Below are 62910 nucleotides of genomic sequence, written 5' to 3'. Positions count from 1 at the left end.
GTTGATGATAATGTTAATGTGAATGTCGCTGTAGAAAAAAATTAAGAAAAATTATTAAAAATTTCTTGAAGGCACAACCAACCAATGTGTGTATTGTATTTTCCAAGTATAAACGTACATACATACATCCTCCATATACAGTGGTTTGACGCTTAAAGTGTAAAAAATTAACATTTAATCCATATTTTTAAAAAACACTATTGCAAGCAATATAAAATATTTTATTTAAATTAACATCCTTGTTAATTAAAATGCTCTCAATTGGTAATATAAATGAAGTCCTTTATATTTCTTATGTATTTCATTTATGGGGAGTATCATACAACACCACCGTTCGATAAAGAAATGAAAAAATAAAATATTCTTTGACTATACTCGTGTTAATGTAACTGAAATCGCCACGTAGTCATTGAGAAGAAGGCCAAACTCGAATATATGGTACGTGAGTTTTAACAAATATTAACAGATGATTTAAAGGTTAATAGGAGTTACAATATGACACGTACGATTGTAATAAATGGTTAAATCCGTTCTATATGACACCCTGCCGTATAAAAATAAATTTATTTCTTTTTCTATTACTTAGCATGGATAGTCCTACTTTTTAATTAAATATTTTTTGCGATTGTTAGATCCTTAACTGATTTGATTTTTTTTTTTTTTTTTTTGAAATTGTATCAATGTCTATTCAAAATTATACCAGTAAAGCCATGAGCGATATCTTAACTATTATTTTTGATTTTTCCCAATCGAATTAGAATCAACGTCACATCACATCTCTTTCGAAAAAAAGCCATAACAATATTTTTATAACATTAAGATAAAAATTTGAATAATTTAAAAAATCACAAAAAATTAAGTGTACAACAAGTAAATATTATAACTCTTACTACTGTAGGGTGCCCTCCTACATACATATCAGCGTATCTAACAATAAAAATATTGAGGTAAAGGTATACATGAGTGTGTAATGAAAATGACAGAACATAAAAACAGAAATTCAAAACTCAACTTTGACAAACACACGAGTACAATTGAGATAAAGACTAACTCACCCATACACAAGTCGAGACAGACGAGATAGCAACATACGAGTACAGATACATATTTGTATTTATTCTTTTTTGTTTTCAAAGGTGATGATGTTGATAATAATGAAAATTGTTTCGACTTTTCGGTTACCGGTGCAGAACAAAGGTAAATCCCACAAATAATAAAAGAAAACTGAAACTTAAAATTTTCGTGGCATTTTTTTTAAATAAAACAACAACAAAATAGCTGCAGAAGCAATACTAGTAGTAAAAGCATGTGTTGAGGTTGATTTGTGGCAAATTAAAAAATATGTCAACGTAACTACATCTTCATACAACCATATAAATATACTCATACATATGCATACATAAATACATACATATGTATGTAACTTTCACACATATTTATGTATGTACCTATGTGTTATACTTATGTTAGATGTTTTTCACTTTAGGTGCAAATATAGTTGTGTACTCAAGACATTAATAGAAATTTTCCAATTTAAGATGAACATGACTTGTAAAAATACATTTTGAATTGTTGTTGGCGGTTGTGTTGAATTGTTCTGCTTTGTATTACATTTTATTTGTTGGATCCTTTTACAACGTGTTTTTGTGCATTGTAATGATTTTTTTTCTGATTGCTTTGTTTAAGTAAAAATTGCCTTAAAGTCTTACATATTTTAAGATTTTTACTTGAGGGATTTATTCATTTATAAAAAAATACTAAAAATTCCAAAAAAGCACTCAAAAAAATATATGAAGTAAACACCTGCTTAGAACTTAAATAACGACTATTTAATCGAAAACGTGTTTAAGTAATGATACTCTGTATTATAGATTATTTCTTCTTTGTCATCTCCTTCTTGTTGTTGTTACATTTTGTACATTTAAAAAATACTCCAACTTACAAATACTAACAAATATATTTATACAATATAATCACACGTCCATATACACATTTTTATACATAAATACATATTGACACAAACAAACAAAACCTTGACTGGTTTTCCGTTCGTGTAACACCGACCTCTTTTTGTTTGTTTGTCTGTTTATTTATCAGTGTATTTCGTAGGAGCAACGAATGTAAAGAAGAAAAAACAGAATCCATGATGAACTTTGGTAAATTTAAAATTAAAAAATACCTTTTTAAAAAGCCTTTGCTTGATTAATGTTTGTTTTAAAAGGAGACACTTTGTCAAACTCCTTGAGAAACAGCATTAAATTAGAGATTTTCCATTTTAAGTATTCACATCTGAAGGTATAGATTTTACTTAAAAACATATTTTCTATACAATGTTTAAAATTTGAATGAAATGGGTAATGTTAAAAGATATAAGTTATAAAACATACTATCCAAATATGTATGTATGTCTGTACACATACATATAAGAGTATTCTAAGGACAACAGTTTTTAGGTAGACCACTTCAACAAAGCGAATTTATATTCAGAATTTGTAAAACTTTTTTAAATATTATCTTGAATCTTAACTGAGAGAATTATTTTAAATTATTTTTTAGTTTTTTTGTTATAAATCAAGTGCTGATTGTTATACAAAAACAAACTACTTCATTAAGTACATTTTTGTCATTGTTTAAAACCGAACTTAAATTTAATAGTTTTATTTGTATTACACATTCAATAAATAATAGGAAAATAAAACAGATCTTTATAAATATATGCGAAGAATAATAAAAAGTATAAAATTTAGATTTCTAATATTTCTTTATTTTTTCCCTTCACTTTTTTATAAAAAAAAATAATGTTAAAAAAATAAATTTTCATATTTCTGCTATAATTCACTTTTATCAATATTTATTGTTAGAAAGTCAATTGAATTCGACTCAAGTTTTTCTTTTTATATAAAATTTACATTTAATATTTCATATTTTACTGGATTTTTGTTTGGTTTATGTTTTTCATTTGTTCTTCTTTTATATTTAAAATAACTGAGTTGTTGATGATGATGCCTCATTGCTGTTAGTTACTTGTTGTTTACATTACGTTTTTCCTCTCCAATGACTTTTGGTCTGTTTTTGATTTTCATGAGGGTTTATTTACATAATATAGACACATACCTACATAAACATAAACACAAACACAATCACCTACAAACGATTGTATGTGTATGCATAATAAGGTGGATACATTATTAAGGATACAAGTTATCAATTTTAACAAAAATTAAATGTTTAGTTTACACTTTTCAAAAGAATTCTTTCGATCTGAACCAACGACCAAATTTGTTTTGATCAATCTAACTTTAACTTTTTACCGAAAGATGTACATTTCAATAACCTTTCTAGTGTTATATTTATAATGCATCACATTAGTATAAAAATTCTTAATAGGAGCCAGCATATTTTTTTTTTGTTCTCTTTATAAATCAGACATTTGCACTATACATACAATCATACTTTACACATACCTTTGCATAAAATGACTTTTGAGAAAATAAACAGAAAATAAAATTCTTTACAAGAATAAAACAATATTTTTAAGTACAAAGATACAAAAAATATTCCATTGTTTTTTTTTTTTCAATATTATATTTAAATCTGTTGCTGACAATAAAATGGACATTATAAACATCAATAGAATTAATTTATAAAATAGCTGTGCAGTTCTTTGTTTAATATTAAAAAATTTAATAATTTTTTGATATTGGGAATAATTTTTCTCTAAGACATAAACATTTTTCTGGGACTATTGAATAAAAATTATTTTTTGATTCATTATATGAATTTAGTTATAATATTTAAAGGAGTTTTTCTTTTGATATTTTTGTAGTTACGGTAATAAATACGTATGATGAACATACGTGAACGAAATTTCGCATACGCCACTATGTTCAAAATGTAAAAAGTAAATAAATACATATTATAAAGCGAATATTTTAAAACATAACTTAAAAAATAAGAATAAATTGAAAATATTTAAAAAATAATTTAAAACTAATTCCTTTAGAAACATGCACTTGCATATTAGAGTGTCCCGAAGAACAGCCTTTTTAAGAATCTTACTTAGGAATACCTTTTAATCCAAGTGTATTAAGAAGAACAGCCTTTTTAAGAATCTTACTTAGGAATACCTTTTAATCCAAGTGTATTAATGTACTGAAAACGAGAAAAATATTTTTTTCTTTTAAACTGAGGCCCCTGTCATCGATTAAAAATCCTGATCACAGTACAATATGTAAAAAAATCTGCAATCTTTTCGAAATATGTAGGTCTCAAAAATTCCGTAATTTTGAGCTGATTATTGGAAAATATTTTAAAAATTTATTTAGAATATTTTTGATCCCCAAAGTTATTTTTAGTGGGTTTAAGAGGTATTGTTTTCGCCTTTTATCGAAATAGTTTATACGGAAAAATATTTATAAAATTGTTCGACATTTGGGTTGGTCCATATCAAAATTTTTTAGAATAATTGTGAATTTATATTTTATAAATAAAGTTGCCTTGCCGCTGTTATAGCGCCTCAAAAAGTGCCAAAAAAACGCTTTTTTAAAATTCCAGGACACGATATCTCAAATCGCAGATATAGTGGAAAAAATCTCAAAGGTAATTTTTTTTAAATTTTGTCGGCCTTAGTTATAAATCAAAATTGCGGAATTTTTGAGACCTATTTCGAAAAGATTGCAAATACTTTTTTTGAACTTATTGTACTGAAATCAAGATTTTCAGTCACTAGTAGGGAACTGAGGCCTTTTTCAAAAATAAGTATTTTTATTTTTCTCGTATTGGGTACATTAATAAAGCTTTGTTTGCGATCTATTCATACTAAAAAAGTGGTCCACGGGAACCCTATACCTTCCTAATTCAAAAATATAAAAACACCTTACAGCATCCTCAAAAATTTTGCACTTTTCTGTACTTAAACTGATATTAAAAACTGCATTTATCTGCACGATAAGAACATTTTATTATATGAGTTACATAAATACATGTAGACCCTGCTGTTCTAGATTGGCGGACCCGAAGAAGTGATTTTACCTTCCAAAATTAGCTATCTGACATAAGTATTATTCAAAAATGTTTTTGTAATATGAGAAATTCAAGTTAAACGGTCAAATAATTAAAGTGGTATGAGTAATGATTGCATTCCCGCTAGAAAACATGGTGATATTAATGTAACGATTAACTTCCCTTTAGCATCAAAAAGAGCTCGTATGTGTGTGTCAAATGACTCAAATACCCATAAATTTAAATCATTCTTGTTTTTAGACATTTTGTATTTTTGATTTGATTCTTCTAAGAAGGATTAATTTTTATTTTATATTAAAACTGCCTGGCAATGTATTATGTACTTAATTCATATGTTAGTGTGAGTGATATAGAATTTTTCATTGACATCGACAATAAGTTGTTTAGTACACAGCGTAATCTCTTACCGTACACTCATACATAAATACTTACTACACTATAGAAGTAGAGTGAGTGGGAAGAAAGCTTAGACTTCTTATAAAAAAATCACTCTTTCCTTCCTTCCTTTATTCCTTATAGCTTTCCTTTATGATGGCGTTTTCACTAAAAATAACATGCACATATTTCCTTTCTTTAGCCTTCATGTTCATGCATTATGACAGTTAAGAACACTATCGGCATTATAGACGAAAAAAAAATATTCACCAATACCAACATACATACACACTCATTTCAATCAGTTTATTAAACGTTAGATTTAAAGAGAGAATTGAATGAAGCAAAAAAATGCAAGAAACATTGTTGCTGTTGCTACCATTTATGCATTCTGGGAAAATATGTTCATATATATATGTGTATATATATATATATATATGAATACAAGCTCTTGCTTGAGCTTGTAGTTGTGTACTTATAAACACCTCGACAGATTTGCTTTGTAGAATTATACTCTTTATATAGAAAATACAAAGCAACAGACATAACAAATTTGAAAATATGTTTAATCCTCTTTTTTATTTAAAGGATAATAACTAGTCTTTTGTTTTTTATTTATACAAACGTTTTCTCAGTATAAAATCTAAAGTGAAACAAAGAAATTAAATATATGTATCTTTTAATTTTTTACTATATGTAATTACATTAGACCGACTCACATAAAATGTGAGTTACTCTTGTGTTACTTCAGTTGCTCTTCTCAAATTATGTTTGGTTGTAACGTTGATCGATGATTTTAAGTTCGATGTTTATAACACGAAAAAATGCAACTCATGCAACTATACTTTGGAATAATTTTCTAACTTAATTAAGCCGTAATCGTGCTTCTCCTTTCATGTAAAGCCTGTAATCAAAATAGGTACATAACATAATTTTGAAGATAATTTGATGATACGTATTATTTTTGCTCCAAGATAAAACGAACCCTCCACCAACTTTTAATACTAAAAATATTTGGTATTACAGTTTGCAAAAAATATTAGTTATGCGATATCAACCTTACACCATCAACATGAACAGCTTAAAAAATAGTTTTAAATAATATTTGAAAATAAGCAATATTTTTAATATCAAAATCCTTAGTAGAAAGTTAAAATAAAATTTTTAAGATCCTTGGCAAATAAACATTTCTACTATTAAATAGAGAATTTAATTGCAACAATTCCCCTGCCATGTGAGTACGAGTATCTACATTTATATTTTCCGTTAACTCTTCCCGCCTTTTTGTGTGTTTGCAACAAACATTAAAAATTCTAAACACTTTTACTATTAAAAAGAGCAGGCATTAATTATTTAAAATGTTTTTTGTTTTATTTAGTTTAGTTTGTTTTTTTCGCTCTCTTTCTGTGATGACACTGATTTTAATGTACGACTCCCTAAGGAGCTGACCCAAAATGTTCGAAACACTTGCTTTGCCTTGTCTCAACACTGAACATTTAACACCTTAACCATGTAAAATGGTTAAATGTAAGTTTGTATAAATGTGACGATGTCCGTCGCTTCATTCGTTCCTCTGGTCTGTGAATCTGTGTAAATATTTAGACTACACAACAGTTCGTTTTTGTGTTTTGTATGAGTAGTTGAATACGCAATATGTATTTGGTGAACAAATGTTGTGAATATGTTTGTGTTTTATTTCAAATTGCTATTCTGTTTCTTTTTTTGCTTTGCTTGATTCTATTGCTTACGAAATGACCACAGTGAGTCGTAAAAAAGGGTTTCGTTGTTGTTGTTGTTGTGTGGTGCTTATTTGAGGCTGGGAATAGAAAACAACAACAGCAGCAGCGCAGAATAAATTAAACAAAAATGTAATAGAAATAGAAAAAGGTACAAATCAACAGTTCAATCTCAAAACACTGTGATAAAAAATTTTAAGAAATTGAAAGGAAAATCACATTAAATGACAATGCATTAGTGTGAGTGAACTTGTATGTGTAGATGTAAGTATATTTAGTAAGGTTGTCATTCAAAAAATATTTTTTTCCTCAAGCGAGTAATTTTTTTAGATTTTGGTTAGAATTTTAATAAAGTATAAAACAATATTTGTCTTAAAGGGCAAACATTTGGATAAATTTTAAAATTTACTCGATTACTAGATAGATTTTAATTCGGATAATTTAAAATACTAGTAATTGACAACCCTTATATGTATGTATGTAGTTGTGTAAGAAAGAAAACGAGTACAAATGATTTGTTTTATTATTATCATTATTCTCTGTTGTTGTTTTTAGTTTTTGTACCCTTTTTATTTGTGTAACCAATGCAAATCTTAATGTTTTTATTTTTCCTTTTCTACTTTGTTTAATTTATTATTTTCATTCATTTTTCTTTCTTTTCTTTTATTTAACATGGATTCATATAAATGTATGTACATTTTTAAAAGCTTAGCAAAAGTACTTAATATTGACAGTATGTATGTATGTATGTATGTATGTATGTATGTATGTATGTATGTTAGACCGACTCACAAAAAATTTCAGATTAGCTACGGTTGTCGCTAAGCTGTTGTTTAAGCTAAAATACCTTTCAGCTGTACTACCGTTACTGAATTGTGCGTAAATACCGCACCGAAATAAACGAAAATACCGTCATCGTTCTGATTACTTTCAAATCATTTCAAAGTTACCTTTTTATATAAAATTCAACAACAGTCGGATCACGGACCGACAATTTCTTATTTATTTTCAACATTTGTATTCCGTTTCCCTCTGTTATGTAAGTTAATATTACACATTTTAACTCATTACCGTTACCGCTGAAATATCATTGCTGGAATCTTTTCAAGATTTCGAAACAATTTACAAACAAAACCGATTTAACCTTATTAGCGATATCAGCTAATAAGGTTAAATTTAAGCTAAAATAAATTTAAGTGGACTAACGTAATACTCATCCAGCTTGGCATTCACGCACTCAGGAATAGTTCGCAAAACTAACACCTGATTAGAAATTAAAGTTATGAACACGACAAATCCTTTTACAGACCACTATATAAGTTTTTTTACCATAATGTAATGAAGCACATAGAAGGCCCGACGAAGGCCCTAGGTGAATTCCATTCTTAGAAATACATAAAATAGAAAAGTAAACAGAACAGTCCCTCTCGCAGTCCAGAATTTTAAAGTATCAAAATCAAAAAATCTCTCATGCATCAGTGTTTAGAAACTGTGGGAGGTGGGAGGGTAATTAAGCCACAATATTGTGAATGTGTTATTTTGAACACTCGGTTCGTTGTTTTACGTTAAGGTGTCCACACATGTGAATGCATTAGAGTGTCCAGTTATTATTTTTTTTTTTTTATTTTAAAATTTATAAGATTTTGTAAATTTTTTATTTATTTTATTATTAAAATATTTTTTAAAATCTTGTTTTTAATTCAATTATTTTTCTAATTTTGAAAACAATTTAATTTTTTTTAATATTAACTGTGTCAAATAAAAAAGTTATCCGATTATATTAAAACAGCAAATAATTACAACAAAACCCGAATAATGGAATACCCTAGTATGTTCATATGTATGTGTGTTTGTGTATGAATAAGTGCAAATGTATTTGATTATATGTTGACATAAATTTCCATTAAAAACTTAGTGTGTGTGTGTAAAACGTATTTTTTTCCTATACATTTCTACAGTTTTTACTAAATTTTATTTTAATATTTTTTCTCTTTTATCGATGTTTTAACTGCTAAAAGTCCAACTTGTGTGAAAGTTTGTTATGTGTAAAATAAAGTCCTTTACTATTTTTAAGTGTTTTTTGAGTTTGCTTAAGTATGCTGCTGTTTAAGTTGGTTCTATTGATGTAAACATTTAAAGATGGCTCTAATGTTGTATACGTGAAAGAAAATAATTTTAACCTAAATTATTGATCTAAATTTTCTCTTTAAAGAACATACGATTCAAAGCAGATTATTTAACAAATACGTCGTGTTTCAAAAGTAGACATTCAAATTCCTTTTAATTTCCAAATTTGACCACAACTGAAAAAATATTTATAGAAGAATTTCATCAAATTATAACTTACATCTTGAAATAATATAAACAAATTTCTACATTTATAGAAAGTAAAAGTGCATAATCTACATGTGTGTGATTTTATGTGCAAGAGAAATTTCACACACTCTTGTGCATTTACTACTTTCAAATGTATGTATGTATGTGCACTTCAACTTACCTGTCTGTCAGTTGTGGTCTTTATTCTGTTTGTAATTCCGTAAAGCTTCTTCCTTGTCCTTATTTTGCTACAATACCCTTTTACACACTCATACTCGTACAAACATACAACAGGTTTTACATTGTTGTTTACATTGCGTCACACTGTGGCGATTAATGGCGTTTATTATTTTCTCGTTATTCCTTGACTCCTGAAATGTAATTTTTCAATAAAGTGAAAATAAATAAAATAAACAAGAGTTACAAAATATATAAACCGAACAGACGCACATACTCAGACTCATAGTGAAGTTAAAGTAGCAGCAATATGATTATGATCATCATTATTACCATCACAGTCACTATCATCCACTTCAACCGGTAGGAGAAAAAGAAAAGCGAAAAACCGAACCATACCAGCTAAAAGTAAATGACGTTGACCAAGTGATAACAAACTGACAGGGATAAAGTGCGTTTGTTGTTGTCATGTTGTCTCTGCTGGAAAGGCAGCAACAGCAGCAACCAAAGGGACTGCTACAACTTTAAGCATCAAAAGACAAGACAAACGTGAAATTTTAAATAATGTTTCCCTTCATTTTCCTGATTCTACCATCCATTTGTTCATTCGTAGTAAATATTTTAACTCATCTGCTTCTCTTTGTCCATTACCAAGGATCCCTCTTTGTTATTATCTGTTTGAGTGAGTGTGTGTTTGTATGTGAGCCTGAGTTCAAAACACAAGTATATGAATGAATGTTTATGTTCTTGTACATATTTTCCAGGTGATTATTTATAAAATGTTAAAGGCAACACAGACAGATACTATTTTTACCTAAAGCGAATATTGTAGGAAAGATGAAGATTAATTTGATTTGATACTCGTATAAAACAAAATCAAATAGACAAATAATAAAAGGAAAATAAAAATATAATGCAATAAAATAAAAATAATGATGATGATAATAATAAACTTTATCAATTCAATTGTAATGCTTACATCTGTAAAACAAAGAATATTTTTTTATATTATTTTCTTATTATTATTAAATGGTATTGCTGTTGGTTTGTTTTATTGTTATATATTTCATAACAATTGTTTGTTGTATTGTGTAGTAGATTTTAGAACACTAAAAATGTCATCAATAATAAATTGCAAGTCACTAAATAAGTTTAAAAAATATAAACAAATAATATTCATTAAATTCTTAACGATACAAATTTTATAATCCTTTATTATTTTGTATTATTTAGATATCTAGCAGTATACTTAAGTCAAATTATTTGATTTCATGGAAATAGTGAAACTCCACACATTTTACACATTCATACATACATATTTGTTTGAATATATGTATTTAGTTTCACAAGTGTATATCTACATATGAGAGTATGGATAGCATAAAATGTTGTTTAATATTTAAATACGTTTATCAGGAGCTGAAATAAAAAAGAACGAGGAAACCTATAAAATTTAAATTAAAATGATGACACGATGAAACACAAAGGTTTTTGTGTTTTTGTCATTGTATAGGCTTATCATCTATCTTTTATGTCTTAAGGCCCTTTCCTACCTAGGAAAACACACACATACACAGCTATCACACACATACGTGAGTTTATCTGAGGAATCATACGTAATACTTATGTAACATATAAAGAGAAGGGAAACCACCGCAATCACACCAACAGTTTTTCCAACATTCTTATCTGACATCGTAACATTTGCATCTGGCTCGCTATCTTTATTGCGTACGTACATATATACCTTCTACATATTGTTGTGAAACAAACAACAACAATAAAAACAATTTCAAGTCTAAATCTTACCACAGGCTTGTTTTTCTTCATTTTTATTGAACATCAACATCAAGAACACGATATCAAAAACAAAAGGTGTTATTTTATGACGATGCGATACTACAGAATACAATACGATGACTATAGCAATGATTTCCTTCTTTATGTTTATGACAAATTCCTCAAATACGACATTAAATGGTTGAGTGAATAATAGATAGAGATAGAAAAGATACGGCTACCACAACTACATACCGCAGCAACTAACGTTGATCATAAACACACACACAAACACAACAAGTAGAAAATTTACTATAAAAATAAAAAGTAATAAAAGCCAAATGACTACAAATTAAAACCGCTTTTTTGAAGAGTTTGTTTTCAAACATAAAATTTAATAAATAATGTCGATGGCAATAAACAACAGGGGGCCTAGTGTAAAATGGAATAAAATGAGTCTTCAACCTTAGATCTGGTGTTAAAAATGACAAATTATGAGCAAAAATTAAAAAAAAATAAAACGAAAAAAAAATGAAACAAACAACTAAATTAAAGTCATTTAACCACACACAGCTATGCAAATGACAAAAACAAAATTATTCTAACACGCAAACTACATACACTTGTAATTTGGTACAACATACAACACATCCACTCACTACATATGTATGTATATAATTATGAAAATATCTAATATTTAGTTTGAAACTAGACAGGCTTCCGTTGTAGTAATTCGCTTAATGCTTGAGGGCCTCACTGCTTCGTCGGAATTTTTATACTATTTTTTATATATTCATACTAATTTGTATCAGACTTTGTTTGAATGATTTCTTTTTTATTGTTGTGATAATCCAATTTTGTGCCAATATAATTCAGTCGGTTCTCAGAACTAAGTAACACATAATTCTACTGTGATGACTGCAAAATTCAAATGGTATTACCGAATTGCCGATTTATTTGATATTCAAAACATTGACATTTTAAAAATACCGTTGACTTCTTAACGAAAAAAAAGTATTGAACCGTATTGATCTTCCTAATAAGTTTAAAAAATATGAACCAGTCTATTGTACATACTTATTACTAATATGTATGAACTCACGGCAGTAGTTGTAGTTTGTCTTCAAGATCCGTTTCAAGTTAATATTACATGATGTAGTTTTGTTTTTTTTTTTCATTTTTAATTCTACACAATACCATGTGTGTATGTACTACTGTATGTAAATGCAAGAGTAATATTCATGCATTTATTTAAATTTTTCATATTACTTTAAGAGTTGCAACAAAAACGACAAAACTAAAAGAGAGAAAAAAAATAACATACAAACTACGAAATATTTAATGTTGTAGTCGGTGTTGGTTGTACTCACATCCTGTTTCCGGTTTTAAGTGGAAGACAAACAGACCTCTTTCTTGTATTTTTTTTTTTTGGGCTTTCTCCCCCATCCCTGCCATAGAAAAAAATCATTCCTTTTTCATTTTGCATAAAACATTTTACAATTTTGCATTTTTAAATTTTCGATGTCGCATATACACTCACACACAGATAGAACTATAGTTGTTTGGATAAAGCGCATGTAGGTTTGTGTAGAATATTCGCCCCAAAAATACAGACTGACATGCATATGCAAATAAGCAAGAAAACCTTTTTTGATTTCAGTACTTATACTGCTTACTGGCATTTGGCCAAAATAAGCGGAAAATACAAAACACTCTAGTGAAAACAAGACAAAGACCAACAAAAAAAAAGAGCACATTCAAAATGAACACAAAAAACAGTAGCTACTACAAGTATGATGGAAAAAATATAGACGAAAAAATTAAAACAAATAGAACATTCATCTACATAAAAAACAGAGGGGAAATTCATTTGTTTAGAAGTAGACTGTGGAGAACATACATTCATACATATTGTACATACTTCTAATTTATGCTTCTAACTTTACACATTTATACATGTTCAATCTACAACTGCAGCAAATAAGAAAATAAACTAAAAATTAAAAAAGTTACGGGAAATCAAACATTCTATTAAAAATTACACCAAAATAACAAATCAATACAAAAATATAACAAACGAAAGGAATCGAAATGTAAAGTTAAAAAGAAATGAATTCAATATTGTTAATCTTTTTATTGTTTTGTATAATTGGATATTTTAGTGATTCGCTAACATAAAATGATTTAAATGAATTACATGGACATTAGGAAAAGCAAACATTCAAGAAGAGTATTAGATTTAGGCTCCACAATTCATCACAATCAATTCTATCAATCGGCCACATGCATGCACTCACATAGATTTTTTATTTAATGCATCAAAAGAAGAGTGAAATGCCTTACTATGGATATGGGTAAGTGTCACATACACAATAATAAATATACTTGTTTGTATATGTTATAATAAGATATCTATATATGTATGTATGTACGTTTGTTTATAGGAGTATTAATTTTATTTGTTGTTTTTCTATTATTTTATTTCCATTTTCTGCCATATGTAATACCGCATACACAAACTCGTGCATGTGTGTTTCTGTTTCACACACATACAAATATATAGTTGTATGTATACATGTATAAATTCTCCAAGAGTCTGTGGAACACTTGACAAAACACACGTACTTTAATATGGACCCAAAAGAAAAATCGCCCGAACGTGACTTCATTTGGTACATTTGGTGTGACAGACAGACTTTATACTTAACGGTTGTACTACTGTGTATGTGTGTTTCTTTAGACAAAAACTCATTCATTCACTCACTCATTCACTACTAGAATATTTTTGGTTTCTAGTTCTAGTTTTTAGTATACGAGCAAGTATCATGGCTATTAGATTCAGCTGTTCAGAGTTCAGTGTGTTTATGTGTGTGTGTGCTTCTAAATCGGTTTTATTGTGGTAGTTTTTATTATACTTGTCTTGCCGTTGTTGTTTTTGTTGTTTAATATGCTGCTGATTTCATAAGTTATATCATGGAATAATGTCTAAAGTATTGTGCTAAGACTACAAACAATTTTATTTCATTCTCAATTTTACCAATGTTTATGTCCATGTGTCTTTTTGTTAGTCTCTGTTGTGTACCGTATGTATGTGTTCACTTAGAAATCAATGTTGTACACAGACAAACACATTTATAAGATTCGTAACGTTCAAAGGTTAAAACATTAACAATGTGCAAATGTCTATCTATTTCAAAGAAAAATGTTAACGCAACAATTCAATGCGAAATAGTTTGTATCACTAAAACAAGAGCAAATCGTGACTATCCAGTTAAATTACTATAGAGAAACAAAAATCGACAGGATATACACTCATATGTCAGTGTTGTCAGGATATGAGGCATAAGTTTCTAAAAAGAGAACATTAACTACATACAAAGCAAAAGTAAACATGTATTTTGAAAATCATATTAAAAACATGTAGTTTATTTTAAAGTAATTGCTGAAACAAATTCTACACTTTCATAAAGAAATTAACTCGAGATTATCACTAACTACAGGTTAAATTAGCATTAAAAAAGTTAAGAATGGTCAACCTTACCCCACACCAGTTATAAGTACATCAACATTAAAATGTGATTTTTTAATAATTATTAATGTTTTCCCATAATTTAAGCAATTTGTTCAATAATTGTGAAAATAGGCATTAATTTTAGTCTTATATAAAACATAGCTGAAACTACATATTTTTGTTGAGATGCTTTTATATGTCGCATAAATATTACCTCCAAAGCACAAATTGAAGAGTGCGTTTATCTGGTAGCTAGGTAAAAACGTGGACCGATATCAACCAAAATCAATATTACCTCGACAGATGGACAGACAAACTCACAGACAGTGATTCTAAGCCGATTGGTATAATATAAGTACGCACACTAAAGTAGTTTAATTATAAATATATTTTGGTTAAATTAATAACAGGGAGTTTTTAAAATTGAACATTAAATAAATGTTGTTACGACTTACATAACGTATGATTATTATTTTGTAAAATAATCATCATACGCATATACATATATTGCATGCATTATCACCACAAAGCAGTTAAGTTTTTGTACTTCTGTGACAGAGTTTTTTAATGATTTTCAAAGATATTTATATTTTTTCAAAATTTTTAATTTGTCTATAAATTTTTTTTACTATTTAAATCAAATCAATTGATACTTAAAATATTGATTAAGAAAAAATTACTTTTTTAACATTTTAACAAAATTTCTTCTATGGCAAGCCTTTGTTAAGATCATAGGTCTACCCCCCTATAAGATCTCCTTAAGAAAATTACTCTAACACTAATTACTGACCTAAAAGTACGAGTATAGCAATGAAATTTAACATAAGTAAGTTTATTACGAGCCAAAATATATCTACCAGATTATATCTGTTAATTAGATGAGTAATCCTGATGTTTAGAGGGGAGCATTCGTTTTATGACATACGGTTTGATGGTGGTGGGTATATGAAATTCGGCACAGCCGAATATTACACTAGCACTTGTTAATTTTGGTATGTAAGCAGGGATATTAGAGTATAGTTTTTAACTTGGTGTGACTATGAAAACTATTTTCTACATATTAAAGAAAACTATAAAATATTTATAGAATAAGAAATAGAAAAAAAAATAAATTAAATTAAAATACCTATACATATACATTTTTGGCTCAATTTTATTATTTTTTCTCTGATTTTCAATTTCTATTTCATGTGAAATAAATTTTCTACTTCGCTGAAGTCCTCTATATAAATATTTAAATAAATTTTATACAACGTATGTATGCATGTATGTATGTATGTGTATGTGTGTAAAAATATTTTATATGAGAATTCTTGATATTTATTTGGTTTTACAGTTTAAACTTTTTCATTTACAATAAATAGTTTATTTGTTGAAAGTGGAACAATATAAGAATTCTTCTTTATAGATCTCTATAGTAGTACTAAAATATACACATATGTACATATAAACATACATATGTATGTCAGTATTTATATATACATATGTATATTATTTTTTTATTTTATATTTAACTGAACATTAGGGGAAAATTTGTCTCCCATTCCTATTTAAAATTGTATGCTAATAATTTTTACTAGAATTTCATCAAGCAATTTTTATTATTTATCAACTCATTACACTGGAATATTTAAGTGACTAGGTTTTATATAAAAAGCTCATGGATTCTTTAATATTTTTTGGACATTTCTCATACAAAATATTTTTATCTTTGCTTTTGAATAAAAGTATAGACCTCAATTTTCAGTGTATGTTGTATTTTCTTACCAATTTTATTACTTACTAAAATTTTCAAGTACTATAGTCAGGGCGTAAATACTCATACATTTACTCACTGACTTGCTTACAAAGTTACTAACTGACTTACTGATTGTTGTATGGGAAGCAAGTGCGAATACGCAACATAAATGCTGTTGTGATTTATTCTCTGAAATAAACTATTTGAAGCAAAAGCTATAGAAGCTCTACAATAAAAATGAAACCAGAAAGCGAAAATAAAAACAAACCTAAAAAATACTGCGGAAGAGAAGAGAAGAGCTAAAAGAACCACGACAGAATATTTTTTAAAAATATTCTTTTGTTTCCTGTTACCAGTGGTATTTAAATATGTATGTGTATGTATGTACATTGTACATCTTTCATTATTTTCTTTCTTTCCTCTGCACACATATACACAATGTAAAATTCTTTCTATGTATGTTGTATTCAGTAATGTAAAAAGATTTTTGGAATACAGACATCTGTTGTGCTGTAGTTCTAGTTATTTTTGTTCATAATGAGATACGACAAGAAATTTGCATGTAATTCTCAGATTTTGTTTGTTTGTTTGTTTACTTGCTGTTTTTTTACATTATTTATTTTAACTTTACAGGCAGATCCAATTTTGCTGCTCTTGTGTCATATAAGAAACGTTAAATTTTAAATAAACACACCCAAATGCATGTGTATAAACACACAAACATACACTGACATATACTTGTCATCTTGAATATGTTTTCAGTTAAATATCAAGGATTATATTCTTTTTAAAAATGTTAATGAAATATTTTTAATAAAACGAAAAACAAAATTAAACATTTTTTTCCTTAAAATGTTTTAAATCCTTTTAAAAACAAACACATAGACTCACACCCATTTGCTGCCACGAGTTTAAGATACTCCATCTATTTTATTGAAACATTTACAACCTGCTTATGTTTTATACGTTTTATACTCAAACTGTAAGAATAGAGAACCATCTACATTATTTGTGCGTTGTGAATTACAAGAAGTTTTTTTTTCTGCTGTGATGCCTAATGGCCAGTAAATGATCAACACTAATGCCCGTAAGCCCTTTTTACCGAATGCATACTCGCATATACACACATTTTTTACGTCTTTATAGATGTTTACATTAGGGTCATAACCAAAACTGTTTACCCCTACCATTTTGGATAAAACAATACAACTTTCCAAAAAAATATATATTTGTGTATAAAGAATGAGGTCAAGATACAATCATTTTTATAGTTTTTTTTTTTAATATTTTTAAAAGACAAAAAATAAAAAAAGAGTTATAGTCCTAATACATACATAGTATAGTAGTTACCGATACTCACATTTATTCATTCACTCATTCATTCATACTCATTTATTACTAATACGTTTCAACATTGTAACCAAACATTTTACGAAAACATACTTACAGACCTACAAAAAATACAATTTTTTCTTTAAAGAATCGATTCATGTTTGAATTAAAAAAAATATAAAATAAATCATTGTATTCACCTTATATGATCAACCTTGTTTGAGGATCGATTTTCCACTATTAACAGTTGAAATCGGGAACAGAAATTATTGATGAATAAAATTTAAATTAAGAAAAAAAATTAAACATTTAAGAAAAAAATTGTTTGACGAAGTTTACACTAGATTAAACTGGTTTCGTCATATGTGAGCGAAACAACTTATAAAATACAAATTATGAATCAATTCTTTAATATAACTGTATATATGCATATATAACACAATATATTCGTAAGACTGTATGAATGTTTGTTTGTAAGCAGTGGTAGTAATAGTAGTTACATTATGTGTGTAATTCAGTAGTATTGAAGGTAGAATCTACATTTGTTATAAAAAAACTTTACTAATGCTATTGGGCGTTTTGTGACAGCATCACGTAACAACTAAATTTTCTACAGCTAATAACATTGAAACATGAATTAGTTAAAAAAAAATAGAAATAACTGAAAACGAAAGCGAAAATAGAAGTCGTGTCTTCATTTTCATGGACATGAGAAACCAAAAAGGAGAAAACCTTTATATATTATAAATAATATATCTTTGTATCAACGAACACATATACATACAAACATATTATATGCATGTACAATGTACATACATAGCTACAAATGTATTTTTGTATATGTGCATGTTATTTAACTAAGAACCATAATGTCTATTTATCTAATAGACAACTCGAAAATTTCAAAAACAAATGCGCCCCTATCAAATTAATCGATTTTGTTTATTTCCTTTAAGCTTGAAAAAATATTTAATCATAAATTCTGAATGATTGCATTAATCAATTTATGACATCTGTAGCATGAAAATTATGTACTATATTCGTTCGTAGTATTTAGTATGTGTTTAAGTGTTAATATATTTGAAGGATCATAGAATCATTAACAGTTTAAGTTGTTAAATTTATTCCTGCTTAATTTGGGAAGAATTCGAATTAATTAAATATTGATAAAGTTATTAGAAATAATTTCCTACTTAAATATACATAATTAAATATAAATTCTTAAATTGACAGACAACGATTTATATTTAAAGGATTAAGAATGCATTGTTTTGTGATATATCCCAAAATATTGTTGATCTAGTAATGTCCATTCGTTGATCACACATAAATATCAAAAAAGTTCAATTATCAAGCTTTTGTTTGGTTTATTTAACGAGTTTTTCAAACGGAATTCCTGTAAAAACCCGTCGATAAATTTAATAATAATTTGTGAATGTAAGGGTAAATCTTTTGTATATTGTTTTTAAAATCACTTGTAATTTTCATACCTCGTAAACCCTCAATTTACGGTGACTGAACGGGGTTTTTGATGGTTGCCTTTTTTATCAACCTGTTAATGATCGTCATTAATTTATTTCACAGTTTGTTGTATTTTATATAGACTACGGTTTTAGTCATTAAATACTTGATACAGTCATTAAAATATCGTTTATGGCTGATATTGTACACGGACATGATGTTTATTATTTATTTACTTTTATTCAACGTACTACATAAATACAGACAAACGTACATGCATACATACAAAATGTGTATTTAAATGTTAAGCGGCAGTAACAAAACAAAATAATAGACCAAGTGTAAATCTCAACACAATTAAATTACAAAATTGCCCAATAGTTTGTGTCATTTTATTTTATTATACTTCTTTTTAGTATTTATTTCCCTGCACAAACACACAGATCCATATAAACATACTAAAAATAGTCAATGGTCACACATTATAAGTATTAGATGAATGTATATGTATGTATCTGTGATAGTAGTAGTCATAATATTTAGAATGCTAGTATTGGTGGTTGTTGGTTTTTATAATGGAAAAAATGTTTCTAATTTTGTCAACAGCAACTTGGCGGTGCTTGTAAAATGTTTATAATTTATGGTAATAAACATTTTTATTGCTGATGAAATGTAATTTTTAGACAAGTATCACAATTTACATACAAACCCAATTTATTTCTGATGTCAAAATAACAATAATGATAATTCTATATATGTACCACGTTTTTTTTTTTTTTTTTGTTTTTGTTTATTTTTGTTATTGTTGGCTACACATCACGCTAATAAAGTTCAATGTCGTAATAGTCTATAAAAATGTTATTAACTGTTTTCGATTGGCTCGAACAATACAAAAGTAAATCGAAAATTAAGTTTTATAACAAAGTTAAACTTAAATTCAGATTTTTTGTTCTCTTCCACAATAGAGTTTTAAGGTATATTTTTATTCATATTTTTTTATCGCATAACTTTAAGAAAATCGTATAATAAAAACGAAATATTCTTTGAAATATTTTGTGTGTGTTTGCACAAAGTTAATAGGGTTTGTTTTGCAAAAGTTAATAGTTGAACATTTTCAAAGTTTTCAATGAATTCAAATTATATAAATTGAAGATAACGAATGTGAACTATGTAACTTTGAGCGGCACACACATATACTAGAGCTAATACAAACACACTTACATATACTCTACTAAAAAATACGCCCAACACACAAAAATAAATGCCTTAAAAATACTTAACAGCCTCCTCCATCGAAAACAGTACTTGAACAACAAATTCTGACTAAAAATGTTGTCATTTTAGTTAAAGATATTCTGTATTTGCAACTTGCCTCAAAACAAACACACTTAAGAGAAATACATTTGTCATAATTCTCCGTGTAGTTGCTATATGCCAACTAACAAATTTTCTATTTATTTTTTTAAGCTAAAGCGCACAACTAATATTCACTTACACTCCCATCTACAAACATAATATCATACATGTGTTTAAGTGTATGTATGTTTATTTACAGTTAATAAAAAAAAGAAAAGTAAAAAGAGAAACTCACACAATCCAAACATACACATGCACATATACACACAAATATAATATTTCTGCAAATTATGTCCTTGCTTTAAAAGTAATACGCTTTTATAGTAAGTGTGTAGGTTTTTTCCTTTCATTTATTCTTTGTATATCATTTGTTCATTTTTTTTTCTTTGATAGTGGTTGCGATATTGTTGTTTTTGTTATTATTATCCTTAGTGCTTTTACTTAAAACTGTTATATGTTCAACATACGTACATATGAATGTACATGAAGATGGTTGCGTGTGTGTGTATTCACTGTATAAATATATTTCATATATTAAGTGAAAAGAGACAAAGGGTAGAGGGTTATAAAACTGAGAAAGAGAGTAGAAAAAATCCAAATAAATGGCGGCATAAGACTGATGACACTTAACAGATAAAATCCGGCAAAAGAGTACTTGAAAAGAAGGCGTTTGTAGCAAGATTTACTTGGGAATTCCCTTCATATACTAGAATAAGAATACACAAGAACAAGCATAATTGTATGAGTGAGTGTATACATACATAGCAAACGATGTTGTAGAAGTAATACAATGTATTTACATCTAGAAAACATACAAACATACATATACTTGCTATATATGATTATATATGTATGTATGTATTTGGGTTTAACTGTGTACATTTCCGAGTTTAAACGAACAACAAAAATAACTTTGGTTTAATTTAAAAAAGAAAAAAATAAACGAAAATATTACAAAGTCAAGAAATTGAATTTTTCCGTTGTTGTTCATTCCACAATACAAAATGTAATAACAACAGTGACAGCAACAACAACGACAATGCCAACAACTGTAAAAAAGCAACAGCTAACAAAAAGTTACAACAACATGAACTCAAGCAATTCCAGTGTAAACACTTGCTTTTATGACACCCAGAAAATCTTTTAACCGAAAATCATAGCGTAACAATTTAAGGAATGTCATATTTTTAGATGATAAACAAAAACAACATAAACATAAACAACTACAGCAAGGAATACCAAAAAATCCTTTATCATTCATTTCTTTAAATGACAAACAACAAAACATTCCTGCAAACACACAGGCTCTGATACTACGCACTCATACATACTTATTATGATAAAAATACACATACATGCGAACATAGATATTATGCTCTATTCACACTATTGGACAAAAGTAAAAAACTTTTATTTTAACATCTTTTATGCTATTAGAAACACGAGAAAAACCCCAAGCCATAATAAGTAGCTAAGTAGATTATTTCATTTAAAATCAATTCGCAATATATTTAGTTGTGTGATTTCTGTTGACATAAGACTTATTTATTCTAATGATTATTCGGAGACTATTCAGCGTCATCATAAAAGAGAAAAAATGGAAAACTTTATTTCTTCGATTAAATAAAAAAACTTTTAATTCTATTCATAATGGACATAAATAAGTTTTTGGGAAACTTCTATAGCGGGAACTTAGTAAAGCTCAAGTCTAACAGTTACTTTTTTAAATTAAAAAAAATATATATATTTCTAAAAACATTTAAATTTAATGATTAATGTAATGACAAACTTGCACACTACTTACTTCTTATGAAGGTGAAGGGAATAATAAGAACTTAAAGCATATTCATTTTACTTTATTTTGTTCTATAGTGTGCAACTTTGTTAAACATACTGAAAAAAGGACGTCTAAGTGTTATTTTAAGGAATGTATTTTTTTTTTTTTTTTTTTTTTTTTTTGATTTAGAGACACAAATTTTTCTTACAGTAAATTTAGTTGATAAAAAAATCACAGCAGCACAAAAAAAGAAAAAGAAACAATTTTAAACAGTAAATGAATAAATTATTAAGCCTTTCATTTATGGCGTTTTATTTAGTACACACCTAAATACATACACACATGTTTACTTATACTCATATAAGGACCTGTTATGTAAACATACTCAAAGACTTTTATGTTTGTGTATGCGTATGTTTTATTTTTATTCCTTTTCATCTGGTTTTAATATCTTAAAAGTTTTGATGAGCCGATAACAGTTTTGATCTGACCATCAGTTAATACATACTTTAAGTTGTTTGTTGTAGTTTTTTTTTATATACATATATATTTTGTTGTTGTTAAGGATGTTAAATTTTCTTCGATTCGATTTATTTAGGAGGGTTTCCGCTAATCACACATAAGAATATACATACATACATACATATATATGTATATGAATGTACATACACATACTTATGTATATTTATATACATATTTATTCATTATTTTTATTCTTGTTATTTGACACATTCTTGTATATAAAAGTGTTTATAAACTATATTAGACTTGATGTAAAAAATCAATGCGTCTTATTGTATTCCCTTGAATTACATTATATCGAATGAATTCGAGAGATTTCAAAATTTACATCAACTATTTAAAGAACGGAACAAATTTATTTATTAAGGACGGGTCTAATGTAAATATGCCAATATATGTATCTGATACACATACATATTTACATACATACATACATATATACATACTTACATGTTAAACACAACTACTATCGGTTTGTTTATTTATGTTTTGTATCTGTATGTGTACACTTAGCAATTCATGTATGACCTCTTTTATAGCATAATCTTCCATAGATTGGTTTATTTTTTTTTATTTACTTATTTCCTTTTTTATTTTTATACACACATTCTTTCGTTTTGGGTGACAATTTATTTTTTTTCCATTTTTTATGAAGAAAAAAAGGTCGTTGCGCTTGGCAGCATATGATTTGATGTTAATTTTTTAAATATTCTTCAATACTAATAAAATATGTGTTTAAATGCACACATATACATATGTAGAAAAAAAACTCCAAAGTGGATAAATATTTTGGCATCAAATTCTACAAAGAATTTATTATTAGTTTTAATTAATTTTTAAAATCTATTAGAAATTTATTTTCTGACATCTTTTTAATTTCAAACAACTAAGAAAGTATAGTAGCCGGTCGTGCCTGGTCATAAGATACCCCATACTAGTTATACCTAGTTAAAGCATTTTTAGATATTTTATAACATTTCATGGTTTAGTATTTTATCAAATTATTTCCAAATTGTGATCTGTAGTTTCATTTTAGGGTTTACATGAACGGACAGAAATGGCTTAATAGACTAGTTAGTTAGTTAGTTAGTTTGAAAGGACGTATATTAAATCCAGGCCTATATCGGACATATTGTGATCTTCTCTCTCTCTTTAAAGAATAAGAAAAAGATTCTCAGCTAATTGGTTTACTTTAAGATGGGTTGCTAATATAATTTAATTTAATTTCTTTTAATATTATAACATTCCCTGATCTGAACACTTAAAATCTAAATAATTGCTTATTTTATAAAACATTTAACTATCCATACATAAAAATATTGTTTATTAAAAATTCATTTAAGATTGTTAAAAGTAAATTTTTCTCAAGTACTTCAACATCACTCATTCAATGGAATTTATGAAACTATTTATATCCAAAAACTTTTTCAATAAAAATACATTCATTCATTCATTTATGTGTAAAATGAAAAAATAAAAAAAACTCAATTGAATTTCTAAATAAATTTTTATTTGGTTTAAACTACAAGTATGATTGTTTGTTCTTATTGATTCGAGTTATTATTTCCTTCAATAAATGTTCAAATTCCACGAGAATGTAACTATTAATAATATGGCAATTTTTGTGTCATTCACTATTCTCAGTATTTAATGATTGATGGCCAACAATTTAATATGACAGCTTTTTAAAGTCAATTTACACTCTACATAGAACAACAAAAAAATAGTAAAGCGAAAACGTAACGAAAATCGACAACAAAAACAAAGACGAAGAAAACATATTAATCAATGACCATTGTTACTGAATTGTAGTGAGTGGTAAAATTTCTTGAAATTATTTACACTCATATATCAACAAATCAATCAGTAGACAAAAGGAACAACAACAACAATATGAAAAGCAAACATACATACAACGAAACAATTTATCTTTACCTACCACAAATTGACCTTCGAATTTAGTAGAAAACAATATTTGTGTATCGGTTTCTGTTTTCCTTGTGGAAATCACACTCTGTACCTCTGCTCGTTTGTTGTGAATGAAAGTAGAAAATGAAAAATGTTCCATGAATAATAACCAACAATCATTTTTAATAAGCAACATTATTTATTCCTTTAAACCAAGTTTCATCAAGTTTCCTCCTCTGCATACATCAATGTAAGGTCATGTGCATGAAATGTTTTTCATACTCTTACGATAAAATGACATTATGCATGCAAAATTATGTAGAAATAAAAAAGAAGTAAAGTAAATATTTAAATATGCACATGTAGTAAGTAAGAGGTACTTAAAAGGATAAGAAGAATAAAAGCAAGTATTGCCTGAATGTCTCATTAATTATAAATAACAATTTTACGATTTTGTTAGTTTGTTGAATTTTTAATCTCCTTATTAGTCGTAATTTTTTTACTACCATTTTGCATTTAACATTTTGTTGATTAGACCGAGAAAGTCATAAATTTTATTAACAACTTTTACTTGTAAAACTTATTTAGGAATCCTACATTTATCTGAATTAAATACATAAAGTTTAAGTTTTTCATCTAAGAATTCAAATTCATTTGTAGGGGAATAGAAATTTTTATGTTTTAGTTAAATGGCAAAGTGCTTGCAGCAGGATGTTGTATGTTTTTAGCAAATAGTTGTTGGGTGAATTGCATGGTGAATGTTTGCAAATGTTTCTTTAGATTTTTGCTTTCATCATCAATTAGTTTGATGCCCACATTCAATTTGCTTAAAAACTTTTCCAAACAGTATAGTATTCTACTAGTATTCTAGTTCTACTACTACTTCTAATTCAGCTTGTGCATTTTTCTTATTTATTTCTTTGATGGTGGAGTAAAGAAAACCATTACAAGTAAATCAAGAGTATACATTTTTTGGATTCTTTTTTAGTCAATTTCAAAAAAATAGTAAAATAAGAATAAAAAAGTGCATTTTATTCAAGCCATGTACAAACATACACATTCATTCCAGCAAATGTGTGCATTTGTAAGTGAATACATGTGTATGTTTAACAAATTTTTCACTTCAAATCTGGGATGGAAAATTGAGATTTTAAAATTGACAGAGTTTCTTTTAAGATTTCGTTAATTGGAAACTTCAAATTTGTTTCTGCTATATTTCCAATAACTGCAAATTCTTTTTTTACCTTAAACATTTCAAGATTTTTGCTATACATATACATTTTCCATTCCTGTTTCAAATAATGCATTCAATTTTATTCGAATTCGTTAAAGTAAATGGACTACACTTAGTAAAGAAAGTTTGTTTACACGAACTATTTTTGTTTTCTTTTGCTAGACATCAAATTCTTTAAACTTAAACTCTAACACATATTTAGTTATAAAAAGTCCATAACAATAAATATACAAAATAGTTTACGTAAAATGGGTTTCTTCTCAGTTCTTAAAAAAACTTTTGTTTTTGACTGTTTCAGTCATAATGTGGTTGTTGTAAATATATATTTTTTCTTTTTATAAAGCAAAATGTTTTGTGCTCATTTTTGTATTAAATTCAAATTAATTTCAAATGCATTGCAGCTACTTACTGCGTTAAGTTCGAATAAAATAAAACATCGACGCTAAAATTTATAAACATAAAATAAATCTATGAAAAATTAAAAATACTAAGAAGCAATAACCATAAATAGCTTTAATGCTAGAAATATTAATGAATGTTATTATTATCATAAGAAAAGTGTAAAAAGTTAACGAACAAATGTTTATGTTTTTAAGCTATTTTAGAAATTTTATTTTGAATTTTATAAATCGCTCATTTACAGGCATAATCTAAAAATAAAGACTTTTTTAAGTAAAATGGTTTTAAATGTTCTACTTGTGAAATAACTTTTAAACAAATTATTGGATTTCAAAAATAAAATCAGATAAATAAGGAATATTCATATGTTTCTAATCTGAATCTAAACTTAATTTTTGCTTAACAAATATATGACGTTTAAAACATAAAATCACCTTAAGTAACACAGAAAACAGTAGACATTTTTGAAAATAGATTTAGTTTTTGAATTTTTTGAATTTTGAGTTCTTATAATACCCTTCACCTTCGTATATATAAGTTTGTAATTCATCATTCCGTTTGTAATTTCTATAATATAATTTTCCGACCGAAATGTAGAGCCCGGATTAATTGAGAACACATAAAAAGGAACTTTTTGATACTTTTTCGTTTTTTATTTTTGAATTTTCTATAATATTGAACATAGAAACTTGAAAAAAAGAATGTAAAGCGCGGATTAAGTGAGAACACATAAAAGGGAACTTTTTGGTACTTTTACGTTCTTCGAAACGTACTTTTTTGAAATTTCTACAATCTTGAACCTAGAAACATGAAATTAGGTATGTAGAGCCCGATTTTCGATTAGTAATCACAAAATAAACTAATTTTTAAAATTAAACGTGTTTTAAAGAAATTATAAGTGATTTCAGATTTCGACCAATCGATTTTCGAAGTAAGTGATCACAAAATAAGCTTATTTTTCAATTTAAACGTGTTTTAACGAAGTTATAAGAGATTTAAGATTTCGACCAAAAAATCGGTTTTTGAAGGAAAATATGAGTGATCACAAAATAAGCTTATTTTTCTATTTAAACGTGTTTTAACGAAGTTATAAGCAATTTTAGATTTTCGACCAAAAAATCGATTTTTGAAGGAAAATATAAGTGATCACAAAATAATCTTCGTGTTGTAACGAAGTTATAAGAGATTTAAGATTTCAATTTTTGAAGGAAAATATGAGTGATCCCAAATAAAGTTTTTTTTCAATTTAAACGTGTTTTAACGAAGTTATAAGAGATTTAAGATTTTGACCAAAAAATCGATTTTTGAAAGAAAATATACACAGAGAAAACAGATTCGTTGTGATAACCGAATTTGTTTCCAATCGAATTCAGTCGGTTCTAACAACTATCCCAAAATTCGATTGTAATTACTGTATAATTCGGTTAGTATTACTGAATATATGGTGTACACAAGTATTTTTATTTATTATTCGGTAATCTGGATTGAAATTATTGGTATTAGGAACTGAAATATTATTTATAGAAAAACAATTTGTGGATTATGTGTATTTAAAAATATATTTATTTTGTGTAAATTATTTACAATAAAATATAAATATGTATAAACTTACAAAACGTATAAATATAAAATAACTCCTCGCCTTTAGTTTTGAGATTTTCATGGTAATAAACATAGCATGTACCAGGGATTTTGCTCTTGATTCTGCTCAACATTTTCAAAGGAACACTATCTTTCCACGCCTTTCCGCTGCTGTAAAATTATTAAAAATTATAGAAAAATTACACAAAATGGATTATAAGATATAAAATATACCAAACATTACCTTTTTTTATCCAAATTTCTGCATTAATTTATCCTCAAATGTAATTAGGTTTTTTTTTTATATTATAAATTCATTTTATTTTATTTATTTTTGTATACGTCAACTATAATTACCAATTAATCGGTTGTGAACATCGAATTTGATTCCTTTAACCATAATTAAATTTTAAATAATTTTTTCAATTGAGAATTGGTTGCAGTGCTCAATATTTTTTACTTTCTACTGTTTTTCGGTTGTAGCGACTAATATTTAATGTTCTTACGTTTTAATCCTAAATAAAAGTCGGCTGCATTTACTGAATTGACAAATGAATTTAATAACCGATACAATTCAGTTCAAATTATTGATTTAGAAATTATTAAAACCACAATTCGATTAGTATTATTGTTTTTTAATACAGAATATAGAAAATCAGTTAAGTATACAGTTTTTCAATAACAGCGATACAATTTTAATTAATTTAACTAAATAATTATCATGGTAACCGATTTCCAATCGATCTGTTTTCTGTGTGTAAGTGATCACAAAATAAGCTTATTTTTCAATTTAAACGTGTTTTAACGAAGTTATAAGCGATTTTAGATTTTCGACCAAAAAATCGATTTTTTAAGGAAAATATGAGTGATCACAAAACATGCTTATTTTTCAATTTAAACGTGTTTTAACGAATTTATAAGCGGTTTAAGATTTCGGCCAAAAAATCGATTTTTGAAGGAAAATATAACTAATCACAAAATAAGCTTATTTTTCAATTTAAACATGTTTTTGATTGGAAATACTGTGATTATTAATCAATTTCATATGATTATGGAAAAGAATATATAAAAAAATATATGAATACGTTTACGTATACGTAATATTAAATGAAATTTATTAGTCATACGCACTGAATAGTTTTTATGCCAGAGTATGATAAAAAGTTCCAACAGGTAAGCAATAACGTATGGAGGTTAATAACAGTACCAAAGGCATTATAATGTAACGGAAGAAAGCTGGCTTAGCATTTCTAAGTATGAATAATAAACTATGACAGAATTAAAAGTTAATAATTAAATAAGAAATTAGGCTGAGTTTTACAGTTCTCACCAAGGAAAAGAGTTACATTTAAATTTTGAAATTTGTATGAATTTTTCAAACTTAAGTAAATTTTTTCCCTTAGTGTTAACTATAAGATCGGCTCTTAGTTTATTATGATCCAACTGTTTTGTCGTTTTTTTAAGAACAAAAGTTTTAAACGCGTGCAGATTTAAATTAATTCCTTCACTTTTTTTGGCATTTATAAAAGTCTTTAATTTTTAATATGCAACACTAAAACACTCAAACTAATAAATATACAATTATTCAAAGAAAATTTTATGTTTTCTCTCTTTCATCTTTCAAATTCTGTTAATTTAATACAACCAAATCAAAAAGAAAAAAAAAACAGAAAATAAACTCTAAATCAAATTTAAATTACGTTTATTATCCTCTTTACGAATTTAATTACTTAAAAAATGAAACACTCGAGATTTTTCGTCTTGTCGCATCCTGCAAAAACGTTCGAATAATCGACTTGAATTCATGTTTGTTTGATTGTTTGTTTGTTTCTTTGTGGGATTCGATGGATGAGTAAATGGATGCTTGGTTGGTTAGTTGGAAGGAAGATGGAAATGAAAGTATCACTCAAAATAAACAAATGATCCTGAAAAACATTACTTACACTACAAATAAATTTGCATTTATTATACTTAAGTAGCAGCAGCGCAACACCATTGCTACTATTACCATCAGCAGCAACAGCAAAAAACATTACAACAGCAACAACATTAAGAATAATAAAAAAAGCGACTGTAATACGAGAAACACTAAACAAAATAATAATGAAATGGACGTTTTTTGTTGGTTGTATTTTTCATTTTGATGCTTGAGTAGAGCATCTAAAGCAAAAGTAAACTTATAGCAACGAGATATAAATGTTTTCTTTTTTCCATATAATGAATGATGATTGGCTGTTAGATACAAACAAATAATCCGACAGTCAAAGATACATACATATATAGACTTAGCGAAAATACTTATGAATAGAATGGAAGAAAAATAAAATGTTTTAGCCACATTCACATAAACACTTGCATTGAAATGAGGATTTTTATTATTTTCATATAAAAGCAAAAAATAAAAGAAAAAATTATTATAAATCTGTACGGATTATTTTAGACACTTTGGAAAAAATTAAATTTATTTTTAAACTGTCCTTATGTTATAAATATTTTGGTTTCTTTTCATAAAAAGAAATATTCTTTTGTTCTCTTTTTTTCGTACTCATATTTCTAAATACAAAATCCGTTCAAGTTGTTTCTTTAAATTTATACCATCCTTTTTATAATGTACCATAATAGCATCAAAGTCAACAACAAGATCATCCTGTAAAGGAACTGTAATTGTGCTGGTTATTGTAGAATCCACTATATGTATAGTGGTGGCAGTTGAAGTTGTTGCTGCTGCTGCTTTTATTGTCGCTAGTGTTGGGTGTTATTTTTATATAGTCGTAATATAAACACCCACAGCATTCAATAACATCCGGTTGCATGGCTACCACTATATTACATGATGATGACGATAATGATGATGCAGATAATAATGTTGCTTTAATGTCTTCCAGTGCATACAAAGGCAGAGCAGTGGAAAGAGCGAGAGGAAGTGAAAAACAATTTAAAAACAACTACAAAATATTCAATACTTCCGTTAGATATGAGTATAAGTGCATTTTCCTTGCATAATATTGATACTTCTCTTCTCATGTTCCCTTGGTCTACATTCAAAGAAAAAAAATATGTTAAATATTTTCCTCTCTATTTATACTTTTTATCATTTGCAATCATATTGCAAAGGTTCAATTACTTGCGTTAAAATGTTTCAATTTCAGGAAATTAATATTAAATAAAAATAATAATAAAACCGATTAAACTTGCAAAAAACCAAAACGAATTCTTGTTAATTTTCTTTACAACATCGTTTATGTTCTCTTTTGGGAAATCTATGTAAATTTTATAAATTAAATGCAAATAGAATCGTTGTAAATCTGGAATGCATTAAAAAGTGTTTATTTAGCTAAAATATTCATAACTATCTTGCTTAAGTACTTCCTTCTATAAATAATTTCATAAAAAGGGCTAAAAACGATATTCATGAATAAAATAATAAATTTTGATTTACATATAAACACAGACACACCTATACACAATTAAACTATTATTTAGTCATTTTTGAAACCATCACAAAGCTAAAGAAGGAACATTTTGTCATTGAGATTTTAATTAAAACTTAAAAAAAGAAAAATTGCATATTCCAAATTATAATAAATTTCTATAATGAATTTCAGGCTATTAGACAATTTTATAGAAAACAAACCAGAAATTTAGATATATTATCAGAAGGGGTCTCGTATAGGGGATATGGATAGAGTTCAACCATTTTTAATATCCCTTATGCCGAACAGACGTACATATGTGAAATATGTTTGCAATGTCAAAAGGTCCCGACATTTTATATATAAACATTATTTTTGTAAATTATTCTTATTATATTTTGAGCAAACCAATTATTCACCAAAGTTGTCATATACTAGTTTATACAGGAATAAATTTATTAAATGACAAAAATCAAAAAAAAAAAAAAATATTACAAATATAACAACATGGAAAACCATGACCACAATTGTATTTAAAATGAACTACTATCAAAATTGTACATACATATTGACAATGACAACAACAACAACAATAAAGCAAAAAAACAGAGTAGCATAAAAGCAAGAAACAACTTCGTACGACAACATGTTGACAGGTGTTAATGGCAGTCAATCTACAACATTCATGCAATGAAATCCAAATGTGAAACATTTATGTTTACACACACACGTACATTCAAGCATGCAACAGACATGCACATGTATATATGTACATATGTAGGTGTAGGAGTGTGAGTTAACAAAAATATAAGAATTAAACAATAATAAATTATAATGAAAATATTCGTGAAACATGTTGAAAGCGTTTGTGTGTGCTTTCGTTTATACAAAAATGAAATTGTTAATTTCATTATTTTCTAAAGGAATATATTGTTGAAAATTCAAGAAATTCTTAAGAACAACAAATAAACATTGAAACGGATGTACAATCTCTAGTTGTGTGAATATTTGTATGATGATTGTGTTTTAGTGTATTTATGTAAAATTTCTTTATTTTTGTTTTTGTTTATGTTTGGTGTAGAATATCAAATGAAGTTGAAAACTGTCACCTGAGATACGAACTTGTGATGACAGAGTTTTTGCTTTTATTTTTATTTTTGCTTCAAAAGGAGCTTAGCAAAAATTGTTATACTTTTTTTTAAACATTAAAGAGATGACGACAAGTAAATGGGATAAAATTCAACTTACACATACACAATCGCACACACACAAATACATACAGAAACAAAAAATTGGGCTGTGGCCCGAGAGTAATATTTGTTCAGTTTATTCCATTTTTTGTTTATTTTATTTTTTTTTTTTTTGGAAAAATGAAAATAAATATAGAACAACAACTACAACATAATTGGCAGTAGGACTAAGAACTTAAATTACTACTAAGCTTAAATTAAAAAATTAATCATGAAACAATTATATAAAACTACTTAAATTTTACTTATGTATTTAAAATTAAAATAAAATTTAAAATATGTAAAATTATTTCTTTCATTTAAGTTTAAAACTCCAAATTGCAATATTACATGTTATTTCTCTCTCACTCTCCATGTCTCTCTTTACTAGTCAGTCTCCTTTTAAACTCTCTTCTTGTAATTTCCATCTTTCCTAAATGCATGAGGCGCATGTTTGTTATTGTGCCGGATGCTGTAAGCTACAAAACTACAGAATTCCCGAGCTGCAAGAGATTGAGAAAAATCTAACTGAAACTCTACAAATTGTCTGGTTTTTGTATGTGTTGGTATAGATAGAATTTAGTGGAACAAACTGTTACAAATATTGAAATCAAGTCAGTATAAGTCCTGTGATTTTTGAGCACAGGACAGCGGAGAGTGTAGTTTGACAAGAAAAACGCCAAAAAGGCAGAAATAAACGAAATTCATAAAGAAGAAAAAAATTAATATACATACATTTTAAAGGGAATTTTCGTTTCGCTTGCTTTTGTTTATTTTCTTTTCATTAAGTTTTAAAATTTATTTTAAAATAATAAAGTGCTAAAATAGTGAACTAATTTATAATACATCGTGATACAAATTTGATATTTTTAAACCTCTTTTACCCTTAAATTTTTACAAACAAATTGAAGGTTTGGCAAATGTCAAACTTTCATTTGACAACTAAAGCATTTGACATTTTGAAAAGTGGAGACTTTTTAGCAAAGCAGATATTTTAGTACTTGAAGGTAGTACTAAGTTTCCATAGACGTCATTGCCATTAACGAGGGAGACACATCCTTTCCCAACACAATGGAACACACACTAAAATATAAATAGAAATATAATCAAAAAGAAGCAAAAACTAAAAGATAAACAAACAATCAGTATAGAATAGAGCATCAAGAAAAAACAAAAAAAAAATACACACACACATTCATGCACAGACGCACACTTTATATACAGATTATTTGTAGGTGTATGCATGTAATAACAACACAAACTATTTATCTATGCTCGTATTTGTTTGTAAATAAAGCCCGGCTAAAGCAAGGTCAAAATCATTAAAACAAAATAAATAATAAACTTTTTAGTTATCTGTAAATTGTTAAGCGTTTGACATTTAAATACTCTTCACCCATCAATTATTAAATCAAACAACACAATACCCGAAAACCAACAACAAACAAACAGCGAACACAACACACGTGACACAACTAGAAGTGACGTCACACGGGAAATTTCAAAATCCTTCAAAGCTAATGGTAATGACGTAAGCATTTTGAAATGACATTTTAAACTTTAACTCGATTATACGAATACTTCCTCCATACAACCCACTAAACGATTCCAAAAAATCTTGTCCAACAGATGTCCAATTGTGCAACACACACCAACAATAAGAGAAACGTAAAAAACAAACAATAAATAAAATCGTATGAGATAGAGTGCGTAAATACATGTGTGTACTTGCATATGTGTGTAATTTAGCCAAATGTCCGCCTTACACTACAAGTCGACACTTTGGTGTCATTTAAAATGGCTGTGTCTTCTGGTCGTCTTCATACTACTGTGCGAAAGTGTCCAGGCAAATCCCGACGCAAAACGATTGTACGATGATTTACTCAGCAACTATAATCGGTTAATACGACCCGTTAGCAACAATACCGACACAGTTTTGGTAAAACTAGGTTTAAGATTATCACAACTTATTGATCTGGTAAGTGAATTGCAGCATTTTAACCCTAAACTTTACGTATTTCATTCCTCTCAGTAGAGGTTATATATAATTAGCATAGAGTCACTAATGAATATAAAAATGCATCATAAATTTATAATAACTCCTGGTATTTTCATATACATATGTATATAAAATAAAAATCGCCTTTTTGAATATATTTTAAATTATTTTTTTTTTAATAAAAGTTATTTAATTTGATGTTTAAATGTTTAAACGTTTCTTTCGATATTTAATACATCCATTTGTTATTAGTCAAATAAAAGAAAAATGGATCAGGGTGGATATAAATTTTGAAAATTAAATTACAAATGCGAATATCTACTAAGCTATACGACATAATCGAAGAGGATTTTTATAGTGCTCGAATGAAATTTTTTTGGCATCGGATCGGAGTAGATTCTATATATGTAATTTTTTGAGATCGGAACACAAATGATAAAATAGTATCGTTTTAAAAATTTAACATACCAGAGTAACAGAGTAACCCCTGAACATACCTGGACATGGAAAAGATAAGATCCATCACACACAACATCCGACACACTCACTCTAGGTAAACGGATGGGTAAGGTCTGCATACCCCTACATTCATCCTGTATCATATACACTTTATACTCCAATGCTTAGTCTCACAGTATCAGCTGTCTTGGCAACAGCACCGAACTTAACCAACATTCTGTCCCCGCGAATTTTAGTTTAAATCACATCCCTAAGAGACCACTGCAATAAACGGGACAAGACAAAGTCCGAAACTCTGCCCTGCGGCTACCGGTTTCCATGGTACCATATTATGTGATTCTCTGATTCGCCTCTATGTCAAATCCTTCCAAGGAAATGCCGAGAATACATTTGATCGTCACCAGTTTATAGTCCCGGCAGACTCGGGTTGCAATATCACCAAGATCAGGGTCTTTTCTCAAGATAACATGGCCACGGGAGGACGTTTAGAAGTTAAAGAACTAATTCCCTCTTTTTATTTCTATACCATTGTGACACGTATGTCCGTTTGTACTTCATCCGCTCAAGTAAACCTTTTAAACTAAGTAAGTATAGGTATATACATAAATATAATTCGATGAAATTTTACGCGTAATAATTTTGTTCCAAGGACGATTTCAGACCGTCTTGCAAAAAATTTTTATAAAAATTAAAAAAGATAAATTTAAAAAAAGAAATAAAAACATATTGACAATTTGTGAAAATACAAATTTAGTACACATTTCATCAATGACTATCTGTTGATATCTCTATTCATATAAACTCTAAGGCAGAGTATCAGGTTTTAAGTGAAAATGTAAAAATTAATTTTAAGATAAAAATCCACATATCTACAGTTACATAAAAGGCCTACCTACGTAACTGAGAATTCCTAACATTATCCCTTTGTGCAGAGAAAATAATATATTTAATTTCCCGAAAGTTGTACATTATGCAATACTTTAGAAAACGAAATAAAGTCCCAAATTAAGTTTCCATTCAATTTTATTGGATGTCTGCAACAGTTACCATACTTAAATTTATAAATCATCTTAGTGCATCAACTGCAGCACTTTTCACTCAATATGTTGTGGGCATATAAATGGAAGAAAAAAGTCAACTGTTCACCACAATGCAAAAAATGTATGTATATGATACTGAGTCAATTGCTAAAGTTGTAAAATACAACTGTTGCAAACCCATGAAGGGACGAAGAAGAAAAATCATTTTTACAACTCGGTTGTACTCAGTGACTGAAGGCAATTTTTACATTATTTTTTTACTTCATTTTCTTTATTTTTTACTCTAGATTTATTGCTTTTCAATTTAATATTGAACTAAAGTAAAAGAATTTATACCCCAAATGAGGGGTCGGTTATCTCAAAAGTTCAGAAAGTTTAACAAACAATCATATAGCAATATAAAAAAAAAAAAAAAAAAACATAAAAAACTTGGCACCCAATTGATTTAGTTGAATTAAAGTTCTTTCTTTACTTTAATGCTAACTAAACTGTTAAATAGAAACACATTCATACATATGTATATATGTATATACTTTCATACTTATGGCTAAATGAAATAACCCAACAAACAATTCAAAAGCTTTATAAATTTTAAAAATATTAAAATCGTTTTTGGTAATTTTCATTCAAACTTAGGTTAGGTTAGGTTGATAGGAGGATGTATACTACATCAAATCCGAAGAAATACACCTAGGCCACTATCGGGCCTGTTGTGCGCTCCTATTCATTCAAACTTAAAAAAAGTATTTTAATTTCAAATAATTAATAATTAGATATAAAATAAGCTTGACTCGTTATAAATTTGTTTGTTTGTCTTGCATACGTTCACATGTATACAAGACGTAATATTTTCTTGGCATTCAAGAAACTTTTGGCCAAATAACCATATTTTTTATCGCATTGTTGACAACGATGTCTTAAGTTCAATTGATCAAATTCATTTCTATTTAATATATACCATTCATACGTACATATATATTTAAAATGTACAAACATATATACATACGTCACCTTAATATAAGAAATACGTATTTAACATTAAGATGTTTAAGATAATAGAAAAATTGTAATGCAATTAAAAATGTTTATTAAACAGTTATTAATTGACAATTCAAAACAAAAATTTTGTAAATAGTGTATTCCACGAAATTAAACTAGAAAAATTATTTTTTAACGCCTTTTTGATATTAAGGTGACGATATATATGTACATTAGGGTGGGTCGAAAAAAAAGTTGAGTCAGTCACCTCCTACGATTAAAGATATGTTAATAACATTTCAAAAAATATAAAAAATATTTTTTTGCCACGCCTAGAAATACCGCCCTTTTTGTTTTTTATATATAACGTCGCCATTTTAAGTCCGATTGTAACATATAATATATCAATATCTATGGCTTGACTGTAGCTATATTTCACCCTCTGACAATTTTTTAATTCGACGTCATATTCTATGCTCGACTTCTGATATCTCGGATCCTTCCCCAAAATCTAAAATTGTGGCTGTACTGTAATAAAGTACATTTAATTATATGAGCTATTTGCTTCTAAAATGCTCACTTTTATGCATAAACAGCTATTTTACAGGTATTTAAAACTACCTGTATAGTTCTAACTACAAACAATTAATTTGCTAGGGATATGGTCGAAAACTATTTTTCAAATTAATTTACAATACAAAAATTTCATTCTGCCCCCTATCTTAACACAAGAAAGATAATTTTATTCAGCATTTAATTTTATTCATTAATAATAAAATCACGTAGGTACATAAAAACTAAACATTTTATTTTATAAAAATCGATGAAAAATTAAGGAGTTTATAAAAATATTTCATGTTTTTACCATACAATTACTTGCATGTTTCTCGTTTTTTTTTAACAATTTTCAAAAATGTTTATACTAATTTTTATAAAATGTAATAAATTTATTTAAAGATATATTAACTTTTCTTAAATAGTTATATATTTTTAAAGAAGTTCTTGAAATAAAAACTAATAAAAAACAAGTAGGAAAGTATAGTCGGGCATGGTCGACCATATAATATCCTACACCATGAGTATATTTTTAAAATTTGTATTAAAAAAACTGTTATATTGAATTTTACCTTAATTCCAAAGTATTTAAGCAAGTTATTTGATAAAAATCAAAATTTTCTAAATGAGGCTTTATATAGGATTTATGGGCCAATCCTTATTAAATTTGGGAAAAGGATATATTTTTAAATAACAGTTAGTTTTGTTTCATTGCGATACAAATGGTTACAAGTCAATTTTAGACTCTAAGACATTTTTTGAAGAGGGGTTTGTATGGGGGCTAGGGTCAAATAAGGGCCGATCATTACGAAAATCTGCAGTGTCATTTATACTTATATAAAACTTATTTGTGTTAATTTTTAGAGAGATAATAGTATATTTGACGTAATTATGGCATAAAAAGCCCAAATCGGGAGGTACGGTTGTATGGGGGCTTGGTGAAATAATGGACCGAATTTGGGCTTCGTTCCTGTGCCCAAAAACATGCTTGGTCCAAGTTTCATCAAATTATCTTGAAAATTGCGGCCTGTACCTTGCGCACAAGGTTTACGGACAGACATGTCTTAATCGACTCAAAAAATGATTCTGAATCGATCGGTATACTTTAAGGTGAGTGTAGGACCAATATTTTTGTACACCGCTATAGAGGTGTAGGGTATAAATATTAGTCGGGAATGATACCAGTTATGAGTATATCTAAAATGTGATTTCTTTTTTAATAAAGCATTTATATAGAAATTTGTCCACTACTTTTTAAGCAATTTATTGATGAAAAACTGATTTTCTGAAAGAGCCTATGGGAGCTAGGACCAATTATAGACCGATCCCAACAAAATTTAGTGGAGGGATTTATGTTCATATAGGGGTTAGATATGCAGAATTTTATGATAATGGTAGTGTTTAAGAGGGAAATAACGGTAAGCCACAATTAAAGGCTCCGATTTAATCCATCTTCAAACAACTTCGTCCTTTGGTAAAATTAAATATTTGAGCCTATTTTCATCAAATTATCTGGAAAATTGTGATTTGTAGTTTGACAACAAGGTTTACATGGACTGACAGTAGGACAGACATAGCTAAACCACTATATTGCTGTAGGATATATGTAGTTAACTTTCTTTTATTTTGAAAGGAAGTTGGATCTGAAATGGTTTATAACTGAAAAAATTAAAAGGATTTCTGTTTTACATAGTTCATTAAAAAAAAATGTTCGACTGTTTTATCTGGCAAATTAATAGTTCGTTGTGAGAACGGTTGATAAATACTTGAACATTTTTAAATATCTATAAAATAGGTGTTTTTGCATAAAAGTGAGCATTTTAAAAGCTAATAGTTCATATAATTCAATGTACTTTATTCCAGTATAGCCACAATTTTAGATTTTGGGGAAGGATCCGAGATATCAGAAGTCACGCATAGAGTATGACGTCGAATAAAAAAAATTTCTAAGAGTGAAATATAGCTACAGTCAAGCCATAAATATTGATATATGACATGTTACGATCGGTCTGAAAATGGCGGCGTAATATATAAAAAACAAAAAGGGCGGTATTTCTAGGCGTGGCAAAAAAGTATTTTTTATATTTTTGGAAATGTTATTAACATATTTTTAATTCTAGGGGGTGACTGACACAACTTTTTTTTTTGTCCATAGAGACCGACCCACTCTAATGTACTATACATACGTAAGTAAATGTGTGTTTGTAAATTTGTATTCTAAAACAAAAGAAATCAATTTGTTGTACAACGACAAATTTTATACTTGAAGAATTGAAGAGAGAAAATTTAATAAAAAATAAAAAATGACATTAAAATATTGAAAATTCAATTTGTTTAAAGTGAATTGTAAGATTTTGGGGTTCTATTTTTATAATTCCCTTTTTAACAAACATTCACAAGCAACTAACACACCTACATTTAAACAGACACATACATACACACTTATAACACTTACACAACATTTTAACAAAATTTGGTGATTGTTTTTTTTTATTATTTTATTTGATTTTCAAAAACATTACTTACAAATGTCTATAATGGCTTTCTGCTGTTGTAGGAGTGTTAAAAGTTAAAGAGACGGATACAAAACGAGAAAAAAAGCAAACGAATGAACGAACAAACAAACTAGAATGTCATATAAAATGAAAAGAAATAATGAAATGTTACTGATTATATTGACATTAAAATAAAATTGTAAATAGAACATCATGTTACAAATACTACAAAACTGTACGATTACATACACCCCATACTGCATCAGCAAAAAAAAAAAGGGAACGTGAAGCATTCGCTTCCACTTTCATACACTCTAAAATTAAAATTTATAGAATTATACTTTTTTATTGCTGTTTCAATTTAAAGACAGTTTTGATTGCCAGCAAATTTTTGAGTGTAGGCGCGAGGCAAGAAAATTACTGTTGTTGCCATTTGCTCTTAAGGAGGTTCTTGTAAGTGCTAAAATACTATTATTTTTTTCTTTTTTCAAAATCACTTTGGAATTGAAATCAAAATATATTGCTTTTATTGCTGTTATTGTCGCTACAAGAAAATTCAAACGTTATCTGGATAGGAGGAGTTGCTACTGAAGAGGGGCAAACTCTCAATAGAAATACACAAATATTGAAAAAGGGGTTCAAATTAAAATGAAATTGAAAAAAGTTGAATAGATTTTTTCGTATTTTTTTGTACATTTCAAGGATAAAGAACAATATTTTAACACTGTTTGCATCCTTACCCTAGGCCTCCAGGCAGTTTGACTTAATGCGTAAACATTTTATTATTACAAACAAATTTATTACTTGTTCATTTCTTTTTTATATAAACTGTCCGCCTCACTCAAATATTGAACACTCAATTTCGACGATCGCAGTTGGGAGGCAATGGGAGGAACTTATCACCAAAAATCAACCAAAATTCCCATCTATGTATGAATAGCATTTACATATTTGCAAATATGTATTGACTGTTGGTAATGAAGCAATGAAAATTAGCTTCACAATAAAAACTATGTAAAATTTATGTAAAATGGTAAAAAAAGAAAAAACTTAAAATGTCATCCAAAAATAACATAAAAAAGCTCAAACTTTTAATAAAAATCATCAACAAAATTTTCGGAGTTTTGCTATTGTATATTAAAATTTCTTTCCTTCTTCCCCTAACATTTTAGAACCTAAAAGATCAAATTCTAACGACGAATGTGTGGTTAGAACACGAGTGGCAGGATCACAAATTCAAATGGGATCCTTCGGAATACGGTGGCGTAACAGAGCTGTATGTGCCATCAGAACACATTTGGTTACCGGATATTGTATTGTACAACAAGTAATTTCAAACACAAAAACACATTTAAACAGTCAGTTCGTAACATGTCATAACATTTACTAATTTATAGTGCTGACGGTGAATATGTAGTGACAACAATGACAAAGGCCATTTTACACTACACTGGCAAAGTGGTATGGACACCACCCGCCATCTTTAAGTCATCCTGTGAAATCGATGTGCGTTATTTTCCCTTTGATCAGCAAACCTGTTTTATGAAATTTGGTTCGTGGACCTATGATGGTGATCAAGTAAGTAATATAAAGAAAATTTAAATTTTCTTTTTTTATAAATTTTTGTTTTCTTTGACTATTTAAAGATTGATTTGAAACATATTAATCAGAAAAATGACAAGGATAATAAAGTCGAAATTGGTATTGATTTACGGGAATATTATCCTAGTGTGGAATGGGATATTTTGGGTGTACCAGCTGAGCGTCATGAAAAATATTATCCCTGTTGTGCTGAACCATATCCTGGTAAATTGTTGTTTATTTTTTAATTCCTTACATATGTATGTATATACGCTATACAATTTTATAAGCTTATTACTATTTAAGTAGAAAAATTATAAAATATTTTGAACAAAATTATTTCTTAATGCCATATAAACCTTAAATCTCCTTTTATACAAAAATAAAACACATACGAACGCTTAGCAAAATAATTACGGGAGAAGAACTAAAAGTTTGAGAAATTTTATTATTGCTTCAGAAAATGTTTTTGAAAGTTTTATTATTTTATAAGACTTTAACATTAATTATTGAAGATTACATACTAAACTGAATCAAATTGTTATTGTGAAAACACTTTTGGAACAACCCTCATAATATAAAACTGTGTTAAAACATTGGTGATAAATATAAAACATTTAAAATAAATATAAAAAAAAATTAATACAAAATTGTATGATGTTGCAGTTGTGGGTGGTGGCATGATGATGTTTTTGATGGAATTTTACTTTAGCACTGGCAAATAAAGTGAAATTATAACTAAAAACTAAAAAAACTGTAAACAATTGCAGTTGTGTCATTTATTTGTTTTTGTATTTTGTGTTGTTGTCATATGATGATTGAAATCCTATAGGATTTAGAATTTTATTGAAATAGACTACTCGTGCTTCGGTACTTAGCATTATACCACAACACAAATACACAAACACGCATACTAAGTTACATGTGTATGTATTTATTTACGTATGTATGTATCTCTACATGTGTAATAGATACGAAGCATACAGAGATTCAACATGCATTCATGCAGAAAATCTCAAAATATCTGTATGTAAAATCATTTATAGATAGACAAATATGTTTGTCTTATACGTACGTACGTACGTATGTATGTATGTAGATAATTGCATGTGTTTGAATGAAACTTATATACAAATGGGGATATTTAGTTTAAAACTTTTTTTGCTAATAGAACTTCAAGTTCTAAATATAAGTTTCTGTGTGTTCTTACAAATGTTTGTATCTGATGTGAATAGCGTAACCCAACTGTCAACAGAATTCTAAAGAACTTTTTATCTTTTTTGTATTTTATTCAATTCCAAACCACATAACTATTCACACATTCTTTTCATAAGAAATTCAAAATTATCTTCTATTCTTGTTAGATAAACGTTTATATAATTGTTTTACTATCTTTTTAATGTTTGTCTTTTTAAACATACATACTTATGTGTTCATATAATTTTTCTTTAGATATTTTCTTTAACATTACATTACGCCGTAAAACACTATTTTATACCGTCAACTTGATCATACCCACTGTTGGCATTTCATATCTATCGGTGTTGGTGTTCTATTTACCAGCCGACTCGGGTGAAAAGATTGCTTTGTGTATTAGTATTCTGCTCTCGCAAACAATGTTCTTTTTACTTATATCCGAAATTATACCCTCCACATCGTTAGCTCTGCCGCTTCTGGGTAAATATTTACTATTCACCATGTTGCTGGTAGGCCTGAGTGTTGTCATTACGATCATCATACTCAATATACACTATCGTAAGCCCAGCACACATAGAATGGCGCCCTGGGTGAGATCGTTCTTTATAAAGCGGCTGCCAAAATTGCTGCTGATGAGAGTGCCCAATGATCTGCTAAGAGATTTGGCGGCTAGTAAGGTCAATTATGGCATGAACTTTAATAAGACCAAATTTGGCAAAGCTTTAATGGATGAAATGAACATTAATTCAGGCAATTCAAGTCCAGATTCCATACGACGTATGCAGGGTCGTGTAGGCAATGGTCTAAGCAGTGCCTCGGCTACAAATCGGTAAGTGCTTTTTATATTTTTTTAATAATATTGATAGCAAATCGCTTTAATCGGCTTAATAAGGAAATGTTTTACTTAAATTGCATTTTATTTATAATTTCTTAACACATTTAGATTCAGTGGCATGATGGGTGTATTAGGTGGTGGCCTTAGTACTCTAAGTGGCTATAATGGTTTGCCTTCGGTGCTGTCTGGCCTGGATGATTCATTGAGCGATGTGGCTCCACGTAAAAAATATCCATTCGAGTTGGAAAAAGCCATACACAACGTCATGTTCATACAAAATCACATGCAACGCCAGGACGAATTTAATGCTGTAAGTATTTACTTATTTAGTCAAATACAATAATAATTTCTAAATATAACATGCATACATATGTATGTATATACATAACATTATATATTTATAACTGCATATGTATATCAGTGAGTATGTATGTGTGTGTTTAAATAATACAAAATAATGAATTAAATATTCTAAACGTTGATTGAATTTTTAATTGAACTTTTATATATTCTATGCAAATATTCACAATACAGTAGAAACCCTGTAAATGTTCTATTCATACTTATTTATAAATCTCTTGCTTAAGACTAATATAGTACAAACATATCTATAAAGACTCGATGTTAATGAAATTAAGTTAATAATTCGAGTTTTTACTGTTTAATAACGTATCAGTTTAAGTAAGAATGTAAGTATATTTTTTGCATTTGCTAGAAGGTTTTTATTTATCTACATTCTTTCTTTATTTTTCATTTTATATTATTTCTTGTAATAAATTGAAGGACTAACTGACTGAATGGCTGCATTGGACACAGACGGCAACCACATTCATACATACAAAAGGAAGAAAGGAAACTAAATGACTGAAGTAGTAGTGGTTAGTGTTTATGAAGTATTGGCAACAAAAATAAAAAAGAAAAAAAAAACAAATACTGGTTAACTACAGTTTCTGATTGTTAGAAATACATTCCTACCCATTGGTGTATACATACATACATACGGTGGTGGTAAATTGAGGAAAATATTTTAAAATAGAAATAATCTAAATACAAATTTATACAATTTTAATTAACAACACCATGATTCCGAAAGGAAGGTTGGTTGATAATGGCGACGAAGAGTACAAATAAATGGATTGATATTGATTGAATTTTAAAAAGCATTAAATTAAATATTTATGTATGTGTTGTGTTGCATCAGTTAGTTGATTTTCTATTTTAATTTTTGTTGCTTTTTCTTTTCTGGTTACTCTGGTTTATCAGTGTATTTATCGATTGCAATCGAATGTATCTGTATGCGAGTGTTTGAAGTATATTTGTATGATTTTGGTATTCGGCCTCGATTTAATCCGCTTTTAATTGCTTTTGTTTCACTTGATTGGCTAACAATTTATTTGCTTTCGACAACAACAACGACAGAAGCAGCAGCAGCACTAACAGTAAAAACACTGGGGATGTACTACAAAAATGGCCAACATTTTTCATGTTGAAAGTATATTAAGAAGCAAAAAATATAAGTGAAAACTGAAACAGAAAAGTAAACACTAACTAGAGATGACTTGTGTAGTCGTATGTAACGAATTGATTTGTAAGCAATATGTCAATCATCAATATGATGACTGACAGGCAGCCAGGCAGGCAGGCCGAGAGACAGATAAACTGAAAAGTTTGATTAATTATGACCATTTACGTTAGATTCAATCCAAAGAAACCGTGAAAAAATATAAAAAGATAAACACTACTACAGTTTGCATGAAATGATTTTAAAGTGACTTTTATCACTTGAAGTGAACTCAAACGTAAGAATAAACAAACATTTATTTTATATGCTATAGAAGATTCTTTCTTCCACTCTTTCTTCTATTTATTCATCTTTCTAACCGTTCATCCATCCATCCATCTATTCAACTAACCAACCAATACGAAGAACATATTTTATCATGCATAAATACTCTTTTAAATTTTTCATTATAATGTCAAAGATTGGAGGGAGAGATGTAATATGATGTTGTAAACATTAAATACAAGTACATACATACATATGTATGTATTTGTATTTTTAGTTTTATATACGACGTTTGCTCTAAAATTAACAAAAAATTATTACTGAAATTAAAAAGTAACTGCAATTATATTTTGCATAATTTTAAAACTAAGAAATACATTCTTTTTAGTGTGACAACTAAATATTTTTAAAATTAATTAAATTTGGATATAAATTACAATCACACCTCGTATTATTATTTTATGCGTATAAAGGTTTGTGGGATTTTGTTTTAACTTAAAAAAATCAGCTATAAGACAACAGCAAACTTTGACAATGAAGCGTTAAATTGGTTTTCCAATAAAAAAAAATTATTACAAAAATTTAAACTTTTAATTCATTTTGTTTTCTATGCTTAAGAACTAAAACTTTTACTAGTAATTACGCTCTTTTCTACAATTTACTCACTCTATCTATTATTTTCTGTGTGTTTTTTTAGGAAGACCAAGATTGGGGTTTTGTGGCCATGGTTTTAGATCGTTTATTTTTGTGGATTTTTGCCATTGCTTCGTTAGTGGGCACTTTCATGATTTTGGGTGAGGCACCTTCCCTATATGATGATACCAAACCCATTGATGTGGAACTATCTGTAATTGCTCAGCAAATTTACAATCTAACTGAAAAGAAATCCTAAATGTTTTAAATTTCAACAAACAACACATAAAATAAGAAAAAAAATTATATAAATTATAAAAGCAACAACAACAACAAATGGCAACCAAATGTTAACAACAAAATATTTATAATTTTAAGTAAACCAATACAAAAACACACTGACACACCAACACCACAACACAGTTTAGACACACTTCCAAAAACAACTTAAATATTAACTAACAAAAAAAACAACAAAATTAAGAAAATGCCAATAAAAAAATGTTTAAACAAAAAATCCCTTTTTTGTTGTTGTTTTCTTTTTTCATTTTCATACCCCAAACAAAACAAATTGTTGGGAATTTTTTAAGCAATTCTGTCATTCACAACAACTGAGTCGAGTACCCACGTACTTGCATGTGGAAAATGATAACAATTTTTGTATACAACAAGAATTTAACATGAATACTTAACAACAACTAACAGCAACACAACAAAAACTTGGTAAGTTTAGAAAGTATGTTAAAATTTTTGAGAATTATTTCATAACCAAGGTAATCATTTAGAAAAAACAAAACAAAAATCCACCCAGAAAAAAAAAGAAATAATAAAAAAACCCACTAAAGTTCCTTTAGATGGAAATATGCAAAAATGTGAGAGAAGAAAAGATATTTAGTAGAAGGGAGTAAGGAAAGTAAGTATGACATAAAAACTGCAATACTCTTCATATACATACATATGTATGTATGGTGATTACGTTTGTATTTGTGGTATTTTTTTATTATTATTTTTCTGTACTTTTTTTGTTTTATTTTCAATTACAAATACCATTAACAATATGGCACACGCTCAAAAGCATCATCGTTGTCGTCCTCATCATCATCGTGTTTTTCTATGTATATCGTTCTTTTACAACACCAATACATTTGTATTTGTTCATGCATTCAAACTGTGTGTGTAGTATGTACCCTGGAGTTTTACAAAAAGTCGATGTATCTCTTTGGACACGAATTTATATATTTTATAAATTTATACATTTTATAAATTATTATATTTTACAAAAAATTATCGATTATGGAGCAGATATATTTATAACTATATAACTTTCGAAAAAAGCTAAAGCTGTTAATTTTTTAAATATGATATGAGGAACCAATAAGGCCCTTCACTGTACTATTATGTTATTAAATATCTTCTAAATTTAAACAAGTATCTGCAGCAGTATACTCCTTCAGAACTATGTTTACATAAATATTTTCGTTTTCTTTTTATTATTTTATTTCTTCCATTTGTATACTTGTCACTTCATATGCTATTCAATTTGACATGCAATCTTAAATATAAAAACAGGGAGATTACATGATGATGATGATGACGATGGTGATGTGAATGAGAATTGCATATCAAAAAGATAACTATTACATTTTGTTTTTCACATGTATACAATTTGTATGTGATGTAAGTATGTGCACTTGTTTGAGCAAAAGTGTATTTGAATGCATGTTTACATCATTGCATTATTTCTTGCAATGTGTAACTTATGCGCACTTTTTCTTTCTTAAATATTAAATAATCTGAAATCGAAATAGACAACGAAATACTACACGAAAAAGAAAACTAGTGAAAACCTTAAGAATAAAAAATACAATTCAACAAGTTTTTTGCTAAACATGTGCCAGCGATGACATATTTCGTTGGAGAAACAATTTTTAGATAAGTTTTTTATTTTTGTTTTTGCCAAAGAACTATTTGTATACATACATATTGTTAGCTAAAATATTTTATACAGATATAAAGTATTGATTTCATCTCATGTTTGCCTAAAATGTATGAATTAAAAAGCTTAAGTTGATAGTGTTTTTTCAAACATATTATATCACTAATATGTTATTTAATTATCAATTATTTATTCTATTGCTTTTTATTTAATTTTAATTTTCAAGCACTTTTTCCAGTATTTTGGTCTAAATAGGTTTTGTTTTGAACATTTGTATTTTATCCAACGATATGAATAAACACATAATTCGACATTATTATGTAGAATATATTTTACAATGAATGTACATCAACATAATATGGAACACATGATTGCAAAATTATGAAAACAACGCAAAACACAAAATGAAGAGCAGAGAAATGTGTCTGCAAGAATTTTGATACAAAGAAATATTTGAACTCGAAACTTCATGACGAATAACAAAAATAGAAACTCAACAAACTACATACAATGTCCTTTATATAACTGGAAAACTATTGTTTTAAATAATGCACTCAAACACACATCCATACAAATACATACATATTTAAGTATATACTACAACATTTTTATGCAGTAGATATTTATAGTTTGTTCATAAATTTATACTTTTTGTTAAAATGTCAAATAAATGCATTTTTTATTTATTTATTATTTTCTTACTTATCTCAGACATTTCAATATTTTGCTGACATTTACAAAATAAATACATATATTTCTTTATTTTATTTCACCGTAATAAAAGTGTAGTTCTTGTTTTTACACTTCAATAATTTTGGAAATATTTTAGAAACTTTTTTAAAATGAAATAAATTCTATTATTCAGCTTCATAAGTGCACATATGTACATATGTACAATAATCAAATAATGCAAATAGTTTTATTAATAAATTATTAACAAAAGTATTTCGATTATTTGACATTTCTTTCTTTTTGTTAAAAAATTTTCGGTTTTTGTTAATAACACTGTGTGTAATATTTTAAGTCATGGAAATAAAACCTCTACGTAATAAAAGACCAAAGAAAAGACTTGTGTCTCGCAGTTTTGCCCAAAGGCATGCACTTTTTTATGGGCTCCCAAAAATTTGAGGCATTGGTGCCATTTTGGCGAAAAAAGTGTTCATTTTCTCAGACGCATCTTGCAGACCGTTCGTTCATGTCATAAAGAACAAAAGTTGTGAAAATATGTATAAAATCAAAAGAATTTATCTTAATTTTTTCATTTCCAGTGAAAAGTTTTATATTGTGAAATTGCACTGTTTTTGTTAACGATACCTATACGTATACGTGTTAAAGGTTTATTGATATTACAAATATTAAGTATACGCCTAATTTAGAGAAGCACTTGAAGTAATTTTTTAACACATATAAAATCGAATGTTTTAAAGTTTTTTTTTTAAATTTTGGTCTTGAAACTTAAGTTTTATGATTTATATATTATATATTTTTTTAAGTGCATATCTTTAGGTAAAACTGTGTCTTGTTTTTTGGTATTTTATCACGTAGTTATAGTGTTTCATGTTGCATTGAGTAATTATTTTCTTTTCTATAAACAAATGTCACTTTAAATTTATAATTATGAAGACAAAAGATAGTTTTTAAAATATTTTGAGTTCAAGTTCTTAACAGGAATGTATTTTTTCTTTATAAGGGAGAAAATAATTTATTTTATTCCATAAATATACATACATACTTATATACATACGAATGTGAAGGGCACAACGAGTTGTTGAATTGAGTTGTGCTATGTATGAATCGAAATTGATTTACATAATTTAAAATATTCACAACAGATTCATCATAATCAGTATGGAGATTTATACATATTCATCTATAAGTATGAAAAAGAATTCAAAGTTGTATCATTATATGTATGACCATTTTTTACTTGTTTTTCTTTTATTATAAATGACTTTATCACGTGAAAAAATGAAACAAAAATCACTTCATTGTCATTTTATATTAAATATCCTAAACTACTTAGTCTTAATTTCTATTCGTATACTTGAATCCTTCTTGCCTTTTTGCTGTAACTTCTTTTATTTTTCTTCCTTTTCTATTCAATTATGAGGCAACAATGAATAGAGAACAATTTTATTAAGATGATGACTGGTAGAGGCAGGACTAGTGGATCACATCCAATTAGCATTTTAAATTAAATTAATATTAAATTAAGATGTACATCATCTTTTTCAAAAGGTTATTTTGCTATATACATACATATTATATATGTATGTATGTATATATTTACTTCCTTTTAAGCACAAAAGAAAAGGCTATATAAAATTAACATGAACTACAATAAGTATATTAAGGGTATAGCATTTTAAAAAATTTGAAGAAATCAAATCAGCAATATTTCTACCATAGCTAAAATAATAATTAGAAAGCCAATGATTGAATATCGCATTTGCTCAAAAAATTTTTATTCCAAAACTATTTGCGTAGATTCTTTTACCCTTTTTCTACACTACTGGCTATCCCACTTAGTGATTGCAATGAAATTTAATCACCTTAATACATACCAAATGTATCAAAAAATGTTTCCTTCACATCCACCAACACATTTACCATGTCACTCACACAATTACTCATTCTTCTTCTTCTGGTACCTTCTTTATTAAGGTATGTACTTCTAATATGTCTTTCCAACATTGTATTAAGATTACTTAGCATCTCTAGAGATCAAACTGTAGATTAAAAACAAGTAAGAAAGTATAGTCGGGCGAGGCCGACCATATGATACCCTACACCAGTTATGAATATTAAATGTGATTTATTTTTCATAATAAAGCATTTATCTTCAATATTCCCTTGTTCCGATACATTTAAGCAATTTATGGATGAAAAACTAATTTTCTAAAAGAGGCTTTATATGGGGGCTAGGGGCAAATATGGACCAAGCCCGATAAAATTTTGTGAATATATTTATATTTACATAATATTTTATTGTGCTGAATTTCATCGCGATATTTGTGTTTATAAGTTAATTTGGGACATTCAAGTAATTTTCTGAAGCGGACTTTGTATGGGAGCTAGGGTCAAATGGGCCCGATCTTTATGAAATGTGGCAGGGTCATCAAGACTTCTATAAAACTTAGTTGTGCCGTATATTATCGATATATCTGTATATTTAACATAATTATGAGCTCAGAAGCCCTTTTCGGGGGGTTCTGTTCTATGGGGGCTAGGTGAAATAATGGACCGATTTTAACCATTTTCAATAGGCTTCGTCCTTGGGTCAAACAAAATGTGCATGCCAAATTTCATCAAATTATCTTGAAAATTGCGACCTGTAGCTTGCGCACAAGGTTTACATGGACAGCCAGCCAGCCAGCCAGACGGACGGACGGACGGACATAGCTTAATCGACTCAGAAAACGATTCTAAGCCGATTGGTATACTTTAAGGTGGGTCTAGGACGAATATTTTTGTATGTTACAAACATCAGCACAAATCCAATATACCCTCCCCACTAAAGTGGTGTAGGGTATAAATACTATTAACTGATACCAACAACAACAACTATTCACTGACGTAGAATGCAGGTCAGAGCAGTTTAAGGCCCAAATAAAATTTAAAAATTAAAAACAACTTGAAATTTTGCTTCTATGCTGCAAAAATGGAAACAAAGACAAACGGAAATATATGTTCATGTAATAAATACTACGGATCTGTTAGAATTTACAATTTGTTTATTTCCCTTTTTCACCTCATGTAATCAACTTTACGTTTATTTGACTTCCTGCACGTATTTAGTTATCAACATACAAACATATACAAGTATATTTCACATACAAATGTATGTGTATACCATATTTCAACATCTACGTATGAATATATAAAGGAGTAGAATTACTACAACAACATTGGTCACAATTTATTCCACTCAACTTTGTCGCCATCATAGTTTCCAAACGAATTTTATGGCAACATTGACAACAACAGATACAACAACAGCTGCAGTAAGAGAGTATTTGGAGATATAATTCCTCGATGAATATATATTATAGTTTACACATGATATTTCATGTTGACCCATCTAAACACAATCATACTTATAAATATCTACATTTACGGATAGACGCATACAATAAGATGACATATTTCTATGTCAAATCCTCAACAGTCCATATGTATGTACATTAGAGTATCCAAAGTAACTGTTTTAACTTTCCTTTATATCTGCGGGCCACATATACACTAACAAAAATTATATTTATTTTTCCCGCAGTAAGCCCAAAATTACGGTATATTTTAAACCCATTTCGAGATCAAGATTGTCAATCGCTGAAAAGGAAAAAAGTTAGTTAGTTAGTTATTTTTCCCGCAGTAAGCCCAAAATTACGGTATATTTAAACCCATTTCGATTGTAGACTTTCTTTGGACGAATGTACTGAGAACAAGATTGTCAATCGCTGAAAAGGAAAAAAGTTAGTTAGTTAGTTAGTAGGTAGTTAGTAGTTAGTTAGTTAGTTAGTTAGTTAGTTAGTTAGTTAGTAGTTAGTTAGTAGTTAGTTAGTTAGTTAGTGTTAGTTAGTTAGTAGTAGTTAGTTAGTTTGTTAGTTAGTTAGTTAGTAGTTAGTTAGTTAGTTAGTTAGTTAGTTAGTTAGTTAGTTAGTAGTTAGTTAGTAGTTAGTTAGTTAGTTAGTTAGTTAGTAGTTAGTTAGTTAGTTAGTTAGTTAGTTAGTTAGTTAGTTAGTAGTTAGTTAGTTAGTTAGGTAGTAGTTAGTTAGTTAGTTAGTTAGTTAGTTAGTTAGTTTAGTTAGTTAGTTAGTAGTTAGTTAGTTAGTTAGTTAGTTAGTAGTTAGTTAGTTAGTTAGTTATTCGTTAGTTAGTTAGTTAGTAGTTAGTAGTTAGTTAGTTAGTTAGTTAGTTAGTTAGTTAGTTAGTTAGTTAGTTAGTTAGTTAGTTAGTTAGTTAGTTAGTTAGTTAGTTAGTTAGTTAGTTAGTTAGTTAGTTAGTTAGTTAGTTAGTTAGTTAGTTAGTTAGTTAGTTAGTTAGTTAGTTAGTTAGTTAGTTAGTTAGTTAGTTAGTTAGTTAGTTAGTTAGTTAGTTAGTTAGTTAGTTAGTTAGTTAGTTAGTTAGTTAGTTAGTTAGTTAGTTAGTTAGTTAGTTAGTTAGTTAGTTAGTTAGTTAGTTAGTTAGTTAGTTAGTTAGTTAGTTAGTTAGTTAGTTAGTTAGTTAGTTAGTTAGTTAGTTAGTTAGTTAGTTAGTTAGTTAGTTAGTTAGTTAGTTAGTTAGTTAGTTAGTTAGTTAGTTAGTAGTTAGTTAGTTTAGTTAGTTAGTTAGTTAGTTAGTTAGTTAGTTAGTTAGTTAGTAGTTAGTTAGTAGTTAGTTAGTTAGTTAGTTAGTTAGTTAGTTAGTTAGTTAGTAGTTAGTTAGTTAGTTAGTTAGTTAGTTAGTTAGTTAGTTAGTTAGTTAGTTAGTTAGTTAGTTAGTTAGTAGTTAGTAGTTAGTTAGTTAGTTAGTAGTTAGTTAGTTAGTTAGTTAGTTAGTTAGTTAGTTAGTTAGTTAGTTAGTTAGTTAGTTAGTTAGTTAGTTAGTTAGTTAGTTAGTTAGTTAGTTAGTTAGTTAGTTAGTTAGTTAGTTAGTTAGTAGTTAGTTAGTTAGTTAGTTAGTTAGTTAGTTAGTTAGTTAGTTAGTTAGTTAGTTAGTTAGTTAGTTAGTTAGTTAGTTAGTTAGTAGTTAGTTAGTTAGTTAGTTAGTTAGTTAGTTAGTTAGTTAGTTAGTTAGTTAGTTAGTTAGTTAGTTAGTTAGTTAGTTAGTTAGTTAGTTAGTTAGTTAGTTAGTAGTTAGTTAGTTAGTTAGTTAGTTAGTTAGTTAGTTAGTTAGTTAGTTAGTTAGTTAGTTAGTTAGTTAGTTAGTTAGTTAGTTAGTTAGTTAGTTAGTTAGTTAGTTAGTTAGTTAGTTAGTTAGTTAGTTAGTTAGTTAGTTAGTTAGTTAGTTAGTTAGTTAGTTAGTTAGTTAGTTAGTTAGTTAGTTAGTTAGTTAGTTAGTTAGTTAGTTAGTTAGTTAGTTAGTAGTTAGTTAGTTAGTTAGTTAGTAGTTAGTTAGTTAGTTAGTTAGTAGTTAGTTAGTTAGTTAGTTAGTAGTTAGTTAGTTAGTTAGTTAGTTAGTTAGTTAGTTAGTTAGTTAGTTAGTTAGTTAGTTAGTTAGTTAGTTAGTTAGTTAGTTAGTTAGTTAGTTAGTTAGTTAGTTAGTAGTTAGTTAGTTAGTTAGTTAGTTAGTTAGTAGTTAGTTAGTTAGTTAGTTAGTTAGTTAGTTAGTTAGTTAGTTAGTTAGTAGTTAGTAGTTAGTTAGTTAGTTAGTAGTTAGTTAGTTAGTTAGTTAGTTAGTTAGTTAGTTAGTTAGTTAGTTAGTTAGTTAGTTAGTTAGTTAGTTAGTTAGTTAGTTAGTTAGTTAGTTAGTTAGTTAGTTAGTTAGTTAGTTAGTTAGTTAGTTAGTTAGTTAGTTAGTTAGTTAGTTAGTTAGTTAGTTAGTTAGTTAGTTAGTTAGTTAGTTAGTTAGTTAGTTAGTTAGTTAGTAGTTAGTTAGTTAGTTAGTTAGTAAGTTAGTTTAGTAGTTAGTTAGTTAGTTAGTTAGTTAGTTAGTTAGTTAGTTAGTTAGTTAGTTAGTTAGTTAGTTAGTTAGTTAGTTAGTTAGTTAGTTAGTTAGTTAGTTAGTTAGTAGTTAGTTAGTTAGTTAGTTTGTTAGTTAGTTAGTTAGTTAGTTAGTAGTTAGTTAGTTAGTTAGTTAGTTAGTTAGTTAGTTAGTTAGTTAGTTAGTTAGTTAGTTAGTTAGTTAGGTTAGTTAGTTAGTTAGTTAGTTAGTTAGTTAGTTAGTTAGTTAGTTAGTTAGTTAGTTAGTTAGTTAGTTAGTTAGTTAGTTAGTTAGTTAGTAGTTAGTTAGTTAGTTAGTTAGTTAGTAGTTAGTTAGTTACAGAATCAAAACCTACGCTTGCTTATGCATACATTCTTATGTACATATGTATGTGCAGCGTCTGTGCTTACATTTGTATGAATGCATATGACAAGGTATTGGTTTTCCTCTTTCAGTGTGTTTAAATATGTCAATGTTTCTTCCACTACGGTTTAGAAAATTGGAAAATGTTGTGGTTTTAATGCTTAAACTTGACTTAACTAATACAACTACATCCATTTCAAAGGCACACACAGATATATACATTTATAAGTATACTTTTATTGCAGACATGTTGGCTTTTCTGTAGACATACACAAGATTCATTTATATGTCCACATACTATCTGCATACACACTTACTTTTATATTACAAAACACAAGTGTTTACATGGTCAAGATATGTGGTTCCTAGTTGATAAGGTATCCACACACCCAAGACTCTTTTTGTACCTATGCATTTACATATCGATGTATATTATACATATATATGTGCAAGACTGCAGGAATATGTGTCTATATACTTATGTATGCTGATGTGTGGTTTGGTTTTAAACAAATTTACTTAGAATTTAGTTTTCTTTATATTTTACCTAAAGAGCCATTACTCACTACACATATAACCCTTACACTCATACATATGTATGTACTCATGATAAGTAAACTATGTATATTTGTATGCAACTTTCAGATACAGTGGAGAATAAATAATATCAATGCTAATATTTTCCAAAACTATCCGTTAGAAGTCCAAATTCCTTTCATTTAATATTAATCATGAAATTCTATTCTGTAGTTTTTAAAAGATATTCATTTTTCACCAAAAATTATGTGTAATTCTGTTATTATTTCCGTTACTGTATAATGTATATTCGTGAATAAATATGTTTGCTATTTTGACTATAATGTTTAAACATTAAAAGAAATTGTTTGCTTAAATGGGTAGTTAATGTAAGCCTATTCCTTTCATTCTTATTTTTCGGCATAAAACGATAACAGCATTATGTCGAAACAAGAAGTTTCATGAAGAATAATGAAGTCGACCTAGCAAACATTGACGTTAAAAAGTTATTAATATTTAAGTTTATATATTGTCATTAGAAATTTATCTAACACATACATAAGTATGTATTTAAGAACTAATAGTTATAAGCATGCAAGCATGAAAACACAAACATGCATACTTTCTCTATATGAAGTGTTGCTAGAAGAATAAAAATACATTATTCAAATATTTCAATATGTACATTTTTAAATATTTATATAAAATTTTAAATTTCCACTTTGTTATATAATTCACTATAGGTTAAAGAAAAAATTACACCTTTAAATGTTTAAAACTTTCGTTTTCCTGATAATGAAGTGTCATAAATTTATTACTTTCTTAAATGGTAGTAACGAAACAAAACAAAATTCTTTGATTATAACATTTTAATAAAATAAATAAACATACATAAGTTAACATACTAACTGGACTTTAACATGTTATTTTGTTTATTTTTTCTAGGAATTAGTTTTATATGTGACCTAAATAAATTTGCAAACTTATCAGATTTTGCGTATGATTTATGCAGTTAAAGGCATTCAATTAAAAAATTACTCATACGTTTAATTGAAGGCATTTTATGGAAATTTCTATTGCTTGTCTCACTTATATTTCACTAATTTATTAACATAATTTTGCACTTAAAAATATTTAACATACTTAATTAATTTTCAACGATGATATTTAAACAATTAAGAAATATTTCGATTGTCTAGTATGAAACTAGATTTTACTGGAAATTTGTGTAAAAATTTAACTGTAAAATCTATAGTTACATAATAGACAAACGAAATATTTGTCTGTTGTTTTAACATCATCGTTTGTAAATTAATTAAGTAAATTGAACCTTTTAAAGTGGTTAATTATGTCATTGTCGTTACAGCATATTTAGGCATATCAATGGTCAAAATTCTAAAATAAAACTTCAACCGTTAGCCATTAAATATACATACTTACATATATATATATATATATATATATATATTATTATTTTATTCTATTTAAGCGTGTGTTTGGGCAACAAATCCCAGCAGTTCGATGACAGTCATTTCCACTAACATCCAATTACCTGGTTGGCTCTTATTCATATTTCGTCACGAAAATACCCTTTGTAAACGAAAGTGTCCCTTTTGTAAGCGAGAGCGGGTACAGTCGCAACTTTACTCTTGCAAAGCAATCTTGAGAGTGGACCCGTTAAAAATCATAAGCAATAAGGTAGTATTGACTCCTTTGGACTAGCTTCCTGACTGTCTCTTTGTAATGTTTGGAGTAGCGATTGATTTCCTCCTAGAACAAGCGCATGTTTATGTTGGAAGATTAGGTGGCTGGGGATAAGCGATGTTAGTTAGTAAGTTTGAAAAGAAGATGCATGTTATATTAACACCGAAGAACAACTATGGGTCTGTTGTGCATTCTAAGTGGTAGTTTAAATAGTTGGTTCGATACAGTCCCCTCGAACTGCTAGGATGTTTCAAATAAAGTAGGAACTGTCAGTCAATATTATTTATGATCAACTTTCTAATGAATTATGATTATAAAATTTTTCGAGCACAATAAAATTAAACATTTCTACTTTATTACTTATTTATACAAACAGTATTAAGGTTAATTATTTATCTATCTATCTGGAGCAACAGAAACACCATTAAAGGCAAAAGTGTAAAATGAAAGGCAGAACCAAGTAAAAAATTAAAATAATTCACACTTGAGACAAGTTATTGTCGAATATACGAGTGTATAAACGACAAGCTCTCTAAGGACTTTTGTCAACGGGATAGTCGAATTAATTACACTCCAATGAATTTTTTGCAACACATAAAAGATTCGAACTGAACAAGTAACAAAATTTTAACAATACAATTACTATACATAGGCGAATGGACAGACAGGCAGAATCGCCTACAAACTCAAACCTAAAAAAAATTTACACTCATAATAAGTAAGTAAAACCATGCCATAGCATATTTAACTACTTTATGCCACAACAATACAATGTAATTTATGATGCTATTTGTAGTTGTTGTTTTTGTTGTACAACCGTACCCCATTTTTAAATGAACAATAACTTTATCCATTCATTCATTTATTGTTCAACATCTACATCCTACAAATTTGTGCATAGATTGTGATTTGTAGGAGTGATACTGTAGATTCTTCTTCCATTTGCCATCTTCTTCTACTTATTCTTCAGCCGTTGTGGGTTTAATATTCATCGAATCTTATAGAAAATTTCACAGAAGGACGACAATATGTTTATTTGAGTGTTAAATTATGTTGTCGTTTCATAATTTAGGGGTAAAATAATTTGCTAAAGCATTTTGTAGGGAAGTGTAAATTTTTTGACTCGATAGCAAAGAACAACAACATAAAAGGAAGAAAATCAATTGACAATTTTTCACTTTTTAACCTAGCTGCCCAATAAAGATCTGTTAATTTAAAAATAGTAGAGACAATTAAAATTATCTAAATTACTTTTTATGTGTTTTAATAAATGTTTGCCTTCAATTGCGAAGAAGTGTGTGTATTTTTCATTATTTTAAAGCAACCTTCAGTTACAAATTTAAATATATTTCATTGAATATATTCAACTCCAGACAACTCTTATTATTTATCTCTAAACCTTGACAACTCTATGAATGTGGATCAAGATCACAAAAGCTTAAATATTTATTTACAAAATATTTATGCACTTTAGTACTTCCCTCTGCTAGATTTCCTCTCTCTCTGTCAGCCATAAGTTTTCATATGATTGATGTTGTAGTTTGTAGTTGTAGAAGTGTTGTTCATTTTAAGACTTCTTTCTATATATAAATACCTGTGTTAAATTAAGAATTACAGCAATTTGTATTTAAGGTTTATTTAACAAACTCTAAATAATTAGTGCTACAAACAAGAAAAAAAAAATAAGCAACTTCTAAAGCTCAGCCGACAGTTACAAAATTTGTATTTTCAACATCCAACATTCAAGTTAGTATTTACGTGGTAGTATATATGAATGTATGTGTAAATTGGTGGGTGGTTGTTTGTTAGTATGTATAGCGTGATGTGGCGTACGAAATCAAAATAAAAATTTTCATCTTGACAAAAGTTCAAGTATTCTTTCCTATTTTGTTCTTTTTGTTTTAATTTCTGTTATTTTTTTTGCACTTTACACTTGAACATTTGTACCTTCTTATATTGTTGTTGGGAATTGTAGCAAACAGTTGGTGTTGAAAGTAGTGTGAGTATTTAGTAGATAAATAGAAAGATATGGGTACACTATGCAGTTCATGGCAGCAAAATAACTAATTAACTTTAATTTAGCTTTCTTACATTTTTTTTCTTTTTTTATTTTTTGTTGCCGACAACAGTTGGAATACACAAACACTCTTACATACAAATATGAAGAGAAAAATAAAAACAACAACATCAACATTTTATTGCTACTTTTGTAGTCGTCATATTTTAATTACGTTTGTTGGCATGACGCTACTAATTGTGAATTATGGTGTAAATACAGTGCAAATGTCAGCTGTGCCACATAGAAATGGAAATTGTAACAACAGCAACAACATCTGTAGCAGTGGTAGTGGCAACAACATAGTGTCATCTATAAACGGCAATAATACAGACAACAAAAACAATAGCTTTGGAAAATTATCATGGAAAAGAAGCGTTGAAAAACTTACAAACTTAAATAGGAATACAAACACAAATTCCCTACATATTGCTCTGCCAGCTACGCCAACAGCTTACAAAGACAGCAAATATGCTGAAGACGATTCCAACGATAATTATGCTGACACCAACTACTATAACCTCCCCAACATTAGACTAAAAGCCTCAAACAATAATATCATAAATCATACAGAAACTGATTTAGTGGCTGGACAATTTGGAAATTTAAGAAAATCTCGTATTTTTGGCTTATTAGGTTCCAATTTTTCACTTTCTTACAATTTATCATTGAATAGCGGCACTTCGACGGGAAATATCACTGTGGCTGCTCCTGCTCCAGCTTACTATTATGCACCGGCTGCTTATTATCCCTATGGCTATTATAATCCTTATGGATATTACGATCCATATGCATACAATCCATATGCATACAATCCTTATGCATACAATCCATATGATCCTTATGCTGGTTACGGTTATTACGGTTAACAACTTGAAAATGATTTTAATTAATCTTTTGGGCAAATATCTTGCATGTCATAGCAAAAGTACTAAGTATTAAGTAAGTACTTATTAACTTTTAACTTTCAAAAGTGTAAATGATCAAGAATAAAAATATACATACATATATTACAATAAATATAACAATATTAAAACTTTGAATTGATTTCATAATGTGGACTGTTATTATTACAACAACTATAACCACATATGTACATGCAAATATATCAAATTGATATATATTAATAAAGTTAACATTGATTCACTTAGCATTTTTCCATATAAAAAAAAACTCCTTTTAAAATATAGTTAAATTTTATATGCGTTTTTCATACGACAGTACATATTTTTTAAGTATTGCAATTTACTAACAGCAGTGTAATAATAGGGTAAAATTTTGTGTAAAACAAAAAAAAACTAAACTAAAAAGTTTTACACATTAGAGCTCATTATTTTAACACTTGATTGCATGCATGTTGTTTAACATGCTGACATAAACTTGAATAATTTGCATACACACACTCTAAAACCTGCATAGATACTTGTATTGGTAAATATGTTTGTCAGTCATGAGCGAATAACCCAATATGCATTTATTTAAACAATACATTAATATTTATTCATTTTTCAAAATATTTGTCAATTTGTTTCAATACTATATTTTATATATAAATTCCAAATGAAAATGTTTACTGGGATATTATGTTTTTGTTGTTAACATAGTTAGTAATATGTTGTGTGTAAATAAATATTTTGTATGCAACAACAACAACATGACAACTTCCAACTTAAGTCTTACTTTACTTCAGGTTCTTTTTTATAATGCAATTATCCAAATGCAAGTCAGAGTCTCTCATATTTTACTCATGCATAGAAATGCAGGTTTGCATGAACGTTTTTGGAAAGGAGAATTCTTCTTATCATCAGTAAAATGTAATAATGTTAATTTTGAGCAGAATTTAACATCATCATTGACAAAGACATTGGCAGTGAACAAGTGAGAGTGTGAAAAAAACTGAAACAAATGCAGTCAGAGACATTAAAAATCCATTTAGCCAGTACAGAATTTAAAAAAAAAATAGAAACTCAACTAAATGCATGAATAAACTCATCAAGATGTTTTGCAATGAAAACTGTCTTAATAAGTTTAAAGTACAAGTTTAAATATTGTTGCTCGTTTTTAGAACAGTTTGCTATAAAATGCACATAACTGTATATTTGATTTTGGTCTTAATAGATCCATTAAGAACGCATTGTTTCACCATTAATGATAAAATTAGAAATTTAGTATATAATTACGCTCCAATTAATATGAAAATAACATTCAATTTCAGTGATCACTAAAATTTCCTTAAAAATCGGTAGACCACCTTTATTTTCTGATAATTCATTAACATTACACGAAACAGTTTGCATATTTGTCCAAAATATATTAATGTGAAGTACTCGTTTTTTAAGATATAAACACATGCATACCTTTTATTACATTGATTGATGATTATTACAACTACATCTAATTTATTCTACAAACCTATGTGTACATTTTAATAATAATTATATAAAAAATAGATTGTTATATGTTGTAAGACATAAAGTTCGACTCATATACAAGTATATTTTCACAACTATAAAGTAAACTTTCATGCAATTATCTTTTTCTATTACATTCTTCAACTGCCTTAGGCAATGTGCCATGGATGGATGGAAGGATGATACAAGTACTACTAACAATAAAAACGTTCGCAAGAGTATCGCAAACAATGTCAACTTAAAATTTTACAAGTACATTTATACACGGTGTGTCGTAGAGACTCAATAACTGACTGCGAGTAATCTAGCAACTTCGAGCTAGCAAAAGCCTTGTCTTTGTACTGTATACATACATACATGTATGTATGTACGTTCATAAGTGTGTTTAGACTTAAGAATGTATTTATGAATAATACATACAATGACATTTTCTTTAATATTTTCTACTGCTCCTTTGGTAAATATGTTGCAATATTTTGAATTGTTAAATATTTTACAACATTTACAACTTACTTTGTACACAACTACCTTGCCAATTGCCAATGTGTGTAACTGAGACAATGTTTGTGTCTAAACAGATGTGTAGATACGAATATAAGTTTTCGGTATTCTCTGGTAAATTAACGACGAAAAGAAAAACTTTATACAAAACAGAAAATTCAAAAAATTCTAATATACAAAAAAGAAAAAACAACAATAAAAACTGGTAAAACAAAAATATGCCATTGGCAATATTGACAAAGCTACTCAGTTTTACATTTTTAACTATACACGTGTATTTTTTACTCATATACACTTCATACTTCTGCATAAATGTAAATAATATACATTTGTGTAACAGTAGTTTTTTTATTGAAGACGGTTCATCAACAACATTAC

The 62910-nt window shown here is 27.8% G+C and overlaps 2 protein-coding genes across 4 annotated transcripts; both read left to right on the top strand.

Annotated features, from left to right (window-relative positions):
• Positions 1–33483: 33483 nt before the first annotated feature.
• Positions 33484–46930, top strand: LOC119601519 (acetylcholine receptor subunit alpha-like 2). Of its 3 annotated transcripts, none has more exons than XM_037952483.1 (8): positions 33484–33873; positions 34496–34844; positions 41565–41719; positions 41790–41970; positions 42039–42198; positions 43426–43999; positions 44114–44315; positions 46489–46930. In XM_037952483.1, the coding sequence occupies exons 2-8, from the start codon at positions 34620–34622 to the stop codon at positions 46681–46683; spliced, it is 1692 nt and encodes a 563-aa protein (XP_037808411.1). In that variant the 5' UTR covers positions 33484–33873; positions 34496–34619; the 3' UTR covers positions 46684–46930. The 3 variants fall into 3 exon arrangements, with proteins under 3 accessions (XP_037808411.1, XP_037808412.1, XP_037808413.1); XM_037952484.1 differs by having other exon boundaries at positions 33484–34389; positions 46489–46927; XM_037952485.1 differs by having other exon boundaries at positions 33501–34397; positions 46489–46683.
• A 12259-nt stretch (positions 46931–59189) lies between these two features.
• Positions 59190–60627, top strand: LOC119601518 (probable serine/threonine-protein kinase clkA). Its single transcript, XM_037952482.1, has 2 exons — positions 59190–59310; positions 59694–60627. Exon 2 carries the CDS (start codon positions 59725–59727, stop codon positions 60487–60489), a length of 765 nt encoding a protein of 254 aa, XP_037808410.1. The 5' UTR covers positions 59190–59310; positions 59694–59724; the 3' UTR covers positions 60490–60627.
• The last annotated feature ends 2283 nt before the right edge of the window (positions 60628–62910 follow it).

The sequence above is a fragment of the Lucilia sericata genome, unplaced genomic scaffold, assembly GCF_015586225.1.
Source record: "Lucilia sericata isolate MDLA Ls3-8-SP2 unplaced genomic scaffold, ASM1558622v1 Contig000172F_arrow, whole genome shotgun sequence".
Taxonomy (NCBI): domain Eukaryota; kingdom Metazoa; phylum Arthropoda; class Insecta; order Diptera; family Calliphoridae; genus Lucilia; species Lucilia sericata.
This window is presented reverse-complemented; position numbering and strand designations above follow the sequence as displayed.

Bases quoted from the DNA above. Each gene is read 5' to 3' on its own strand.
- LOC119601518 (XM_037952482.1), top strand. From the start codon at position 59,725: ATGAAGAGAAAAATAAAAACAACAACATCAACATTTTATTGCTACTTT.
- LOC119601519 (XM_037952483.1), top strand. From the start codon at position 34,620: ATGTCCGCCTTACACTACAAGTCGACACTTTGGTGTCATTTAAAATGG. The intron at 41,720-41,789 runs GTAATTTCAAAC...ACTAATTTATAG, and splicing joins GATATTGTATTGTACAACAA to TGCTGACGGTGAATATGTAG. The intron at 42,199-43,425 runs GTAAATTGTTGT...ATTTTTCTTTAG, and splicing joins TTGTGCTGAACCATATCCTG to ATATTTTCTTTAACATTACA.